This window comes from Micromys minutus, assembly GCF_963924665.1.
Source record: "Micromys minutus genome assembly, chromosome: 5".
Lineage (NCBI taxonomy): Eukaryota > Metazoa > Chordata > Mammalia > Rodentia > Muridae > Micromys > Micromys minutus.
The window spans coordinates 48,832,085-48,904,173 of NC_137974.1; the positions used below are offsets into that span (position 1 = coordinate 48,832,085).

General features: G+C 42.0%; 2 protein-coding genes and 3 pseudogenes across 7 annotated transcripts in view; 3 read left to right on the forward strand and 2 right to left on the reverse strand.

Moving 5' to 3' along the window:
• Positions 1–39,226: 39,226 nt before the first annotated feature.
• On the forward strand, positions 39,227–43,510 carry LOC308421115 (HAUS augmin-like complex subunit 8; annotated as a pseudogene). The gene is made up of 5 exons: positions 39,227–39,283; positions 39,365–39,523; positions 40,266–40,407; positions 41,649–41,811; positions 43,328–43,510. The product of its transcript is annotated as an HAUS augmin-like complex subunit 8 (transcript).
• Positions 43,511–45,668: 2,158 nt separating this feature from the next.
• On the forward strand, positions 45,669–46,610 carry LOC308420554 (ADP-ribosylation factor-like protein 1; annotated as a pseudogene). The gene has a single exon. The product of its transcript is annotated as an ADP-ribosylation factor-like protein 1 (transcript).
• A 514-nt stretch (positions 46,611–47,124) lies between these two features.
• Positions 47,125–51,974, reverse strand: LOC308420628 (proteinase-activated receptor 4-like; annotated as a pseudogene). Its single transcript, XR_013975664.1, has 2 exons — positions 50,933–51,974; positions 47,125–49,296 (listed from the first exon to the last, which is right to left on the reverse strand). The product of XR_013975664.1 is annotated as a proteinase-activated receptor 4-like (transcript).
• A 13,283-nt stretch (positions 51,975–65,257) lies between these two features.
• Positions 65,258–68,690, forward strand: LOC308420841 (WD repeat and FYVE domain-containing protein 2-like). The gene has a single exon (XM_080917134.1). It carries the CDS (start codon positions 65,760–65,762, stop codon positions 66,930–66,932), a length of 1,173 nt encoding a protein of 390 aa, XP_080773260.1. The 5' UTR covers positions 65,258–65,759; the 3' UTR covers positions 66,933–68,690.
• Positions 68,691–69,645: 955 nt separating this feature from the next.
• The window catches only part of LOC308420842 (protein-lysine methyltransferase METTL21E), a 13,499-nt gene continuing 11,055 nt past the window's right edge, over positions 69,646–72,089 (reverse strand). For all 3 annotated transcript variants that reach the window (XM_080917137.1, XM_080917136.1, XM_080917135.1), the window contains one exon: positions 69,646–72,089. This exon is cut by the window's right edge and continues 1,227 nt beyond it. The gene's annotated coding sequence lies outside the window, so the exon portion shown is untranslated.

The following is a 72,089-nucleotide window of genomic DNA, read 5'->3' on the forward strand; positions in this document are numbered from 1 at the left end:
ATACAAAGTACCACTATATTTCTCAATAAGCATATCCAAGAGTATTAGCATTACTAGTGTTACAACAGTGTTCCAGTCTCATTCTGATACTGTGGTAAAACACTGATAGAAAACAATGGGGGAAGGGTTTGCTTTATTTACTTATCACAGTCTATCACTGAGGGAAAGCAAAGAAGAAACCAAAGCCAAAACCAGAGTAGTGCTGCTTACTGACTTGTTTCCTTAGCCTACTTGGCTGTATTTTTTTTCTTTTTTAGATATTCTCTGTATTTACACTTCAAATGTTATCCCCTTTTCCCCCCACTCCCATCCCCCCTTCCCCTTCACTTGTTTCCATGAAGGTGCTCCCTCTCCCAACCACACTCTCCACCTGAGTACCTTGGCATTCCTCTACCCTAGGAAAAGGAGCCTTCACTGAACTAAAGGCCTTTTTTCCCACTGATGCCAGACAATGCTTTCCTCTGCTACATATGCAACTGGAGCCATGGGTCTCTCCATGTGTGCTCAGTGGGTGGTATTTTAGTCTCTGGGAGCTCTGGAGGGTTTGGTTGGTAGATAATGTTGTTTTGCACATGCAGTTGCAGACCCTTTCTGTTTCTTCAGTCCTTTCTCTAGCTCCTTCATTGGGGACCCTGTGTTCGGTCCAATGGTTAACTGCAAGCGTCCTCAACTGTATCTGTATGACTCTGGCAGAGCCTCCAAGGAGGCATCCATATCTGGCTCCTACCAGTAAGCCCTTCTTGGGATCAGCAATAGTGTTTGTGTTTCTAATATGCCCTGGCCCCAACCTTATAGGTAGAGACTGCCCACATTGGCCTTGGACCTCCTACAACAATCAACAAAATGCCACACAAATCTGCTCAAAATCCAGATTGAAAGAGGCAATTCTTCAATTGAGGTTCCCTCTTCTAGAGTATGCCAAGTTGAGAACAAAGATTAGCCACCTACCTAAATGTTAATCAAGAGGGGAACATAGTTTTTGAATTATATTCATACTCTGTAATATCATTTACTTGTGTGTGAAAAACTTTAAATGCATGTGGAAATACAAAAGAACAGAGGAAAAGTGGAAGGGGAAACATGGGTCATAAGGTAGTGGCTTGGTAGGGAGTGTTTATAATGCGCTGACGTCTAAAGTTTCTAAGTCTTTAACCCAGCTAGTGGCATGGACATTCTTACTCTGTGATGACTCACTGCTGTATTTTATGATTTGTGTACTCTTCAATTAAGATAAAATTACTTTTCTAAATTTATGTTTTACTTTTTTCATCTCCTAGTAAAGAAAATGTCTGTAATACGCATGTGTTGTTACTTATGTTTTTCACCTCTGACTTGAAATTATAGTACATGGTTAATGATAACACAGTAATTTTCATTTTTATTAATATTATTTATTTACATTTCAACCATTGCCCTCATCATGGTCCCCCCCCCTTATCCCATTCCACCTCCCCCTTTCCTCCAAGAGGGTGATTTTCTTCCCCCCTCAAATTATCCCCCTTTCCTGGGGCATCAAGTCCCTTGATAATTAGGCACATCTTTTCCCAGGATGCCAGACCAGGCAGTTCTCTGCTATATATGTGCCTGGGGCTTCAGGCCAGCTCATGTATGCTGTTTCAATCCCACATAAAAGGGGAAACAAAATAATCATCGGAGGCAGAGAAAGAGTGGTAGAGGGGATAGAAAGGAGAAAGGGGGAAAAGGAAAAGATATTAAGGAGAGAGACATGAAAGAAACCCAGAGGGCCAGAAGAATGAATGGAAGTATTTAGCTTCTGGGGGTGAGAGGTGGAGAGGACCCTCAAGAAAGTCCCAGGGTCCTGGGAGGTGAGAGACTTTCAGGACTCAATAAAGGTGACCTTAGCCAAAATGCCCAACACTGGGGAGAGGGAACTCAAAGAGAGTGTACCAAAGCCTAGCTCTATTACTACTGATGCTATGTGTTTACAGACAAAAGCCTAGCATGGCTGTTATCTGATAGGCCTTACCAGCAGCTGACTGAGACAGATGCTGATACTTTCAAACAACCATTGGACTGAAATTAGGAACCCCTATGAAAGAATGAGGGGAAGGATTGAAGGAGCTGAAGGGGAGAATGACCCCCATAGGAAGACCAGCAGTCTAAACTAACCTAGACCCCTGGGAGATCCCAGAGAATGAGCCACCAACAATATCAAATTTCTTAAGAAATAAACCCTATAATATGTGAGTCCTATCTTGGTCATAATTACACGCTTTTGGCTTGTTTCTGGCATTTTGTTCACTTTCTACTATACCTTATGCCCCTAGCTCTTGAACTCTGACCAAATTTGAACACTCTCATCACCTCATCACATGTTTACTTCTAGTAGCCCCAAGAAATTATTTTTCTCCATATAGAACCAAGGCCCTAAACAGCAGGAGACATTGGGTCTGGTCTTCCCTCAAGATAGAATCATACACTCATCTGTCTTACCCATTTTATATGAACTTACATAGGGTCATGTTTGTCCTTTCTAGAACACCATGGACTCAAAAGCAACTTTTTTATTCACAATTTCATCTCACCTAATACCTGGTAAATAGACATTCAACAAATCCTGTTGCCTTAACAATGTATTTAGTGACAAACATGCCCAAGTCCAAACAAATGGGCTACTTATCAACAGGCAAATGGTATGCTTTCATTATTTTCAATCTTAAGCTAAGTGTTTGTAGAGCTTTTCTTTGAAAGATGTCAATATTTGATCTTGTTTTCTATGACTTTGACCTATACTTAGCTTCTAATATCCCACTATAAATTCTAAGTAAATTTACATCTTACCATAATTATATGATTACTAGGAAGAGTAATAAGACCTTTTATCTTGACTTATAAATCAAAATTTTCTAAAAGTAAATTTTCAAAAACAGTAGCAAATTCATATGCTTAGTCACACTTTTATCTATTTAAATTGTTCTGTAATCTGACATTTCAAGTTCACATGCATATAAAAGTATTGAATTCCTCTTTTAATAAACATTATGTTCTAAGGATAAACAGTGAGATTATACTGAAAAAAATGTAAGGCAACTCCAATATTTCAAAAGACTGTCTTTGTGTTCTCACAAGCAATAACAAAAATAATCACTGTTTTATTACTAGAGAACAAATAAAAATAATTTGAACTATGAAAAAAACTAAGTAATTTATTTGTTCTAAAAGAACTTGAATATTATTGTACCTAGAGAGGTTATGGAGTTGTTACTATACAAACAATGAGGGAGTTGGTGTGACAGCTCAGACAGCAAAGTGTTTGCTATGAAAACATAAAGACCAGAGTTGATACCTGTGCCCATGCAAAAAGCTGGAAGTGGTGGCACATATTTATAGCCCCTGAACTGGAGACACAGAAACATATGGATCCCTAGAGCTTCCTGGCCAACCAACATAGCTAAATCAATAAACCTCTGGTTCCAAAAACCATGATACTTTCTCCAAGACACAGTAGTATAAAATATTTTCATTCTAGAAGGTATAAAAATATCAATATCTCTACTGACTATCTTGGGAGAGGCCACCCAGAACTCTTAGGACCCAAGTAGAGGTGCTGATGAGAACAGACACTTCTGGCCCAAGGAAAGAGCTGACCAAGTTGAATCAGGACTGGGTACTGCCATTGGAACTCACAGCCTAAAGAGAACCAAACACCCAAGAGCAATCTCCATCCAGAGACCACAGGCCCACAGACCCACAGTAGAGACAAGCTCCAGTCAGAGACAACAAGATCACCTACCATCACTGATAACAATATCACAAAAGGCAAGCGCTAGAATCTAAGAAACAGAAACCAAAACAACCTGGCAACATTAGAACCCAGTTCTCTCACCACAGCAAATGGTGGAAATCCCAACTACCAGAAAAACAAGATTTAGACTTAAAATCATACTTCATGATGATGTTGGAGATCCTTGAGAAGTGCATAAATAACACACTTTAAAAAGTACAAGAAAGCCAGAAGAACACAAACCCTTAAAGAAGAAACACAAAACACACAAAAACCACCTAAAGAGCTACAGGAAGAACAACCTAACGGGTGAAAGAATTAAAAACATAGATAGAAACAATGAAAAAAACCACAAAAGTAGACAACCCTGAAGTTAGAAAAATTAGGAAAGACATTGGGAGTCATAGACACAAACATCACCAACAGTATACAGGAGATGGAAGAGAGAATCCCAGGGACAGAAGATACCACAGAAAACATTGATACAACAGTCAGAGAAAATGCAAAAATCAAAAAGCTTCTAATGCAAAATATCCAGGAAATCCAGGACACAATGAGAAAATCAAACCTAAGGATAATAAGAATAGAAGAGAGCAAAGACTCCCAACTAAAAGGTCCAGTAAATATCTTCAACAAAATTATAGGAAAAAACTTCCCTAATCTAAAGAAAGACATGACCACAAACATACAAGAAGCCTACATAAACCTAAATATTAGATTGGACTAGAAAAGAAACTCCTCCAAACACATAATAGTCAAAACAACAAATCACAGAAAGAATATGAAAAACAGTAAGGGAAAAGAGACAGGTAACATATGAAGGCAGACTGATCAGAATTACACCAGACTTTTCAACAGAGAATATGAAAAATAAAAATCCAGAACTGACTTCTTACAGGCCCCAATACAACACAAATTCCAGCCCAAAATACTAAATCCAGCAAAACTCTCAATTACCATAGATGTAGAAATCAAGATATTCCTGGACAACACAAAATTTACACAATATCTATCCACAAATACAGCCCTACAAAGGATAATAAATGGAAAACTCCACCTCAAAAAGGGAAACTCCACCCTAGCAAAAGCAAGAAATTAATCTTCTTGTAACAAACCCCAAAGAAGAAAAGCACACAAATGTAATTATGCCTCTAACAACAAAAATAGCAGGAAACAACAATCACTATTTCTTTACATCTCTTGATATCAATGGACTCAATTGCCCAATAAAAAGACATAGCCTATCATACTTTCATCCTAAAACAAAAGGATATACCTTTTCTCAGCACCTCATGGCACCTTCTCCAAACAAGCCTCAACATATAAAAAAAAAGATCAAAATAATCCCATGTGTCCTATCAGATCTCCATGGACTAAGGCTGATCTTCAATAACAACAAAAACAACAAAAAGCCCACATACACATGGAAGCTAAACAATGCTTTACTCAATGATGGCTTGGTTAAGGAAGAAATAAGAAAGAAATCAAAGACTTTTTTAGAATATAACAAAAAATGAAAGCACAACATATTCAAACTTATGGGACACAATGAAAGCAGTGCTAAGAGGAAAACTCACAGCTCTAAGTGCCTCCAAAAAAAAAAAAAAAAACTGGAGAGAACATACAGCTTGACAGCACACCTGAAAGCTCTAGATCAAAAAGAAGCAGATATACCCAAGAGAAGTAGATTGTAGGAAATAATCAAACTCAGAGCTGAAATCAACCAAATTGAAACAAAAAGAACTATACAAAGAATCAACAAAACCAGAAGCTGTTCTTTGAGAAAATCAACAAGATTGATAAACCCTTAGCTAAACTAATTAGAGGGCACAGAAAGTGAAGTAGCTGTATGACAAGTACTTCAAATCTCTGAAGAAGGAAATTGAAGAAGACCTCAGGAAGTGGAAAGATCCCCCATGCTCGTGGATTAGAAAGATCACCATAGTAAAAATGGTCATCTTGCCTTAGGCAATCTACAGATTCAATTAATTCCCCATCTAAATTCCAACTCAATTCTTCATAGAGTTAGAAAGAGCAATTTGAAAATTCATTTGCAATAACAAAAAAACAGGATAGAGAAAACTATTTTCAACAATAAAAGTAATTCTGGGGGAATCATTTCCCTTGACTTCAAGCTGTATTAGAGATCAATGTGATAAAAATTGCATTATATTGGTACAGAGACAAGCAGGTAGGTCAATGGAACAGAATTGAAGACCCTGAAATGAACTCACACACTTATGTTCACTTGATCTTTGACAAAGTAGCTAAAAACATTAAATGGAAAAGGGACAGCCTCTTCACAAAATGGTGCTGTTTCCACTGGCAGTCAGAATGCAAAAGAATGCAAATTTTTTCCTTTCTTATCTTCTTGTACAAAGCACAAGTCTAAGTGGATCAAAGTTCTCTACATAATACCACATACAATGAAACTAATAGAACAGAAAGTGGGAAAGAGCTTAGAACACATAGGCACAGAGGAAATTTTCCTGAACAGAACACCAATACTTATACTCTAAGATCAAGAACCAGCAAATGGGAACTCTTGTTTTTCTGGTGTGTTGGGATATTTACTACTTGCTGTGGTAGGAGCTGGGTTCTGATGTTGCCAAGTTGTCTTGGTTTCTGCTCCTTAGGTTCTTCTACTTGCCTCTTGCCATCCTTTTATCTTTGATGTTATTTGATTTTGTTGTCTCTGAGTTTGTCTCTCCTGTAATCTCTAGATGGAAATCAGTCCTGGATGCTCAGCTCTCTATGGGCAGGCTGTCAGTGCTGATGGTGATGGGCTGTCTCTAGCACTGGGTGCTGGTGGAGTTCAGAAGGGTCCAGACCTAAGCAGTACCTCGATACCAGCACCCTGATATTCCCTATGTATTCAGTTCAGAGAAAAAGTGGGGGCTTACCTGAGGGCTCAGGTGGGGCGAGTGCTCCTGAGTCTCCTCTGGGTGCTCAGCTCTCTGCAGGTGGGACACAAGTCCTGGTAAGTTATTTTTAATAAAGATAAATATTCAGAATGCAATTGAGGAATCTGTTAGGTTAGTAAATTGGCAGGTATAGTTTCTCCTCAAACATTTATGACTACATAATCTCCAGGTATTTGGCTAGGTTTCTAGTATTGGATTTTTTTATTTCTCCTGTTAAAGAGCCTTAAATTCAATTAGAGAACTGTTGGTTAGAAACAAGGTATGAGTGCACCATTAGGGTGACTGTGCCATGCTGGTTCTCGTTGGGTGTCAGAGACATCATAGGTGAGTAGGAATATTCATTGCTTCTCACTCTCTAAAGTTTGCAAGGTACTTTTCTTGTACCATGAAAGTCAGTTATCAGGTAAGAGGCTTTCAGGTCAAATCCAGCTCAGATTATGTCTTGAGAAAATTCAAATGTAGGCAACCCAAAGATAGCCATTTAAGGTTTGCTGTTCCAAAGACTAGGTATCAGCACTGAGAAGATGAAGGGAAGATTGCAGAATATGGGGAGCAGTGCTGGAGGATGGGATGTCATAACCAACTACCAAACTGAGTGGTTAGACAAGAAAATAGGCTGCCTAGGCCACTATATACAGGGATGTACAGCTGCATCATTTTACCTAAGGATGACCCTGAATGCACCCATTCCTATAGCTGACATTGCTATATTTTAGAACACAGAAATGGAAACCTTAAAAACTTTACCTGGGCAGATGGCTTTTATAACTTGTCTCCTGGGTATGCCTCTTTTACTCACTGGGTCAGCAATCTGACTCAGCCTGAGAAAAAATATTGCCATCTGAAGTGAACACCAGATTGAGAAAATTGCTCCCTTGAGGCCTGGAAGATCTTAAGAGAGGATAGGAGTCTACATTTGCCTAAAGAAGGAGAAGAAGAACAACAGATTAAACACTAAAATTTCCCATTGAATGCATCACTAATGAGCTCCAATAATTTAAATTAATCTCAGAGTAAAATGGCAGGTACTTGTCCAAGTCACTTGAGAATAGATTCTCAGTGATATGACACCACTATAGATGTCATGCTGTCTTTTCAATAAAAGAGTGTGTGACATTCATAACTATAGCTACATTATAAAAGGCAGAAAAACAATATAGATATATCCCAAACTTTTAAATCCCACACAACTAAAGATGGGTTTGACTCAACATTATTACAGAGACCAGGTCAGATCCACAGTTTTTAATGAGATGTCATGACTCATCTGAGCTTTTTGGCCCTTAGCCATCCCAATCTTTAAATTTTCAGGCATTCTGACTCCACATAGTTTCCATTTTATGCCCTCCCCGCCCCGCTACACACACACACCCTGGGTGTGACTCCAGACTCACTTGATAGCTTCCTCTCTTCATTTAAGACCTATTTGTCATATTCAGGATCTTGGCATCACCTGCCTTATGATGCCATTTGTTCTGGCTAGTTCTAACTCAGCTTGACACAAACTTAAGTCGTCTGAGAGGAGGGAACCTCAATTAAAGAAAAAAAAAATACCTCTGTAAGATTGAACAGTAGGCAATCCTACAGTGCATTTTCCTAATTCGTGATTGATGTGCAAGGGCCCCGGACTGGTGATTCTGGATTTTTATAAGAACACTGAGCAAGCCATGAGTTGCAAGCCAACATTTTACAACTTTTCTTGGCTTTTGCATCAGCTCATGCTCAAGGTCCCAGTTGGTTTGAATTCCCACCTTGGCTTCTCTAAGTGGATTGTGATTCTGGATATTTAGGCCAAATAGACCCTTTTTTCCTCAAATTTCCTTCAGTTATGTTTCATCACAGCAATAGTAATTTCTAAGATACCACTCTCTACGCCTCCCTGTAGCTACCCTGTTCAGGACTGCTCTTCCAAGAAAATGGCACATTGCTCTGCTCCAACTAAAAGTTTAAGTTCGAGTTTTCTTTTATTGTCAATTTAAAACAGCCTACTGTCATCTGAGAAGCTAATATAAATTGAGGGATTTCCTAGATCACATTGGCCTGTAGCCATATCTGTGAGAGGTTGTCTTGATTCTTGATTGATGTGGGAGGGCCTAGTTCACAGTGAATGGTTCCATTGCCTGGGCAGATAGTCCTTAGCTATCAAAGAAAGGAAGCTAAATATGAGCTTGAGTGAGCCAGCAAGATCCTGCATGATTTCTGTTTCAAATCCCTGCGTGAGTTTATGCTCTTACTTCCCTTGATGATGAACTGTGTGACCTGTAAACCGAAAGAAAGACTTTATTCTCCTAACTGCTCTGTGTCAGGCCCATATAACAATCCAGGATGCTATCATACATGAAGAAAAAAGAGTGGCCTTAGTTATATAATTCATTTTATCTAATTCTTTAAAGGACGTTTTAGGTACAATTGTGGCCATGTAAATGTTTATAAATTATTTTCTTTCCTTCAACCAATTTTAGTTTCATTTTGGCTAGAATTATATTAAATTTTGCCCTCTGTTATATATTAACAAACCCTCTAAAACATAAATGTGTCATTTGTTGGTCTTGTTATTCCGACAAACCTTAATAATATCTAAACTCAGATAGTTCTGATATTTTGTTACATTTATATCAATAGACTATATGCTTTTGTTACCTAAAACTGATATCATTTTTATTCTAGTTTTTGCTTTTCTTAATTTTTTTATTTTATACTAATAGACTCTTCTGTAGTTATATAAAATAAGAAAAAGAAATAAAGAACATGCTTCACTCAGTTTACCCAAATGTAACATTCTAAATAAATTATACTGCATTATCACAGCCAAGAAATTAATTGCAATCCAGGGACGCAGGCCTGGTGAGACTGCACTGCCAGTAGCCAGGGTGCAGAGAGATCTGGGCCGAGTGCGTGGAAAGCACCCCCCCATTGGTTCAGGGGAGCAGGAACCCTGCTTTAGGGTGTTTGTTTACAACCCGCAGCCTGTGCGTGCAGAACAGGTGCTCAGGCCATCTACAACCAGGAACAGTGGAGATCCAGGAACACAGGCCAGGTACAAGGGAGAGATGAGAACCAATCACTGACAACAAAACCACTTATAAACACAGACAAGAAGATGGCAAGAGGAAAGCGAAAGAATGTACCCCAGGGAAACCAAGACAACCTGGCAACACCAGAACCCAACTCTCCCATCACGGCAAACAGCAGAATGCCAAACACTCCAGAAAAAGAAGACTCAGACCCGAAATCATGCCTCAAGATGATAATAGAGATCCTTAAACAAGAATGGGAGGAAAAGCATAAAGAAATAGAAGCTTTTAAAGAGAAAACAAGAAAAACACTCAAATCAAAGAACTAGAGGAAAACAGAACCAAAGAGATGAAGGAATTGAAGAAGGAATTTAAAATGGAAATGGAAACAACAGTCATTTGATAGTCTGTGAAGGAATCCAAACACAGGTCCTTTTAAAAGATCAATGAATGGTGAAATTGTTCGCTTTTTATCCAGGTATGTGACACTGTCAAGACAAGAATAATCAATGGGAGTAGTTATTTTTTGTAAACATTAAACTATTATTTGCCTTAGGATCCCTGACAATAGAAATTAAATACAGCAAGAAATGTAAACATTGCTATTAAATATAGAGTTGGTGACAACTATACAGAATTTCTGGTGGTGTCCCCACCATTTTTTTTTTTTTTGATATTTTGAATGCTTATATTACAAGTACAGAGGGTCAAGAGAGATACCCCCTTCCCCCAGTCTGCCAGGAACACAAAGTAAATGGTTTGTTTCAGTGTGTTAATACTGTAAAAAATACAGAGTTGGCACAGCCATCCAACTGTTAGCCTTTCTCATACATTACTATACGGTGCAATAGAGTTTTAGAAGAGTCAACATCCTCTTCGCAGAGACTCTTCCATTCCCAATAGCAGCATTACCCAGATATAGCTGTAAGTGCTATTTGGTGAACAGAGACCTATTTTCTTATATTGTGTTTGGGGTGATAATTTGTGAGCAGAAAGCTTGGCAATCTGAGAACAAGCTTCTGTATTCAGAGGTTCGCTCTCTGGGCCTCAGTTTCTCCCCTGGAAATTAGAAGGACAGGCTTTTCTTTGCTAAGCATTGTGATTTTTATTAGATATATTTATTTACATTTCAAATGTCATCCCTTTTCCTAGATTCCCCTTCAGACCCCATATCTCACCCCACCCCCAGCTTCTATGAGCATGTTCACCCACCGAGCTCCTCTCCCCTCCCCACCCCGACATTTCCCTACACTGGGCATCAAGCCTTGGCAGGACCAAAGGCTTCTAGAAGGGGGAATTTTTATTCAAACAAACACAGTATCCTATCCAATGCCTCATCATGTCATTTCTGCCCCTTCTATTTGTGGATCTGGGTACTCCAGATTCTAGTAATATTTGACATTGGAACTTTTGTACCTGTAGCTTCTCCTATTTGAAATCTCCTTTCAATTTTTTCTTACTCTTTTTTATTACATATTATGTGTTAATTTTCAGTACATGGTGGAAAGAGGTGTGTATAAGTCACAGCCAACATGTGGAGGTCAGAGAACAACTTTAAGGAATCTGTCCACTCTCTCTATCTTACAGATCATGGGGCTCCAAATTTGGTAATCAACCTTGGCAGCAGGCACCTTTACCAGGCAAGTTGTATCTCTGGGCTTCCTCCCTTTTATATGCCCCTGTTTTCCTTCTATACCCTTAAAGAAAATATTTGTCTAATACCCCTAAAGTTTAATATATCAGGATCCCTAATTTTTAATATTTATTGTATTACTTCAAGCAAAATTTCATACTCCATAGACTGTTTTGTTAACCTTTGGCAAGGCCAACAATGGAGAAACTTTTTTTTCATTCACTGTTCCCAGCTCTACTCTGCAACACAATATTGCTGTGTGGCTACATTTTAAAATATGTTTCTATCTTTCTGCTCCAATTTTTATGTTGTTCAGCTAAGTGGAAAAAAGTCTAGTCAATTTCAGTTCCTTGTTATGGATATATAGCACATGGATTAATCATCCTAGCAAGCATCTGACGTGAAGAACATGCATCTTACTGACTGAAAGACTGAGATTTGTTTGCTTTTAACTGAAAGAAGAATGTAAGTTAATTTTAATGATACAAGCATTGCTTCGAAAAGGTAGGGCACTGTTTTATACGTGAGAGAAATCGGTTTTCAAGCTAATATGAACTATATCCATATATCAACTATTACCACTAGATTACTGAAAAAAACATGAATAATTTTGGGAAACATTTATTAAATAAAGGTTCAGGCTGAAAACTGGCAGAAGAAAATTTGATTCTCTCTAATATACTCAACATTTTGAGGCAAACAAAATGAAATTCTCTCCACTTTTTTTAATCCAAGAACAGAAATATTATATCTAAGGGAAAAATTAAAGTGATTATTAGAGTTAAAGATAGGGTTAGGGTTAGGGTTAGGTTTTGGTTAAGTTAGGATTCAAGTGTGAAGGTTGGGTTCAGGTTCCAGTTAGGGATCGAGTTCAGGTTCCGGTTAGGTTTGGGTTAGGGTTCAAGGGTTAGGGCTAGGGTTAGGGATAGGGTTAGGGTTCTGGTTATAGTTAAGCTTAGAGTTAGGGTTAGGGTTAGGGTTATCAGGTTTATCAGGGTTCAGGGTTATCAGGGTTAACTCCAGTGTCCATAACATCATTGGATATAAACATTCTGCCAAAGAGTATTTTTAAAAAATCGTACTTTACTCATCACACTTCAAACAATTTAATCATGGGAGTTGGACTTCAAAAGAAAAAACAAAATAAAACAAAAAACAAATAAGAGTCTTAATTATTTCACTTCTTCTGAAATTGACCTCAGATCTTCAATATTATATAGTATTCCAACCATTCCTTTCCAATGCACAGAGTAGTCTTGCATTTCATAAGTATTTTTATGAGAAATAGACAAGAATTTTATCTAGTATAGTCTCATATTTTCATATTATAGTATAGGTGACTCTATCCGATATGTGTTAATCCCAAATGAAATCCTGATGAAGCTTTCTAACAGAAGGTTCTTATAATATTATCCTTTGACTCAGGGCTTTCACATGTTTAAAAAATTAAGCTAGAATTCCTAGTCAGATTTGGCCAAATGGGATACCCAGTCCACTATAACTTAATGTACTAGGGTCTGGTAATATCAAGTAGATCCAAGAAAAGAAATTTGCTGCCTTATGGCAGAACAAAATGTTATAGAGCTCATCCTACCTACCAGTATATGAGCAACCGAACACAAATTGAGGATTCGGGGGGTATGATCGTGAATAATGGATCATTGTTCAGACTCATGCCTGGCCATTTACACATTCACTATAATGTCAGTCATTTACCACATTAGATGAGGAGGTGCAAGCTATGGCCTAATACATACAACACATTAAATTGCCCAGGAGGGCCCAAAACCTTCCTCTTATGTCAAACAAGCAGATATATAATCATTTCTACTCTGACAAACTAGGGAATTTAATTTTATCCTTAATGTAAAAATGTTAAAAAAAAAAAAAAAAAAAAAAAGAAAAAAGAAAAGAAACATCAACGAGTTTCATCAGGACTGGCGGTCTACCCTCAAGTTGCTGGGTACCCAGAAGAGCTGTAGGAGGGCTCTTCCTCCTGAACCCAGATGTGAGTGCATACTTCCTGTCCACTCTCTGTCCAGGGAGAGGCTGTCCAGAACTCTCAGGGTAGCAGTGCTACCTGGGAACAGACACTTCCTGCCCTAGGACAGAGCTGTCCCAGTCACGCCAGGACCAGCACCACCATCAGAACTCACAGCCTACCCAGAGAGCCGAACACACAGGAGCACTCTCCCTCTGGAGACCACAGGCCCACAGACCCATAGGAGAGACAAGCTCTAGTCAGAGACAACAAGATCACCTAACCCCAGGATAGTGGAAACTATTCTCAACAATAAAAGAATACCCAGGGGAATCACCATCCCTATCCTCAAGCTGTATTACAGATTAATAAAGAAAACCTCATGATATTGGTACAGAGACAGGCAGGTGGATCAATGGAACAAAACTGAAGACCCAGAAATAAACCCACACGCCTATGGTCACTTCATCTTTGACAAAGGAGCTAAAAACATTCAATAGAAAAAGAATAGCCTCTTCACCAAATGGTGCTGGTTCAACTGGCAGTCAGCATGCAGAAGAATGCAAATTGATTCTTTCTGATCCCCTTGCACAAAGCTCAAATCCAAGAGAATTAAAGACCTCCACATAAAACCAGGTACAGTGGAACTAACAGAACAGAAAGTGGAAAAGAGGGTAGAACACATAGGCACAGGGGAAATTTTCCTGAACAGAACACCAATGGCTTATGCTCTAAGATCAAGAATCGACAAATGAGACCTCATAAAATTGCAAGTTTCTGTAAGGCAATAAACACTGTAGAGAACAAAATGGCAACTAAAAGATTGGGAAAGAATCTTTACCAATCCTACATCTGATAGAGGGATAATACCCAAAATACACAAAAACCCAGGTGACAGTAGGTGCTGGCAAGGATGTGGACTAAAGGGAACACTCCTCCATTGTTGCTGGGATTGCAAGCTGGTACAACCACTCTGAAAATTAGTCTGGCTGTTCCTCAGAAAATTGAACATGGTAATACCTGAGCACCCATCTATACCACTCCTGGGCATTATATCCAAAACTATCTCCAACATATAAAAAAGACACATGCTCCACCATGTTCATAGCACTCTTATTTATAATAGCCAGAAGCTGGAAAGAATTCAGATGTCCTTCAACAGAGGAATGGACACAGAACTCATGGTACATTTATACATTTACTCAGCTATTAGAAACAATGACTTTGTGAAATTCCTAGGCAAATGGACGGAACTAGAAACAATCATCCTGAATGAGGTAGCACAGTCACAAAAGAATACCTATGGTATGCACTAACTGATAATTGGATACTAGCCCAAAAATTTCAGAATAACCATGAAACAATTCACAGACATTATAAAGTTCAAAAAGAAGGAAGGCCAGGATGTAATGCTTCGGTCCTTCTTAGAAGATAGAACAAAGCACTCACTGAAGGAAATACAGGGACAAATAGAGGAGCAGAGAATGAAGAAAAGATCATTCAGAGACTGCCTCACCTGGGGATCCAATCCATATGCAGCCACCAAACCTAGTCACTATTGCTGATACCAACAAGTTCCTACTGGCAGGAGCCAGATATGGATACCTCCTTGGAGGCTCTGCCAGAGTCATACAGATGCAGTTGAGGATGCTTGTGGTCAACCATCGGACTGAACATGAGATCCCCAGTGAAGCAGCTGGAGAAAGGACTGAAGGAGCAGAAAGGGTTTGCAACCCCATGGGAAGAACAACATTATCAACCAACCAAATCCTCCAGAACTCCCAGGGACTAAAACACCAACCACTGAGCACACATGGAGAGACCCATGGCTCCAGCTGCATATGTAATAGAGAACAGCATTGTCTGGCATCAATGGTAGAAGAGGCCTTTGGTCCAGTGAAGGCACCTTTTCTCAGTGTAGGGGAATACTAAGGCAGTGAGGCTGGAAAGGTCGTTTGGGAGAGGGAGCACCTTCATGGAAACAAGTGGAGGGGGAGGGGCAATGAGAGCAGGGGGAAAGGGAGATAACATTTGAAATGTAAATACAGAGAATATCAATAAAAACAAAAAAGATAAGAGTTGCCCCCCCCCAAAAAAAAGACACTTATTGGGCTGGCTTACAGATTCAGTGGTTCAGTTCATTACCATCAAGGTAGAGTCAGGCATGCATGGTGCAGGAGCTGAGAGTTCTACATCTTAATCCAAATGAAGCCTCTTGCAGTAAATATTAAAAATGGATGGTTTGTCTTTGTATCAACCCCCATGGTCTCACTCTAAAGGCGCCCTTTAGTGTGGAGCTGAAATCAGGGACTCTGTCACTACATCCAGGAGCCACATTCTCCATGAGATTCACTTCCCACGCAGTTCACTCCACCTGCCCTGCTGCTTCTGTCCCAGGTAGAATCACCGCCCCAGCATTTTCTTTCCTCCGCCCATCACAAACATTACTCCATATCCCAACTGCTTTTCGCGGTAGGGTTATACATTATATTCTCAATCCACAATCCCTCTACACAATAAGACAATATCTAATGGACAAAGATACAAACTGCCCTTCTATCTGAGATAAAAGACCTATAGAATCCCTTAAAATATGTATATCCACCTAATGCCTATTAAGTCCACTTAATAAAGTCCTAATGCCTATTGGGTCCATATCACCATTCTCGAGCTCCATACTAGAGCAGCATCCGCTGAGTGAGACCACGGGGGCCAATAAAGAGAGAAAACTTCCATTTTTAATATTTACTACAACAGAGGCCTTGAACAGATTGAGCATCATGCTCAGCCCCAGAGTGACACACTCTCTTCAACGAGGCCACACCTTCTAACAGTGCCACTCCTTGGGCCAAGCCTATGCAAACCATCAGACACATCAAATCTTCTGTTTTGTGCTTAAGGCTTTGTCCTTGATTTGCGTCAAATTGAGCAACATCTTCTAGGTGGATTATGTTAGCAAAGCATGTATTTTCACAGGCTTTTAACTGTATGTCTCCACTTTATTTAATGTACTGTTGAAATTAAAACCCTGACATGGCGATTTTTCTGGCAGCAAATTGGGGTTGGATCACTCACACAAGATGCTACTTAGTAAATAGTGTTGGAAGTCCTTCCTGCAAAGTGCCTGGGCTTCACTGGATGAAGAGTACATTAATTCAACAGTTTATCAAGGCTCTTGGCAAAGTGTAGAACCAGCTGCTAACTGGAATACACAGACTGAAAAACACATTTATATATACATAATACACACACACACACACACACACACACACACACACACACACACACACACAACATAAGTTAAGCCTCCTGAGTCCATTTTTGTTGTTTGTGGGTATATGTCTCCAAGGCTGACCATCTCTATTGGACAACCTGGAAAAAACCTGATTCTTCTTGAGCAGTTATTAGTTGCCTATAGTTCTTGGTCTACAGTTGACAGGACAAATTTTTCTCACCTTAATGTTGGTGTCTCCATGGACAGTGGCATTTGTTCTAATCCTTTTTATGTAGCTATTTCTAGGTTAGATTGTTTCATAATGAACTTCTTGGTATTCTGACTCTTAGCAATCTCTATGCCCTCTCTTCCTCAATGTTCCCTGGGCCATAGACACAAAAGCTTTTATGTAAATATATATATTGGTGCTTAGTTCCCAGTGATCCATTGATTTCTATGTTATGACTAGCTGTCGATTTCTGTGATAGTTACCATTTGCTATATAGAAACAATTCTTGGTGGTAGCTACACATATCCATGAGTGTAAGGAAAAGATTTAGAATGAAGTAAGGAATTATGATGGTCTAGCAAACTCAGAGTACTAGCTAGATTCCTACTCTTGGCCCATAAACTCACTTGCCCTGGGAAGATAGCTAGATTTCCAGTGCAGGGGTTTTATTTCCAGCCTGTTTAGTGGGCCTGTTTAGATCAAGCACAATGACTAAGGAAAATTAGGTTCCATGATGGTAGAGTAAAAGCATGGTGAAAAAGCAGAAAGCTGTTGCCAAAACACACGTCTTTGCAGTTATATGGCTGATGTCCCATTGATGGTTTAGTTGCCAAGCTACATGAAGACTTGAGCCATAGAACATCTTCTGTCTCAGTAAAGGAGACAGTTCTTCTATGGGAATCTCAATGCTCCTACTTTCTTTCGGTTCTCCTACTTAAAAAAAAAAAAAAATACAAATGAAGGCAATAAGTCATGGCCACTAGCATTGTCTTCTTTTAGAGTCAACTCTGACATATAGCTTTAGTGAAGTCCAGTACATTCATAGAGTAGAAAGTACACATCATTTATGACAAGAGACTGGAAGTTCTCAAAATGATTTTAGAAATCTACCTACCTAGAATTTTATGAAACAGAAAGAAAGCAAGCTTTGGAATTGGGGATAGAAGAAATTAAAAATAGGATTTTACAATTTGATTTAAATATCTGTCTGATGAACATTTATTTATTTAACTATCAATGAGTTAATAAATAGACAAGGGGGAAGGAAGCATGCAAATGAAAAGTAACTGAACATTTCCTCACCTATTTTATCATGAAAACAGATCAATAATAGGCACCAAATCAAAGGCTGCCTAAGAAAATGAAAAGAAAAAGCATATAACATGTAACTGGCACTCAGTTAATTGGTACCTATTACTAATCTTTTACAGTAGACATATATGGACCTGAAATCCCAGCAGCAATCTGTTTGTAGCCATGAGAAAACGTTGACTCTCTGTGTGTTCCATCTACATGTCTTCCTTCTAAAGCTACATGTTTACTCTATTTTCCAACATTTCTCAAGAAGCCTTAGCAGTGACTGTACAGTTTTGTCCCTTGTGCTTGAAAAATGAATTCAACAAATTCCACTTGGATAGTAACAGGCCTCAACAACGAAAAGTTTTTCCACGAAAGTTCCTATGTTTCCCACATATTTTACATGTATAGTGGTTCTCTTCCAACCTCTAGCACTGAGACCAGGGAAACATGCCTTACAGACTGGTGCAATTATCAAATCAGTAAGAAACTGAATGGGCAAAAAACATTCTCACTCAAATATGGTCTTGTATGTTGTGGTGCACATATGTTTTGTTTGTATTTTGAAAACACATGTCACAGCGGAGCATCAATCAGCAGGAATATGTTACCATTCCACAGAAAGGAATGGCAAATCCGTGGCACATGTTGACATTATGGTCTATCAGTCCTTACACATCTACCTGTTGCACTTGCAATATTCAGTTTTGCCTTCTTTTTCAGTGCATCTGCCGTCCTAACATTGGTAACGTTGTGAGACACACTGTGGAAAGGATGCTGGTACTCAGCTCTGCTTAGAATTTATCTCAGGAAATATAAACTCACAAGTGAAAACAGTATACTAAAATCATCATAGGATCAATTAAAAGTAACTATATACTCAGAAATTAATTTTAATGTATAGATGTTTAGCCGTTTCATTTGTCACCAAATCGTAATAATGGAATACGTTTCAGAAATATTTCAAAATTAGAAATTAATTCATGACTCCTACAACTTAAGTCGGTTAGTAAATGTTTACTGGAAACTAAATGGAGTTCAGAATATATTTGTTTCTCAGTAATCAAATATGCTTATGTTTACTGTTCCCAGAAAATTTGAAAAAGCTGCATATTGCTCCAACAATTAATACTATATCGCATTTTCGTTTAAATCGCCCTGCTTAAAGAAACATAGGATTTATTATAACATTAAAGCCCTATACAGCAGTTTTGGTATACTTTGTTTTGTAATATCAAAATGAGTGTTAGAGTTTTGAGACTGTTATTAGATGTGAATTTAGCTAAAAATAATTACTCTCGCGTGTACTAACTATATGTCACATTCTTTTCCTATATTCTAATTTAATGTTATTGTCTAAATATGATGTGAACTGTTTTTTCAGTGTGTAAAGGCAGATTTGGTAGTCTTGAGTTCATCCTTGTGTAGGACATGGGTTCCCCCTTGTGGTTATATGAACTCATTTGCAGTCACTGCATATAAAGGAAAGTATCTGAATGTGGTATAATAGTGAAGCAAAGCTTGGGAATTTTTATTGTGGAGGTCCTCAAATGAATCTAAGCATACATGTAAAATAATGTGCTGTATTTTAAAACTTTTAGTGTGTACAAAAATATTAGAGCACAATTTTATTAAATTTATAGTTGAGAATGAAACTATTGAAATGTTAATCCACATTAGCTACTCAATAAGCACTTCCTGAGAAGCCAGCCCCTCTCTCTGCATGAACACAATCAGCTTTTCTCTGTTTCTCTCTTACTGGAGGGACTGCGTGAAGAGTTATTCCTCAGTTTCACCCCCTTATCTCAGCTCTGGGATCCACAGTACTCCACCTTGTGAAAAGATACATCTTCTCAAAAGAACTCTCCAAAGGGAAAATAAATCTTTATAGTCAGCATACACAGAGATTTCTCTGTTTAGTTTCTTTCATTGCTATTTCTCTTGGCTCGGTGCTAAGCACGCATATTAAAAACTGAAACACTCTTCTGGGCAGGAAATAGAACACAGTGGACAATGACCTTCAACTTCTATGGGCATAAACATGACCTGAGGGAACGTGACAATTATGCGTAGTTCAAAATGATTTAGAGAAGTGAGGTTTCATTTTATGTAACTGAATTTAACATCTATTCTACATTTGTCTGAGTCTACTTTGTCAGAAAATAATATATATGTGTGAAACTTTGTGACTGTGCTTCCTAGAGCCCACTACAAGCCAAATCAAGCAAGATTTACCGGAATGAGCACAAGACAGAGGACCAGAGATCAGTGTCAGGTCTGCCTTGCAAAGTGTAACCTTAAACCTGAGTTGTGTGGGCAGTCCTACATCAAGAGATCTTTTATATGGACAAAGCCAGGCACCTCATCTATAAACAGAGAATGCTTTTCTGTTTCAAAATTGTTTCAGTCTTCCAGGAATGAAAGGAATTTCTTCCTAGCTGATACAATTTCAAGTGGCAAGTTTTTCTTTTATTGGATGATTTTGAAGAACAAAGTTTTCCAGTGTATAAGAAAGCAGCAGTCACCTGCAAGGGACACTTTACAGCTGTGATGTATGGGACTATTGATTCCTGTTAAATTTGTGGCCTGCTTTGTTCATTCCTTTTTGAATGGTAGGGCTGACTTTAGAATCTGAGAACATTTTTTTTCCTTTGCAAACAGGACATTTGCCTCAGAAGGTTGTCTTGAGGAGTGAGATAGAACAGATAAGGGTCCAGATGGTCTGGTAGTATGTTCATATTACTTTTTTATTCATTAATTTGATAAGGAAGCCTTGAGTGCCTACTATATGCCATGCCCTTTGCACAGTTCTGGGATCCCACTGATGGAAGAAAACCAAAGAATTGTGTGCAAGAATCCTACAAGATGACTGGGAGAAAATACACATCAATAGACAATTATAATCAAGGACAGACAAATTGTAGCTGTCCTGACAGGTAAAATAAAAAGAACATTTATCTTGTACTTTGAATTATGGAAATGAAAAAACACTGTCAAATTTGCAGGCTTTAAAAGAATGGTGAGGAATTAGGGGACTAGCCATGAGTTAAAAAAAAAAAAAAGTACACTGAAAACATAATTTCTATGTTTTTGTTTTCAATTTTATATTCTTTTTTTAATTAAACAACTTTATTTTAAAAAAACAGAGAAAAATGTACAGATTTTAGAAGCATTTTGCATAAAAGCATATGAATACATTTTTGTCAGTACTTGATGTTTTTAAAGGTTTGATAATATGCATTGAAATCTTACTCGTTACAATGAGCATAAAGTACATAGAAAACAAGATGTAACCTGGAAATAGTCAAAGTTTTCTTGGTGTGTAAAGATTAAACATAAGAGTTTTTCTTTTTCTTTTTTTTTTTTTTTTTTTTTTTTTTTTTGGCCTTTGTTTTCCTTGAACTTCATATAGTCTGTGGGTTGTTTCTGGGGCAGTCTGAGCCTCTGGGGTTAGCATCCCACTATCAGTGACTGCATATTATGTCTGTTCTTTTGTTACTGGGTTATCTCACTCAGCATGATATTCTCTAGATGCAACCATTTTCTTAAGAATTTGGTTAAGTCATTGTTTCTGATAGCTGAGTAGTATTCCATTGTGTAAATGTACCACAATTTTTGTATCCATCCATCTACTGAAGGACATTTGGGTTCTTTCCAGCTTCTGGCTATTATAAATAGAGCTGCTATGAACATTGTGGTGCATGTATCTTTGTTGTATATTAGAGTGTCTCTGGGGTCTATGCCTAGAAGTGGAATAGCTGGATTTTCAGGTAGTACCATGTTCAATTTTCTGAGGAATCGCAGACTGATTTCCAGAGTGGTTGTATCAGTTTACAACCCCACCAACAGTGGAGAAGTGTTCCTCTTTCTCCACAACCTCGCCAGCATCTGCTGTCATCTGAGTTTTGGATCTTGGCCAATCTGACTGGTGTGAGGTGGAATCTCAGGGTTGTTTTGATTTGCATTTCCCTGATGGCTAAGGATGTCGAGCACTTCCTTAGATACTTCTCAGCCATTCGATATTCCTCAATTGAGAACTTTTTGTTTAGCTCTGTACCCCATTTTTAATAGGGTTGTTTAATTCTCTGGTGTCTAACTTCTTGATTTCTTTGTATATCTTGGATATTAGGCCTTTATCTGATGTGGTGTTGGTAAAGATCTTTTCCCAATCTGTTGGCTGCCTTTTTTTTTTTTTTTTTTTTTTTTTTTTTTTTTTTTTTTTTTGACAGTGTCCTTAGCCTTACAGAAACCTTGCAATCTCATTAAGTCCCATTTGTCGATATTTGACCTTGGAGCATGAGCCATTGGTGTTCTGTTCAGGAAATTTTCTCCTGTGCCTATGTGTTCTAAGGTTTTTCCTACTTTCTCATCTAATAGTTTTAGTGTACCTGGTTTAATGTGGAGATTTTTGATCCATTTGCACTTGAGCTTTGTACAAGGAGATAAGAAAGGGTCTATTTTCATTCTTCTGCATGCTGAGTACCAGTTTGACCAACAGCATTTGTTGAAGAAGCTATTTTTTTTACATTGAATGTTTACAGCTCCTTTGTCAAAAATCAAGTGACTATTTATGGGAGGGCTCATTTCTGGATCTTCTATTCTATTCCATTTATCCATGTGCCTATCTCTGTACCACTACCATGCAGTTTTTAACACAGTTGCCTTGTAATATAGCTTGAGTTCAGGGATGGTGATTCCTGCAGATGTTTTCTTGTTGTTGAGGATGGATTTCCCTATTCTAGGTTTTTTGTTTTTCCAGATGAAATTGCCCATTAGTCTTTCTAACTCTATGAAGAATTGGGTTGGTATTTTGATGGGAATTGCATTGAATCTGTAGATTGCTTTTGATAAGATAGCCATTTTTTCAATGTTGATCCTTCCAATCCATGAGAATGGGAGGTCTTTGCATTTTCTGAGATCTTCCTTGATTTTCTTCTTCAGAGATTTGAAGTTCTTGCTATACAGGTCCTTCACTTGCTTAGTTAGAGTCACTCCAAGGTATTTCATATTGTTTGTGACTATTATGAAAGGTATCTTTTCCCTAATTTCTTTCTCTGCATGTTTGTCCTTTGAGTAGAGGAAGGCTACTGATTTGTGTGAGTTAATTTTATATCCAGCCACTTTGCTGAACTTGTTTATCAACTGTAGGAGTTCTCTGGTAGAATTTTTGGGATCACTTGCATACACTATCATGTAATCTGTTTTTTTTTTTTCAACTATAAGATGAATATAACTATTACTATTTTACAATTTATAAAGTATATGACAGCCTTAACATCTAGCCTACCAATTTTGTCTATTAAATAAAGCACCCTTTTATCTGTCTTGAAAGACTATTATTTTATATCTGACTTATATCTCAGTTTTAGATTGTATGTCATCTGAAAATCACCTTTTGAGATTTATATTAACTTTCTTAACACCAAATAGTTGGTCCATCTAACAGGCTACCAGTCTTCAACAATGTCAGAAATCTCAGAATGACTAATATTACCATATAATAAGAAACACAAAATACAGCTTCCAAAATGTGGAAAGCCGCCATAGCATTTGCCATCACAAGATGGCGCTGACTTCCGTTGCAGAAGCCTGGCCCCTCTTTGTAATCAAACTGTGTGCGCATGTGCAAGAGTGTGTTTGCGCCAAGTCTTTGCCCACCCCAGGGCGTGCCAGTGAGATCATGAGTAAGCGACCAATTAGACGTAGACACGCAGCTTTGGGGACTATATAAGCGACAGCTCGCGGGGCCTCGTGGTCTTCCTCTTCAAGATACAATAAGGGCTTTGCTGCAGAAGGATCCTGGTGTTCCGTGTGCACTCTTGCTGGTGATACGGTAGCGCGGGACACCAAAACTAGCCAATATAGACTGCTGCTAATCACTAGGACTCTCCCAGCTCTCTCAAAAAATTGGAGCATCAGTCTTCAACCTTCTGGACCAGGATCATATCTGATGAACCTTTTAATGCAGAAAGTTGAAGGTCTGATAATTTTGGCTGCGCAAAGATTATCAGTCGACTATTCCAAAAAAGTGAACCTAGGTGGAAATATTGTCTGTAGTCCTGCCAAGTGCGTGTTTTGCCACAACTGGAACAACTACATTGATGCTCAATTTCTTCTTAGAATCTAAGAAGGGGTGCTATCAAGAGCAGACAGATCTCTAGGCAAATGATCTTGAATTAAAAAAAAAACAGTCAACAAATATCATATTCTGTGGACTTCTGATGCGTTTGAAGATTATCTATCTACATAAAGCATCTCTAAACAGTTAAACATTGTCTACTCTTGGCTATCTTAGATTGAAATTATATGTTTAGATCCAAAGACACAGGCCTGGTAAGACTGCACTGCAAGTAGCCAGGGCGCTAAGAGGTCTGGGTAGAGCGTGGAAAACGTGGCCACCCCAATTAGTTTGAGGAATCAAGAAAATGCCGTAGGGACGCAGAGCGGAGCCCAGCCCATCTGTCACCAGAACGGAAGCTCGTAGAGGCTGAGCAACTGGTGGGTGGGAGACCTGGGCTGCCGGGGAGCAGAGAGATCTCTGCGGAGTGCACAAAGAAATTGCATCCCCTGCCTTGCCCCGCTCTGCCTTGCCTGATCCAGCGACCGGGAACAGAAATTTAGAACTTCTGTTTCCACCGGCGGCGACTTCAGGACTCAGAGCAGAGCCTGGCCCATCTGCCACCCAGAACAGCGGCTCATAGAGGCTGAACAACTGGTGGGTGGGAGACCTCGGCTGCCGGGGAGCAGAGAGATCTCTGCGGAGTGCACACAGAAAGTGCACTCCCAGCCTTGCCCTGCCCTGCCCTGCCTGAGCCAGCGATCAGGAACAGAACTTTGGAACTTCTGTACCCACCCAAGGACTCGGAGGCATAGAACAGGGCTCGGCCCATCTGACACCTGGACCAGTGGAGATCCAGGAACACAGACCAGATACAAGGGAAAGGTGAGAACATATCAGTGACAACAAAATGGCAAGAGGAAAGCAAAAGAGTATATCCCAAGGAAATCAAGACAATGTAGCAACACCAGAACCCAGCTCTCACATAATAGCAAACATCAAAATTCCAAACACTCCAGAAAAAGAAGACACAGATCTAAAATCATACTTCAAGATGGTGATAGAGATACTTAAACAAGAAAGGGAGGAAAAGCAAAAAGATTCAGAAGCTTTTAAAGAAGAAACAAGAAAAAAACTCAAAGAATTCAAAGAACTAGAGAAAAACAGAACCAAAGAAATAAAGGAATGGAAGAGGGAAAATAAAACAAAAATTGACACAATAAAGAAAACGCTAAAAGAAGTAACCCTAGAGGCAGAACACCAAAAAAAAAAAAAATCAGGAGAAGCAGAAGCAAGCATTTCCAATAGATTACAAGAGATGGAAGAGAGAATCTCAGGGGCAGAAGACAACATTGCAAACATAGACAAAACAGCCAGAGAAGATGCAAAAAACAAAAAGCTCCTAACACAAAATGTCCAGGAAATCCAAGACACAATGAGAAGACCGAAACTAAGGATAATAGGAATAGAAGAGGGAGAAGAGTATCAACTAAGAGGCACAGTAAATATCTTCAACAAAATCTAGAAGAAGACTTTCCTACCCTCAAGAATGAGATGACCACAAGCATAAAAGAAGCCTTCAGAACTCCAAATAGGTTGGACCAGAAAAAAAATACCTCCCGACACATAACAGTGAAAACATCAAGTGCCCAAGGCAAAGAAAGAATACTAAAAGCAGTAAAAGAAAAAGGTCAGGTAACATATAAAGGCAGGCCAATCAGACTCACACCCGATTTCTCAACAAAGACTATGAAAGCTAGAAGAGCCTGGACAGACATCATGCACTCCCTAAGAGAGCACAAGTGCCAGCCCAAGCTGCTATACCCAGCAAAACTATCAATCACCATCGATGGAGAGATGAAGATATTTCAAGACAAATCAAAATTCAAACAATATCTGACCACAAACCCAGCACTACAACGAATTATAAGTGGAAAACTCAATACAATGAGGGAAAATACAGCCTAGGAAAAACAAGAAAACTCCTAAACAAGAAAACTTAAAGAAGAAAAAAACACAGACACAACTCAACCCAAAAAAGCAATAATGGCAGGAAACAGAAACAACTATTCCTTGATATCTATTAACATAAATGGACTCAACTCCCCAATAAAGAGACATAGGCTATAAGACTGGATACATAAACAAAATCCAGCCTTTTGCTGCATACAGTAAACTCATCTCAGAGACAAAGACAGACACTATCTCAGAGTAAAAGGGTGGGAAAAAAACATCCAAGCAAACAGCTCCAAGAAGCAAGTTTGAGTGGCTATTCTAATGTCAAATAAAGTAAATTTCAACCAAAAGTTATCAAAAAAGATAAGGAAGGACACTTTTTACTCATTACCGGGGAAATCTGTCAGGAGGAACTCTCAATCCTTATCATATATGCTCCAAATAAAAAAGCACCCACATTCATAAAAGAAACCCTACTAAAGCTCAAAAAATACATTTCACCCCACACAATAAAGTGGGAGACTTTAATACCCCACTCTCACCAATGGACAGATCATGGAAACAGACTGAACAAGGACACTGGAAAACTTGCAGAGACTTTGAACCAACTAGAATTAATAGATATATACAGAACATATTATCCTAAATTAAAAGAATACACCTTTTTCTCAGCACCCATGGCACATTCTCGAAAATTGACCACATAATTGGACACAGAACGAGCCTCCATCGATATAAGAAGATTGAAATACTCCCATGCATCCTCTCAGATCACCATGGTCAACGGCTGGTCTTTAACAACAACAAATAGAAGAAAAATCCCACATACACATGGAAACTAAACAACGCTCTGTTAAACGATAGCAGGGTCAAAGAAGAAATAAAGAAAGAAATGAAGAATTTTCTAGAATTAAATGAAAACAAAAACACAACATACCCAAACATATGAGATGCAATGGGAGCAGTATTGAGAGGAAAACTCATAGCCCTACGTGCTTCCAAAAAGAAACTGGAGAGAGCTTACATCAGCAACCTGACAGCTAAAAGCCCTAGAACAAAAGGAAGCAATATACCCAAAAAAAGTAGACGGCAAGAAATAATCAAAATTAGGGCAGAAATAGACCAAATAGAAACGAAAAGAACCATTGAAAAAATCAATAAAACCAAGAGTTGGTTCTTTGAGAAAAATCAACAAGATTGATAAACCCCTAGCCAGACTAACTAGCAGGCAAAGAGAGAGTATCCAAATTAACAAAATCAGGAAGGAAAGTGGAGACATAACAACTGAAACTGAAGAAATTCAAGAAATCATCAGATCCTACTACAAAAACTTATACTCCATAAAATTGGAAAATCTGGAGGAAATGGACAAATTCCTAGACAGATACAAGATCCCAAAGTTAAACCAGGACCAAGTAAACCATCTAAATAACCCTATAACACCTAAAGAAATAGAAGAAGTCATCAAAACCTCCGAACCAAAAAAAGCCCAGGTCCAGACAGGTTCAGTGCAGAATTTTATCAGACATTTATTGGGGATATAACACCAATACTCTCCAAACTATTCCAAAAGATAGAATCAGATGGAATATTACCCAACTCATTTTTTGAGGCTACAATAACCCTCGTACCTAAACAACACAAAGACCCTACAAGGAAAGAGAACTTCACCAATCTCACTTATGAACATTGATGCAAAAATACTCAACAAAATCCTTGCAAACCAAATCCAAGAACACATCAAAACGATCATTCATCATTACTAAGTAGGCTTCATTTCTGGATTGCAGGGTTGGTTTAACATAAGGAAATCCATCAATGTAATCCACCATATAAACAAACTCAAAGATCAAAATCACATGGTCATCTCACTAGATGCTGAGAAAGCATTTGACAATATCCAACACCCCTTCATGTTAAAAGTCCTGGAAAGAACAGGAATCCAATGTCCATACTTAAACATAATAAAAGCAATATACAGCAAACCAACAGCCAACATCAAACTTAATGGCGAGAAACTTGAAGCAATCCCACTAAAATCAGGGACTCAACAAGGCTGCCCACTCTCCCCCTACCTATTCAACATAGTACTGGAAGTCCTGGCTGGAGCAATTAGACAGCAAAAGGAGATCAAGGGGATACAAATCGGAAAGGAAGAGATAAAAACATCACTCTTTGCCGATGACATGATAGTGTACTTGAGTGACCCCAAAAATTCCACCAGAGAACTCCTACAGCTGATAAACAAGTTCAGCAAAGTGGCTGGATACAAAATTAACTCAAACAAATCAGTAGCCTTCCTGTACTCAAAGGACAAACATGTGGAGAAAGAAATTAGGGAAAAGGTACCCTTCACAATCGTCACAAAAACTATGAAATACCTTGGTGTGACTCTAACTAAGCAAGTGAAGGACCTGTATGACAACAACTTCAAACCTCTAAAGAAAGAAATTGAGGAGGATCTCAGAAAATGGAAAGATCTCCCATGCTCATGGATTGGAAAGATCAACATCTTAAAAATGGCCATCCTACCAAAAGCAATCTATAGATTCAATGCAATCTCCATCAAAATTCCAACCCAGTTCCTCATGGAATTGGAAAGATCAATGTGCAATTTTATATGGAATAACAAAAGACCTAGAATAGCAAAATCCATCCTCAACAACAAAAAAACATCTGCGGGAATCACTATCCCTGACCTCAAGCTATATTACAAGGCAATTGTGCTGAAAACTGCATGGTACTGGTACAGAAATAGGCATGTGGATTAATGGAATAGAATAGAAGATCCAGAAATAAGCCCTCATTTATATTGTCACCTGATTTTTGACAAAGGAGCAGTAAACATTCAATGGAAAAAGGACAGTCTATTCAACAAATGGTGCTGGTCCAACTGGCACTCAGCATGCAAAGGTATGAAAATAGACCCTTTCTTATCTCCTTTTACAAAGCTCAAGGGTAAGTGGATCAAAGATCTCCACATTAAACCAGATACACTGAAACTATTAGATGGGAAAGTAGGGAAAACCTTAGAACACATAGGCACAGGAGAAAATTTCCTGAACAAAACACCAATGGCTCAAGCTCTAAGGTCAAAGATTAACAAATGGGACTTAATGAGATTGGAAAGTTTCTGTAAGGCTAAGGACATCGTCAAGAAAACAAAATGGCAACCAACAGAATGGGAAAAGATCTTTTACCAACACCACATCAGATAGAGGCCTAATATCCAAGGTATACAAGGAACTCAAAAAGCTAGACACCAGAGAATCAAATAACCCTATTAAAAAATGGGGTACAGAGCTAAACAAAACATTTTCAGTTGAGGAACACCGAATGGCCGAGAAACATTTGAGGAAGTGCTCGACATCCTTAGCCATCAGGGAAATCCAAATCAAAACAATCCTGAGATTCCACCTCACACCAGTCAGATTGGCCAAGATCCAAAACTCAGATGACAGCAGATACTGGCGAGGCTGCGGAGAAAGAGGAACAGTTCTCCACTGTTGGTGGGGTTGCAAGCTAATACAACCACTCCGGAAATCAGTCTGGCGATACCTCAGAAAATTGGATATAGTACTACCTGAAGACCCAGCTATTCCACTTCTGGGCATATACCCCAGAGACACTTTAATACACAACAAAGATATATGCACCACAATGTTCATAGCAGCTCTATTTATAATAGCCAGAAGCTGGAAGGAACCCAGATGTCCTTCAGAAGATGAATGGATACAAAAATTGTGGTACATATACACAATGGTATACTACTCAGCCACCAGAAACAATGTCTTAACCAAATTCTTAAGAAAATGGCTGCATCTAGATAATATCATCCTGAGTGAGATAACCCAGTCACAAAAGAACAGACATAATATACAGTCACTGATAGTGGGATGCTAACCCCAGAGGCTTGCACTCCCCCAGAAACAACTCACAGACTGTATGAAGTCCAAGAAATAAAGAAAACAAAACAAAACAAAACAAAAGAAAACTTTACAAAACAAGAAAACTTTGACTATTTCCATGTTGCGTTTTGTTTTACATGTACTTTATGCTCATTGTAACTATTAAGTTTTCAAGGCATACTATCAAACCTTGAAAAAAATCAAGTACTGACTAAAAAATATATTCATATAGTTTTACTTAAAAATTATGTTCAAATCTTTAAAAAAGTACTGACAAAAATGTATAATTTTAAGCAAAAAATATTTAAAATCTGTACATTTATCTTTGTTTTGTAAAATAAAGTTGTTAAAAAAAAAAAGAAAGAAAGAAAGAAAGAAACTGCCTAGGGGTTCGGTTTCCACCCAGAGGGCCCATGTGTGCAGACCAAACAAACAGGCCATTTGCCACCGGGAACAGTGGAAATCCAGGGAAGTAAGCCTGGTGAGACTGCGCTGGGAGTAGCCAGGGCATAGAGAGGTCTGGGCCAAGCTTGCTGAAAGCGTGCCCCCCTTATTGGTTCAGAGAATGAGGAACTCTGCCCTAGGGACTTGGTTTCTACCTGGAGGGACTGTACGAGAAGACCAAATGCTCAGGCCATTTGCCACTGGGAACAGCGGAGTTTCAGGGACACAGGTCAGGTACACGGGAGAGAAGGGAACCAATAAATGACAACAAGACCACGTATACTCACAGACAACAAGATGGCAAGAGGAAAGCAAAAGAACTTACCCAATGGAAAGCAAGACAACCTGGCAACATCAGAATACAGCTCTCCCATCACAACAAACAGAAGAATGCCAACACTCCAGAAAAAGAAGACTCAGACCTGAAATCATACCCCAAAATTTTGATGCAGATCATTCAACAAGAACGGGAGGAAAAGCATAAACAAATAGAAGCTTTTAAAGAGAAAACACGAAAAACACTCAAAGAAATAAAAGAACTAGAGGGAAACAAAACCAAAGAGATGAAGGAATTGAAAAAGGAATATAAAATGGAAATGGAAATAATAAAGAAAACACAAAAAGAGATAACCCAGGAGGTAGAAAACCTAAAAAGGAAATCAGGAGTCACAGACGCAAGAATCTCCAACAGACTATATGAGATGGAAGAGAGAATCTCAGGAGCTGAGGACAACATTGAAAACATACACATAACAGTCAGAGAAGATGCAAAAGCCAAAAAGTTTCTAACCGAAAGTGTCCAGGAGATCCAGGACACAATGAGAAGACCAAGCCTAAGGATAATAGGAATAGAAGAGGGAGAAGAATATCAACTAAGAGGCACAGTAAATATCTTCAACAAAATCGTAGAAGAAAACTTCCCTACCCTTAAGAATGAGATGACCATGAGCATAAAAGAAGCCTACAGAACTCCAAATAGACTGGACCAGAAAAGAAATTACTCCGGACACATAATAGTCAAAATGCCAAGTGCCCAAAGCTAAGAAAGAATACTAAAAGCAGTAAGGGAAAAAGGTCATGTAACATATAAAGGCAGACCAATCAGAATCACACCTGATTTCTCAACAGAGACTATGAAAGCTAGAAGAGCCTGGACAGACATCATGCAGACCCTAAGAGAACACAAGTGTCAGCACAAGCTGATATACCCAGCAAAACTCTCAATCGCCATAGATGTAGAGGCCAAGATATTCCAGGACAAAACTAAATTTACACAATATCTGACCACAAACCCAGCACTACAACAAATTATAGGTGGAAATCCCAATACAAGGAGGGACACTACATCCTAGTAAAAAACAAGAAAATACCTAAGCAAGAAAACCAAAAGAACAATGACACACAGGCACAATTCTACCTCTAAAAACAAAAATAGCAGGAAACGGCATCCACTATTTCTTAATATCTGTTAACATAAATGGACCCAATTCCCCAATAAAAAGATATATGCTATCAGACTGGATATATAAACAGAATCCAAGCAATTTGCTGCATACTGGAAACTCATCTCAGAGACAAAAACAGACACTATCTCAGAGTAAAAGGTTGGGAAAAAACCTTCCAAGCAAATGGCTCCAGGAAACAAGTTGGAGTAGCCATTCTAATACCGAATAAAGTAGATTTTCAACCAAAAGTTATCAAAAAAGATAAGAAAGGACACTTTTTACTCATCACAGAGAAACTTTATCAGAAGAAACTCTCAATCCTTAACATATATGCTCCAAATATAAGAGCACCCATATTCATAAAAGAAACCCTATTAAAGCTCAAAAAATACATTGCACCCCACACAATAATAGTGGGAGACCTCAATACCTCACTCTCACCAATGGACAGATCATGGAAACAGAAACTGAACAAGGACACAGTGAAACTAGCAGAGGTTATGAACCAACTGGAATCAATAGACATCTACATAACATTACATCCTAAAACGAAAGAATACACCTTCTTCTTAGCACCTCAAGGAACCTTCTACAAAATTGACCATATGATCAGTCAGAGAACAAGCCTCAATAGATATAAGAAGATTGAAATGCTCCCATGCATCCTCTCAGATCACCATCGTCTAAGGCTGGTCTTTAACAACAACAAAGACAACAAAAAGCCAAGTGCACATGGCTAGTGCTCTAAGGTCAAATATCGACAAATGGGAATTAATGAAACTGCAAGTTTTTCTGTAAGGCTAAGGACACTGTCAAGAAAAAAAAAGGGTAGCCAACAGATTGGGAAAAGATCTTTACCAACCCCACATCAGATAGAAGCCTAATATCCAAGGTATACAAAGAAATCAAGAAGTTAGACACCAGAGAATCAAACAACCCTATTAAAAAATGGGGTACGGAGCTAAACAAAAAGTTCTCAATTGAGGAATATCAAATGGCTGAGAAGGATCTCAGGAAGTGCTCGACATCCTTAGCCATCAGGGAAATGCAAATCAAAGCAACCCTGAGATTCCACCTCACACCAGTCAGATTGGCCAAGATCCAAAACTCATATGACAACAGATGCTGGCGAGGATGTGGAGAAAGAGGAACACTTCTCAACTGTTGGTGGGGTTGTAAACTGGTACAACCACTCTGGAAATCAGTCTGGTGATTCCTCAGAAAATTGGACACAGTACTACCTGAAGACCCAGTTATTCCACTTCTGGGCATATACCCCAGAGACACCTTAGTACACAACAAAGATATATGCACCACAATGTTCATAGCAGCCCTATTTATAATAGCCAGAAGCTGGAAAGAACCCAAATGTCCTTCAGTAGATGAATGGATACAAAAATTATGGTATATTTACACAATGGAGCTATCAGAATCAATGACTTTATGAAATTTTTAAGAAAATGGATGCATCTAGAGAATGTCATCCTGAGTGAGATAACCCAGTCACAAAAGAACAGACATAATGTGCAGTCACTGATAATTGGATACTAACCCCAGAAAGCTCTGAACACCCCAGAAACAACTCACAGACTATATGAAGTTCAAGGAAAACAAAGGCCAAAAACAAAAAAGAAAAATCCTTATGTTTAATCTTTACACACCAAGAAAACTTTGACTATTTCCAAGTTACATCTTGTTTTCTATGTACTTTATGCTCATTGTAACGAGTAAGATTTCAATGCATACTATCAAACCTTTAAAAACATCAAGTACTGACAAAAATGTATTCATATACTTTTATGCAAAATGCTTTTAAAATCTGTACATTTATCTTTGTTTCTAAAATAAATTTATTCAATTTAAAAATTTTTATCTTTAAAATGGTACCCTTTTAATGACTTAGAACCATGAGCTTTTTGCCCAGCCATCAACTAGGTTGTTTAACAAACTAAACACAATGTTTAAACTTTAAACCACTAACCCATAACCCTAACCCAAAACTTTAAAACCTAAATCCTAAACCATATACCCTTAATCCTAAAGCTAAAACCCTAACCCCTAAATCATTAACCATATCCCTAACCCTAAAACCTAAACCCTAAACACTAAACCCTAATAGCTAATTCCTAACACCTAACCCTAACTCTAAAACCCTAACCCTAACCCTAAAACCATAACCCTAAAACAATGACCCTAACCAAATTATCCTAACCCTAACTACCTAACACTAACTGTAACCCTAACCCTTACTCTAAACTTTAAACCCTAAAGCCTAAATCATAAACCCTAAATTCTAAACCTTAACCCCTAAACCATAAACCCTAACCCTTAACACCTAACCCTAACCTTAACCCTAACCCTACCCTTAAAACCTTGACCCTAAAACTCTAACCATAACACTAACCCTAATCCTAAAACCCTAACCCTAAAACCCTAACATTCAAACCTTAACCAAAAACCCCTAACCCTAACTTTTACCCTAAAGCTAACCTTAAATCTTAAACACTAAGGTGTAAACAGTCCACTCTAAACCCTTAAGCCTAAACCTAAATCTCTATACCCTAAACTCCAAACCCTAAATCTTAAAATCCTTTACCAATAATCCTAAAACCCAAAGCCTAAACTTTAAAACCTAAACCCTAAACCCTAAACTTTAAATTCTAACCCTAAAACCCTAACTCTCCCTCTAGCCCAAAACACTAAACCCTAAAGCATAAATTCTAAGCCCTGAACCCTATACCATAAATCCAAAACTCTAATCTTAAAAACCTAAACCCTAAAACCTAAACCCTGAACCCTAAACCTTAAACTGTAAGCCCTAAACACTTAACCCTAAAGCCAAAACCCTATCCCCTACAACATAAACCCTAACCCTAACCCTAAAATCTAAACCCTAAATGTAAACCCTAAACCCTAAAGCCCAGACCCTAAACCTTAATGGCTAACCTCTGACCTTTAACCCTAACTCTAAAATTCTAAACCTAATCCTAACCCTTAAACTTTAAACCTTAAATTCTAAAGCTTAAGCCCTAAACCCTAAAACCAAAACCCTACACTTTAACCATTAAACCCTAACCCTAACCCCTAACCTCTAAACCATAACCCCTCTAACCCTAAAAACAGAACCATAAAATGATGACACTAACCCAATTACACTAACCCTAACCACCTAACAGTAGTAACCCTAACCAAAACTTTAAACCCTAAACTCTTAAGCCTAAACCATAAACAATAAAGCCTTAACGCTAAAGCCTAAAGCCTAAACCCTAATCTTAAAAACCTAAACGCTAAACCATACAACCTGAACCCTAAAGCCTAAAGCCTAAACCCTAACTCCTAAACACTAACGCCTAACTACTAACAACCTAACCCTAACCCTAATTCTACCCTAGCCCTAACCCTAACCCTAACCCTAACCCTAACCCTAACCCTAACCCTAACCCTAACCCTAACCCTAACCCTAACCCTAACCCTAACCCTAACCCTAACCCTAACTCTAAAACCCTAACCCTTAAACCCTAACCCTAAAACCTAACCCTAACTTTTGCCCTAACCCTAACCCTAAACCCTAAATCCTGAACCCTAAAGCCTAAACAGTAAACTCTAAACCCTTGAGCCTAAACTAAAATCCCTATACCCTAAAGCCTAAACACTAAATCTTAAAATCCTATACCAATAACCGTAAACCCCAAAGCCTAAACACTAAAACCTAACACCTAAACGGTAAACCTTAAACCCTAACCCTAAAGCCCTAACTCTAACCCTTACCCTAACCCTCACCCTACAAAAAACCCTAAACCCTAAAGCCTAAAGCCTAAACCCTAAACCGTACACCCTAAATCCTAAACCATAATCTAAAAACCTAAACCCTACACACTAAAACCTAAACCTTAAACCCTAACTACAAATCCCTAACCTCTAACCACTAACCCCTAACCCTAACCATAACCCTAAACCCTAAACCTTAAACCCTAAACCATAAACCATAAAGCAAAAACCCTAAACCCTAAACCATAAGCCCTACCACTAACCCTAAAACCTAGACCCTAAACCCTAATGGCTAACTTCTAACACCTAACCCTAAGCCTAAAACCCTAAAACCATAACTTTAAAAGTATGACCCTAACCCAATTACCCTAACCCTAACAACCTAGCATTAACCCTAACCCTAACTCTAAACCCTAAACCCAAAACCCTAAAGCCTAAACGCTAAATCATAAACCCTAACCCCTAACACCTAACCCTAACCTTAACCCTAACACTACCCCAAACACCCGACCCAGAATGCTGTGAAAGGCCTCACTTCCGTGGAGTTCATTTATGGAATGTCCTGAGTGATATTTTTATCTGTAGATAACAAGGCCTACAGGTTCCAGATTATCTATCAAGTTCAGTTTATAATCAGAATGTTCTGTGTTCAGCCTCTGCCTGGACTGTACTCCAAGAAGTGTGGTGGGGGTTCAAAAGTTCCTGAGGCAGCTTCTCAGGAGACCACACCTGAGGGAAGGGATTCTCACATCACCCTACAGGTAGATTCCCAAAGATCCCTGGTCCATTTAGGTTGCTGGGGAAGATGCCTTGAAGACGTAACCACAGCGCCCCCGTGTGTTCACATATAATGTTTCGGTTCAAAAGCCCTGATGCTGAGCCTTCTCCTGCCCCAGCAGCTGAATCTGTCTTGATTATCTATGTTGTCATGATAATACCTGCTGTTTTCTCCTGGGGCAGAATGGATCTCAGAAGGGCTAGGCCAGTGTGATGGTCTCTCAATGGCTGATGATTCTTGGAGGGTTCACATGAGTGAAGGTATAGGGCAGGAGAAAACCTGCATCTGAAATTCAGTATTTTCAGATTTCAGGATTTGGATGAGAGGTACTCAGCCTGTGTGCATGTGCACATGTATTTGTGTACATGCACATGCGGGCCTGGGTGAACACCAGCAGCCTACCTCACTCGCTCTACACCTAGTCTGCTAGCAATCTCTCACAGAACCTGTGGCTCACAGATTAGTCCAGCATCCCTGCTATTTGAGTACCACCAGGACAGGGAGGGATTCACATTTGCTTGAGTGCATGCGTGTGCATGTACATATGTGTTCCCTACTCATATGTGCTCCCTCTGCATATTACCTCAGAGGGATGGTCACAGATAACAGCAATTTTGGAGCAAGATGACACCATGTTCTGGAGCTGCTGCTGAGGCAGCGAGCAGGAGTCAGAGAGAGCATGGCCAGGGCAGACACCTGCCTGGCTGTCAGGCAGGCAGGAAGTAGAGCTTATGTTCTAATCTTCATGGTTGATGTTCTTTGTGCCCTTGAGGGCCTGACTGGCAGCTGCCTGGAGACTGCTGGCTCTGATGCTGGCCTAGACAGCCAGCGCCATTGCTGATGGATGCCCAGAATGACCCTCAATCTTGGCGAACTTCTCTACTCCAGTCTGAATATACGTGGGTGTTTTCTGCAAGAAGTGGGCTTTAGTTTTCTTGTTTCATCCTGCTGTCTCCTTGTTTTCTTCAGAGGATCACCTGCCCTTGTGATGAAGAAGGGTGTGGACCACAGCACCACCCCCACCATGCTTCTTCTTGATCTGTGGTAACTGTCAACATAGAACCATTCCTTGAGGTAGTCATGATGCTGTTTCTAAGCTTTGAGAATTTTTGCCAGCCTAGGAGTATGTATAGTCATCCTGGTAACAATACAGGAGTTTGGTTTCCGGGACTCAGCACACAGAAGCACAGACCTCAAGAGATGCCTAGGTTTTGAAGGAGGATCAGCAGACATGCTATTAGTTTCCTGTTTCTGATGCATGTGATTGCCCCCTGCTTAAGAAAGTGTGTCCGGTATACACAAAACTCTTAACTGTCCCCTTGGCCTCTGAGAAAGAACGTCACGGAAAGATGGCTTGACCTCTTAACTCTGTTCCCATAACAGGTTTCTTTAGCAGCCAAAGGAGAGAAACCACCTGAGGGAAGGGAAGCCAGCACAGTACCTAGGAGCAGAGGTGGGGCCTGGCTGTGGAAGGGGACAAATGGCTGGGTAGAGGGACTATAAGACCAGGAAAGAGGCTGCCAGGCACCCTCAGAGCAATAAAGACAACCACATAGTCATGATCATAGACCAGTCTGATCCACAGTCCCTGATTACCCAAGTGATTATAGACTGTTGGGTAACTGAAAATTGGAAACTGGCCACCATGGGGGTCTCTGTCAGAAAGGACATGGTTCAAGTGTTTATTAAGGGAGCATGGGGCAGAGTGTCTGAGGGCACAAACTACCTGCAGATCCAGAGAGCAGGGAGCAGAAGGCCAGGAGCTCCTGTTTGCTGATGCCTTAGGGGTTCTGCAGAAATTACAGCCCAGTGGCACTTCAGAAGTGGAGGCAAGATCAGTTCCGGGTCTTTGGCCACTTGAGGAGATTGAGGCTAGTTACGTGCTGTGGCACCAGGAACAACTACCTGCAATGGCAAAACGAAATATAAAAAATTGGTTGCTCGGCTTTGATACCGCTGACCTGGCCAGGTGCATCCAGTTCACCAAAGTCTCAACCAACAGCTGAGGCTCTACCCAACAAGCCACAAGGAAGTGGCCCAGCTCTAAAGCCAAAGGTGCGCATACATTGCAATGGCTCAGATGCAGAGAGCTCTCAGGATCCATGAGAGTCCAGCATGCACACACCTGAAATAGTCCTGGGAGCCTCAAACAGTACTAAGGGGTGAAGGCCTCTGCCTCACTGACCAGTGGCACTGACCTTGGCTTTTTTTTTTCTTTTGGCTGAAGAGAGCCAAGTGATGGAGACATGCAGCCTGCAGTCCACCATGTTGGAAGGGCATGGCAAGAATCCACCAGACCTAGACCTCTCTGCCATCGGTGGTAAGTGGTTTCTTAATTTAGGACTAAGCCTGCAAGGATAGTCTCCAACCTTGGAGAGCCCAGTTGCTAGTTTGACTCACTTTGGGGCGCAGCACGTACCTTTCACACTCGCCAGGCCTGGGATTTTGAGTCCCAGCTTGCCCTGCAGGTCTGATCTCCTGCCAGGTGGGGTGGCAGCAGCAGATGCAGTTCTTGGGCAGTGCTGGGGCAGGAGGATTGAGTCTGAGGCGAGTCTGGGCTACCTCTTCAAAAAACCAAGTGGAAAACACTCTTTCTTAAAATAAATGGAACGGTCTTTATTTCAGATGAAAGCATGTCCAGGAAGGCTCCCCAGCTAGAAAGGATAGTGGCAGGGACTAATAATCCCACATATCTTTCGAGCCGTGACCAAAAAAAAGAAAAAGGGACATTTAGAAAGAAGAGGCAGGTGAGCATGGGGACAGAGATCCGGTCTGAATCCCTGCGGCCAGTGCTCCAGGGACAGAATGAACTGGCCCTCCTGGGTGCAGACCAGGGTTATGATGTCCATGAGTCCTTACTCAGGCCAGTGTGCCCACATGGTGTGCAGGGATACTCATAATGGTATCTCAGACAAGATGAGAGTGTGTCTCCATCTCAGCCGTGCAGACATGGTCTATTTGAACCTGTAAAGTACACAGAATTGGGGGTTCTGCCTTGGGTGGAGCCAGGTTCACTGGGAACTGAAGAGCTGGACCCCTGCAGGTTCTGCAGCAGACCATGGACAGGATGGAGTCACAGACGCTGCTGCTGACCCTGCTGTCTGTGAAGGTGAGCATAGTTCAGCCTCTTGTGCACCCCTGTGTCTTCTGTCATCTCCTCACCCCTCCTGATTCAGTCTTGTGCCCACAGATGGAGAGCAACCTGGCTCTGCTGGAGGAGAAGGCGGAGCAGAACTTGGCAGCCATGTGCCATGAGAAGGAGAGGCTGCAGAGGCAGGCACTGGAGCTGCCGCACCAGCTGCTTCTCCAACAGAAACACCAAGAGCTGTCTGCTGCCCTTGATGCCCAGGTGGATCTGAGCCTCCTCCTGAAGCGCCCGGGGCACAGGAGGGAGGGAGATCTGAGCAGAGTGTTGTTACCATCTGCACTCTGACCACTCTGCTCAGGCTCCTGGTGTCAGCATGCTGCTGTACCAGGAAGATTGAGAGGAAAGGGTCTGCGTGGCTTACACTTCCATATCACGGTTCATCACTGAAGGTGGTCAGAACAGGAACTCACACAGGGCAGAAACCTGGAGGCAGGAGCTTTGCTATAGAGGCCATGAGGGAGTCCTGCTTACTGGCTTGTGCCCCCTGGCTTGCTCAGCCTGCTTTCTTGTAGAACCCAGGACCACCAGCCCAGGGATGGCACCACCCACAATTGAAAAGATGTTTACAGCTGGATCTTGTAGAAGCATTGCCTCAACTGAGCCTCCTTCCTTTCTGATGTCAACTTGACACACGAAAGCAGCTAGTACATATTATGCAAGGACACCTGTATGCCACATGCTGTGCAGGGTAGTCTTTGGCACCTGCCAGCTCAAGTGGCAGGAAAATCAGCTGCCATCCCACCCTGGTACTTAACACAGCGACCCTGTCCCATTCAGGGTAGGTCAGAGTGGATCCTGTTGCCTGAACAGCTGGTCCATGAGATTGGAGACACACAGTACCAGAGCAGAGCTTAGCATATGCAAGGCTTATTCCATCTCACAGACAGCTCCTTATTGTGTCGGTGAGCACAGCATGGCTTACAGTGTCCCCTCCCACCTGCAGATTGAGGTGCTGAGCCCTCTTCAGCCGGTGTTAGAGCGCTTCAAGGAGGAAAACAAGACACTGGGCAGAGCCCTGGACACGGCGTGACATGAGCTGCCCATGCGGGCTCTCCACATGGAAGAAAGTGGGAAGCAGCTCCTAGATAGGCATCTCCATGGCAGGAAGGAACCCTGAAACCCACATGTGACATCCTGGGTGCCTCAGCTCTGGCATGGTATCTGAACCCATGTCCTCACCGGTGTGGATATGACATGGGCAACTGAGTAAGAGATTCTGTCCCTGGGCTGCTGAGCTCACAGCTGGAAGGCACTGGGGGTGGGGAGGGGGTTCCTGCACTGGTCCTGAGCTGGGCCCTGTCAGTGGGGCGGGCTGCTGCATGCACTTCAGTGATTCTCTGGAGATGGTTTAGCTGCATAGGGTTTGCTCACTGCTGTCTTACCCTCACGTCTAGAGTTGCTTTCAGGACTTTAAGGAGAACTGAAGCTACTGACCCTCAAGCTTCTTCTAGAAGTAGCAGAGTGGGACTGGGCACAGTTGTATGTCTGAAAGCCCAGCTCTTGGGGACCGAGGCAGGAGGGAAACCATTAAAGCTCAGTAGTTAGAGTCCAGCCTGGGCTACACAACATAAAAGGTACAGTGGCCCACAGCTAGCATTTCAACAATTGGTGGCTGTGAGCTCCAGGATAGCATGAGCTAGGAAGTGAGAGCTAGTGTCCTAAACCGGGCACAGTGTTGAGCTGGAACCTGCAGACATGTTCTCTAAAGTAAACTCCCAATAGCTGATGTCTGGTACCCAACACTGCCCTGTGCACTGACTGCCAAGGGGAAGACAGAACAGCAGGCTGTATGTGCTGCAGACACATGCAAGGAGTGAGGATTTGAACACTAATGCCTGTGCTGGGTTGCACGTGCGGTGCAGGTCTGGACCTGGGACACCTATGGCTGTCAGAGCATCTGCACCTCCCACCGCTGCTGCAGGTGCCCAAAGCTTGGTACTTTGTAAGGGGAGGCCAGGAAGGACAGGGCCCAATGGAAGAACAGGATGACAGAGCAGGGGGGCAGCTGGCAGCCTGGAGTCTTGGCTCCTTTAGCCCACAGGAAGCCATCCTTTCTGTCTGTGCACGTGTTTCCTGTGCACCCCAGCCCTGGACGTTCCCTTTCCAGCCTGTGCCCTTGGCGCTCACACTTGCTGGGAAAAAGTGAGATCTCTGCTGAAGCGACTCTCTCCCTTTCTCCTTTATCTTTAGAATGTGAGAGAAGAGCCATCTCTACAGCCAACACCAACATCAACCTCTATCCCATCCCAACCCAACACAAAAAAAAAAAAAAAAAAATATTGCTTTGGGGAGCAGAGACCGGCCATAATGACCTGTGTCTCCACAGATGACCTGGAGCCAGCCTTGAGGACCACCATGCAGCTCCTGGGTGATCTGAGCATCTGCTCCCCAGATGTCAGAGCACGGAAGCCTGGAGCCAGCACACGGCTGGATTGTCTGCTGAAGGAACCGAAGGCCTTAGTCACTGAGAATGACCTGGAGCTCCGCAGGTGTGGGACTGGCCTCCCTCTCCAACCCCCCTACTTCCTTTATTGTGCTTCTCCATCTTTCCTTTTCTGTTGGGGCACAGGGCATAGAACCCCACCCAGTTAGTGTCTCAGATGAAAGCTGGTTCTGTCTGGCTTATAGCAATCTTCCTGTTTCAGCTGCAGAGTTCTGTAACACCAGGCATACACCACCATACACAGCTCTTGCGGGTTGGAATTTTGGTGCATGGCTATACCTGTGTAAGAGAGGAAGAGACAGAGAGAGAGAAGAGAAAGAGAGGAGAGAGTGTAGATGTTTGGTGTTTGGGCACATACGTGATGCCAGGACATGAGTGTAGAGGGCAAAGGAAGTTTTGAGTCTGTTCTCTTTTACCTCTCTGTGGGTCCCAGGGTCAAAAGGAGGTCAGTAATCAAGATTGGCAGCACCTTCAGTCGCTGAGCCATTTTGTCAACCCCAAAAGAATCCTGCTCTGTCTGCTCTCACAATGCTAAATGCATTTTAAAGAGATGGATGCCTAAAGAACTCTGCAGGGACTCTGAAGCATGCCACTCACCCCTGTCCTACGGGGTAGGGTCAGCCATCACTCACATAAACTCAGGAGTCGGGGTCTTTGTCTTTCTCCCACTATCTGGCCAGCACAGTTTCCCCGGTCTGTACCCTGAGCAGGAAAGCAGATACACCCTCATCCACATTGTGACTCATGCCCTCAGTCAGCTAGAGCCCATTAAAGTCTATGTGGACTCCTGGCCATTGGATAAAGGCATAGACAGAAAGCATAGCCATGTGATGGGCTGAGGCTCACATTTTGGGTTTGCTCCAACAAGGCCTCCTCACATAAACTCTGCTCACTGTTGAGGGTGTGGAAAGCATGCCACTGGGGTCCCATATACTCAGGAGTCTGGGGCAGAATGACAGCATGGATTAGAGCCTGGCTACTGCTATCATTATAGAGAGACTAGATACAGAACTCTTGCTTGCTAGGTCTGACAGCAAAAGCCTGCCATTTCAGCTGCTAGGAAGGCAGGAGGATCATCAATCAGTTCAGGGTCAGCCTGGGGAACCTAGATGCTTTCTCAAGAGGTAAAAAGAGAGAGGGTTGGGGATGGAGAAAACTCAGAGTCAAGAGTTCTTACTGAGTGTGCACAAGATCCTGGTCTGTCTCCAGCAACATTGACACACACAGCACATATGGACACATACATACATACATACACATGCCCACCAAGTCTGCAGCCAATTCAAACATTCTACCCTGCCTTACAACTTTTGCTCACTTCCAAAGACACTTATAGTTGTGAGATTGCTCATCAAATAAGCCCTGAAGTCCTGAGTTCAGTCCCTGGAACTGACATGGAAGGAGAGAACAGACTCCTGTAAGTGTCCTTTTACCTCCTCAGGCAAACTGTGTTTTGTGCACAACACACAAATGCACATAGCTTTTTATGAAATTGTTTTCTAAGGGCTCCATTAGAGTTTTGACTCCAAGCAAACTTGTCCTTTCTCTTTCTCTGTCCACAGACTTGTCAGCCAGGTGGTGGAACGTTCTTCTGAGGCCAGAAGGAGGCAGCGTTGACAAACCAGGAAGTCTTGAAGAGGCACAGGGCACTCTCACCAGCAGCCAGGGATACTACAGTTCCGATGCCCCGCAGGGACCACAGTCCCTCCCAAGACTGGATGGGTTACGGCAGACCTGACCCCTGACTGCCTCAGGCAGCCTTTCCTGGCACCAGTGAATACCAGGACACCACTCTGTCCTTGTTGCATGTACATAAATGTAAATGTCCGTTTATTTCCTCAGAAGGGTTGGAATGAGAGCCTGAGAGCCAAGTTGCTTGGACTGAACCCACAGCATTGTTTTCTCTGTTCTAACTATCCCCATGCCTGTCTTGAAGCTTCTATCCTCCCTACAATCTAACCTCCCAGGCTGGCTGACTCCACTTTGTTCTTCTGAGGGAACTGCTCTGCTTCCTTATACTAACCTTGGCAGTAAGTTCTGAAGGACCCTAAGGGGCTTTCACCAGCCTTACACCCACCTGACTCAGGTCAAGACTAGCCCAAGTATCAGCTTCCCTCCTCCGGTCAAGCTGGGCCAAGTTCCATTCTCCACCCACAGTTCCCAGGGAGAGCAGGAACATTCTTGAAAAGCTGCAGAATATACTGATAGTCACATAACCCTCTGGAAAGTCCCAGATAAAGTCCTAAATGCACATCATGGTCTGCCCATGCTTGCTAGCCAATAGATTCAAAGATCAATATGCTTAGCCAAGAAGTTTAAACTGTATCCTTCCTGAGGCAACCTGTACCCCTAAAAAGTATAAAATCTGCCTATAAGAGCCATTCAGGGCCCCTTTCTAGTCATTCACCTTGAGGGGCTGACTGAGGGTCGACACCAATGTGCCACCAGAAAGTAACCCTCTGCGAGCAGATGGATGCCAACACAAGGTCCAAGTCATGAGTGCACCACCCTTTCACGCCAGGTCTGTATTCAGGGCCCATGTGCAGGGCAGTGGAGCACAATTCCTTCTGAGTTTGTAGGAGCCATTGTTGCTGCCCAGCTTTCTACAACCAGGACATATCCCTTCTGACTCTAGAAAGGGTTTGCCCTTGAGATCAGATCAGGGGCAAAGCACAGAATTGTCAAGGTCAGAAGACAGCAGTTAGGACACAAAGCAAGGAGAGCAGGTGGGACTGACATGGGGAGGTCATAGTAGAGCTGGGCGGCCTCCCTGGTGTTGAAGTGTTGCTCGGTTTCTGGGCACATCTGTTCAGGTCTTTCCACAGTTTTCAGCTTTCAGTCTCTGATAGGGACCCAATGATCCTGAGAATCCTGTAAAGCACATATTCAAGACTTCCAAACTTCAGAGTAAGTTCTGACTCTTAAACTACAGATTGGTCTATTTGGTCTCAATCTGAGGGTTTGAAGGTTGCCATGTCCACATAGCTGAACTCTCCAGAGACTATCTCCACTGCCTCCTGTCTGCCCCAAACAGGGCCATAGCTGTCACGATGCTTGCATTTTGTGTGCCGGGCCAAGAATAAGCTGGCCTGTGGTCTGCTCAGGAGAACCTGCTCATACTGCACCACAGCCTAATGCTATGGGCTGATCCACTTGCAGACCCTTCACCCGAGTCCATCTCACCTGGCATCTGGATGCTGCCCTTCTAGCAGAAGTGAGGCCACTCTTCATAGACCCCACACACTGGAAAGACCAAAGCCCAAGACTGCTGCATCCTGGGAAATCTGTCATCCACACAGCTGGAACCCATCTCTGCTGGCCAGGAAGAGGTCCTGTGCCCACTGCTGAAGAGATCACTAGGTCACTAGTAAGCACACGCTGATTCCCAGACCCCTACAATCTTCAGCCTTCTGCAAACAACAAAATATAGGGCTAGTTTTTTCTCAAGCAGGACCTGGCTACCGGTGACATAGTCGCACAGTGACCTGTACCCTGAGGCACCAATAGTCTACTGTAGCTCACCTTTTATTTGGGTGACGACAGGTACTGATCTTGGACATAAGGGGCTGTCGTGCATGCCACAGCCCAGCACAGGTCACAGGTCAAGATGCTATAGTGGATTCTCTCCTACCATGCGAATCTAGGGATTAATCTCAGGTCTATAGCCTTTACTGACTGAGCCATCTCGCCAGCCCCTGAGAGACTTGTTAAGTGCAGGGACCCTAAGAACAGAGCTGAGGGGCTCCCGCCCCCGCTGAGTGGACGACGTGGAAGTTGCTGGCTGTCCGTGCTTGGAGGAGTCTGCTTCGGAACCGGAAGCAGCGGAAGTGGCGGCGCCCAGGCTTAATTAGGAGTCTCCCGGCCTGTCACTGAGGATCGGCGAGGGCGAGGCGGCCGTTCATTATGGGTGGCTTTTTCTCAAGTATTTTTTTCCAGTCTCTTTGGAACCAGAGAAATGAGGATTTTAATTTTGGGATTAGATGGTACTGGAAAAACAATTTTGTACAGATTACAGGTTGGAGAAGTTGTAATTACTATTCCCACTATTGGATTTAATGTAGAGACGGTGACATACAAAAATCTCAAATTCCAAGTTTGGGACTTGGGAGGACAGACCAGTATCAGGCCATACTGGACATGTTACTATTCAAACACAGATGCAGTCATCTATGTGGTTGACAGTTGTGACCGAGACCGAATTGGCATTTCCAAGTCAGAGTTAGTTGCCATGTTGGAGGAAGAAGAGCTGAGAAAAGTCATTTTAGTGGTGTTTGCAAATAAACAGGACATGGAACAGGCCATGACGCCCTCAGAAATGGCAAATGCTCTTGGATTGCCTGCCCTGAAGAACCGGAAGTGACAGATCTTTAAAACGTCGGCAACCAAAGGCACTGGCCTGAACGGGGCAATGGGATGGATGTTAGTGGAAACCCTGAAGAGCAGACAGTGAGTCCCTTCACGCCAGTGCCTGTGAACCAAACGCTACATCACATACTCATTGGAGCCAGTCAGATGTACTTCCCATGACTGTTGGAAGTGTGTGATTCTATCATATACAGACCTGACTTCAATATTTGTAATAAATATAAAACACAAGTATTTGGTGAAAGGGTTAGCTTGATTGAATTACCCAAATGGTTTATGTGATGTAAAATATTTCTTCCTTGTTTTCTTGTGTTAAGGTATATATTCTATTTATATGAAATTCTTACTCCGCTACAGAATTCTATTAAAGAATGTATGCTCTTGGGGGGAGCCCTCCTATTTTTAAATTAGTGGTTGCATCTTGTTTGTATGAACACTAATTACCTCAGACTCTTTTCCCCTTAAAATGACTTAAGGTGTTCCAAAGATTAGTCTTAGCAAAGTAGATTAGAAATATAGAGTATATGATCTTCATTTGCTTAACTGCCTAGTTTTTTTTGTTGGCTCACTTTACTGACTTACATTATTTTACAGCAGTTAGAGTTGTCAGAAGAATTTTATGTATTGACCTGAACATTTTACAGAAACTCTGTAAGGAAGGTGGGGTTTTGTGATATTGCTTTGCCAGGCCCTATACAGTGAGGTGGGGTAGGATTTAGTCAGGCTTGTGAGTCAGAAACTTGTGTCCTAAATCATACTGTATGTAGAAATGCCAACACTGGGAACATAGGCACCTAGGTGTGGTGGTCCACACCTGTAATCCTAGAACTCAGGAGACAGAGGCAGGAAGACTAAGAATTCAGCTTAGTGGCGAGTCTGAGGCCAGCCTGGGCAGCTTGAGACTATGTCTCAAAACAAAACCAAGTAACAACCAACTAACCAACTAACCAAAAAAATATATATATGCTTTTATGGATATAAAAGTTATGGATATTTAAAGTAATGTTTATATAAACTATTGTCAATGCTAGTAAAACGATACAGAACGATTCCAAATGGCTGTTTGATGAGTTCACAACACAATACAAAAACTTCACATGAAAAGAAATAAAAAGCAATTTTCATAAGCATTAAAAAAAAAAAAAGAACAGAGCTGAGAAGCCAGATGGGCCTAGGAATTCTCCTCATTCACCTCTTGTAGCATTTAGAACAAAAAATAGAGTGGTGTAAAGGACCCGTGTGCCTTTAAACAATAAGCATAGAGAGAAGGGAAGATGGCTCAGTGGGCAGTACCTGTTGTGCATGCATGAGGACCAGACCCATGGAAAAGCCAGGTGTGGCATTCGGAGACAGAAGATCCAGGGAACCTGCTGGCAGGCCAGCCTAGCCACAGGCAGTGAGTTTCAGATCTACTGAGAAACCTAACGTCAAAGATTAAGGTGGAGGCCCATGGAGATGGCTCAGCAGAGCATCAGCTGTTCTTGTTGAGGACTGGGGTTCCATCTCCAGTATCCAGATGACACCTCAGAACCAGTTGTAACTCTGGTACCAAGAATTCCGACCCGCTTACAACCTTTGTGGACACTAAGCGCACGTGCAGACAGAACAAACGCAAATAAAGTATCTCTTTTTAAAACAATTTAAAAGTAGAGAAGGAATTGAGGTGGACACCCATCATCCTTTGCCCTGCAGCAGTCACATACATATGCAGACGCATCTACACTGCGCAGACATGTGCAAAGCACAAAGGTTTGGTGGTCTAATAGTCACCTTGACAAAATCAGGGTGTCTAAGGCTGGATACTCAGAAGTTCTAAGGGGGGAAACAGCCTCAGTTCTGAATTCTCAGCATCCCTTGGCTAGTGACCTCATAACTCCTCTCTGCCTCCGGACTCTCACATAGCCCAGCCTAGGTCTCAATTCACTGCATAGTCAAAGATAAGCCTGAGCTCCGGATCCTCTTCTCCGCTCCTAGTGCTGGGGTGACAGGTGAGTAGTACCCAGGCCTTTTACAAAGGCATTTCCACTGAACCTCAGCTCTGCTGATGACAGTCACACCAACTGCAAATCCAAATAAGGTTATGTCCTGAGGATTCAGGAAGAACTTAGCTTAAGGGGAGATCCAGTCAAGCAGGAATGTCCCGTTCTCTCCACAGCCACCTGTCAGATATAGAGGAACAAATGGCAGTTCCTTGGCTTCCAGCCTCCCTAGAGGCCTGAGGAGCTGCTGGCCTTTGGCTGGTGACACAACATAGCGGGTACCTTCTCCCTGAACTCGTGGGACACATAGTAGTAGATGAAAGGGTCTGTGCAGCTGTTGAGGGTGCCGAGTGTCAGGCCGGGCACATAGGCTCCAGAGGGATGTCCCCAGGCCTCCGGGCTTGGGTTCGAATAGTGCAGCACCACCAGCACGTTGCTAGGTGTGAAAGAGGCCACTGCTGAGAAGAGTCCCAGGGCTGTCAGTCTGAGGGCTTGGTTGTAGTACTGGCCACCAGCCACCAGTGCACGAAGAGTGGCCCCATAGTACAGGCCCATGGCCACCAATGGCACGAAGCAGCCCAGGACAGCCAGGCAGGTGAAGGCTGGTCTCCAATGGGAGGTCTTCTCCGACAGGGGCAGGGCATCATGACACAGCATGTGATCAGAGCCAGCCAACCGGAAGGTCTGCCGATGCAGAGTGAGAGGCAAAGCCAGGGTTGCTGCAGAGAGCCAGGCCACCACGCAGAGTCCAGCGGTAAGGCGTTGACGTCACAGTGTACGGACCAGCAGCAACACTGAACCATAGAGGGCAGCTGTGGCCACCCAGCAGGCAACCTCCCCAAATGGCCAGCGCTGGCCACGCAGGTGGTAAGCCAGTCGTGGTGGGAGCGCCAGGGCCAGCAGCAGGTCAGCCACTACCAAGTTCATGAGCAGAATAGTGGATGGTAGGCGTGGCATCCTTGTTCCCAGCACCCACAGCTCCAGTCCATTGGCAGGCAGCCCCACAGCCATCACCAGCCCATAGAGAGCAGGTACCAGCCTCGTGGGTACCCCACCCAGCAGCACTGCCTGAGAACTGGTCTGGAGCTCCAGCGTGTCACTGTCGTTGGCACAGAACGTGCCTGGGAAGCCTCGTGGATGAAGCTGGTCTGGGGACTTCCACTCCTCGAGTTTTACTGTGGGACCTTCTGTGGGAGAGAAAGGACAGCAGTCAACCCCCTTGCCCTGCCCTGCCTTTAGGGATACACAATGAAGGGAGTCTTAACCTTGAGTCTTAGGCAGTGTGGGTGCCTCAGTGTCCCCACTCCATCACTCAGGAACCCTGGCTTCGTGAATGAAAGGATACAGCCCAGCCCCAAAGACATGTACAGCAACTGGATCTTCTGGGAGATAATTCTACAGCAGAGCTCCCACCCCCATAGACTCACTGGGGTCTGCTTGCTCACCCTGGAGCCCATGGAAGGTCCTTGTGTGCACGCCGGAGGTCTGGGTATTCTTCCTAGGTCTCTTTAAAATGCCCCACAAAGAACTGGGACAAGGATGGTATAAAAGAGTCCTGGACTTCAGCTCTAACCCTATCCCCTACCGAATCTCCACAACACCCCCCCCACACTCCACCCATCCTAGCAAACATCTGTGGATGAAGTGGCCACTTCCTGCCAGCTAATCACACAGCTCCTGTTTAGATGACAGTCCAGCCTTCCTCCAAGTCACCACCAAGTAGGGAGGGTTTTTAGCCCTTCCAGAAGCCACCCACTACTTCCTATCTGTGGCTGGCAGGACAACAGCCTAACCCCGTGCATCCTGGCTCTATCAGAGCAGGCCAACAAGGGCCAGCAAGATGCCAGCAGGTGAAGAAGATGCTTGCCACCAAGCCTGATGGCCTTTGTTCAATATGCAGGGCCCACATATTAGAGGGACAGAGTGAAGTCCCACTCTCTGGCTATGTCCTCTGGCTTCCATATGTGCATCTTTGGCATCTGGACACACTCACAGGCACACATATACATAAAAACCCTACATTCAAAACAGCTGCGAAGGGAGGTCAAAGCTGGAACAGAAATTGCTCGAAAACATTAAGGAGCAGATCCCCAGAAGTGTGCAAGTGTGTCCGGGCTCCCCTCTAGGAAGGGAGGCTCAGAGGGTCCTAAGCAGCTTGGGGTCCCCACGTGCAACACCCATTTCAGGAAACTAGGATGTGCCCAAGGTGCCCATGGATCCTTTGAGAGGCACACAGACAGGCCTGGGCAGGCACACCTGCTCCCCAGTGCCCAGGCCCAGGGTCAAATACAAAAACAAAAACGGCTCAGGAAGCTTCGAGAACAAGTGCTCTCTAAACCTTGGGTTTGGCATGGCCACATGGCCCTGCAGAGGGCAGCTGTGGGGATGGCGGGTGTTCATGGGCCCACAGGGAGGTCTCTACCATGGAAAGCCAGGAGAGCTGCTGCTTCAAACATCACAACCACTATGAGAGCAGGAAAGAATAAATACCCGTGCCATCATCACCTCAAACTCTGCTGGAAGGGGCCGCCTTACTGGGGACAGTCCCTGTTGTTGCCCGAGATCCAGTCTGCACTGCCAAGATCTACAGCTCCTGCTTGCTTGAGGTCAAGGTGTGACCCGGACTCAAAGTGACAAAAACCCTCTTGAGAGCAGGATGTGTGGTGTGTGTGGGGTTCATGTGCTGGGGGGGGGGCCTCCCAGATGCTCAAGGTGAGGCAGGGCGGCAGTTGTACTATACAAGGTAGTAGGTCACAGGCAGCCCGTGAACATGCGCAGTCTCGCAGAGTGTCTTGCAGGGCGCCATATCCTCCTCTTCCTCACCCATCAGCCAGGCCTGCACCAGCCCTGCTGCCACCACAGTCACATTGTCCTCCAGCCAGCGACCATGCTACCCCTTGAAGTGCCGGTGGTGGCACAGCAACACCAAGGACTGCACCTGCAGGGTGTTATCTGTGAATTCCTGGGGCCAGGGTGTGGGTATCCCAAGTTCTGTGTTTCAGGATAAGGAGATCAATGATTCAGGGCTAGGGCAATGGGGCATGGATGTGGCATCTACTTGGCACGATATCGTGTCCAAGGGCATATAGTCCTCAGAGTTGATGCTGAACACCATCTTGTGCGTGCCCAGGCAGAAACAGCAGTCCACATCCCAAACATTCTCCATGCCCATGAGCCGTTTCCAGGAGCTTTTAGCCTCACCGCACACAGTACGTACCTGCTCACACTGCCAGCACTGGAACTTCTTCAGGTTCCTGCAGGGATGTGGCCTCGGGGAGGGGACTTACAGACTCCAGAGGCCAGGGAGATGGTGACAGAGGCCCACCCAGTGCCCAGCATGCGTGATAAGTCATCATCCTACCCCACTTTCTGGAAGCTTCTCCCAGCAGGGTTAGTGGTTACTCCCTCTGCTCCTTGGATTGGGGGCGGGAGGTGCTGCCCTGAGATTGCCCCCTACATCTTCTGCGTCCCCCCCCCATGTCATATCTCACTGCACACCAGGCACTGGTAAGCAGATGTTGGCTTCAATCTCTTACAATTACCAAACTCTACATACAGTTCTTGCTTGGTTGAGACAATAGTCCACGGGCTTCATATTCTGCTGGTAAACTTAAAAACTGTTCAGGAACAGGCAGATAAAGATAGATAGATAGATAGATAGATAGATACATACATACATACATACATACATACATACATACATACATACATAGATGATAGATAGAGATAGATAGAGAGAGAGATAGATTAGATATAGATATAGAAATAGATATAGATATAGATATAGATATAGATATAGATATAGATTAGATATAGATATAGATATAGATATAGATATAGATATAGATATAGATATAGTCAGAAATATCAGATTTCTCCTACCTTGTCTTGAAAGTGTCAGGGCAGCCTTTAGAAAATTTTTAACCACCTTTTCCTCTTTCAACTCTTAAAAATTCTTTAATTATATGGCATGGCCACTGCTCTGCATAGACATTGGCACCGTCTTTTGGACCTGATTCTCACAGGATGGTTTCTCTGACATCATTGAAGCACACAGAGCTACCCACTCCTGCATGAGCTGTGCCCTGCAAAGGGTGTCAGACAAGTAAGGCTGACTGAGCAATTCACCTTCTAGAATCCAAGTGCCTAATATTAGATGGATCTCAGGCTAACAGACACATTACACATGAACCATTTCACTGGAATAAGTTCCAGCTGGTTCTGCAGGGTGACACTGTTCCTGTTGTTGGCTGCACGAATAGCAGAAAAAGCTTGCAGTAAGGTGGTTTTCCAGCGTTGCTGTCCTAAGCTTACCCCACAGCTCTGCTGTTTTGCTGAATCAGTGAACATCCCCTCCTAGTATCCAGGCAACAAACACCAGCATCACTCATTGAGCCTAGTCACTAACATATCAGGTGATGTTTTAAAGTTCAGCTCCACCAAACTGGCCGTCTCTGATGAAAGGTCACCTGAGGTCATCCACGTCATTCTTTCCCGTCCATCTTCCAGCTTCATCCTATTCTCAGAGCCTTTATACAACTTCTCTTTTGAGTTGCAATGGCTGCAATTAAGATCATTATATTTCTTTAAATTGATTATTCCAAGTGCCTTATCTTTGCTAACAGAAAAGTACTTTCTATTTAGATTCTTTGCTGAGTCTATATATCTATGTCATATGCGTGCTCTTTTGTATAGGGAGAGGGATCATCTTTCCAGGTACTTTCAAGAGTACCTAAGTTTAAGCTAATTTGTTCTCAGGAGACAGGCAAACACAATATTTAACTGGTAACCCATTAATAGGAAGAAAATTCAAGTTCAGATTTTCCTGCACAGTTCAAGAAAAGAGCACATGCTTTGGACTGCAGAGGTCAGAGTTCCCCTCCACTGGGTCTCCTTCCTTTAACATGTACAGTAGACAAATTTCTTTAGAGATTCTGGAAAAGGTGCTATGTGGGTAACCGCTAACCCAGACCCTAAAGCAGCATGTAGTCCACTGATGACAGTTATCATTCAGAACAAGTTAGTAGATGTGACAATTCTCCAAATGAGTAATAGAAGCAGGTCACTCTCCTCTGCTTTTATAGCACAGCACACAAGGCTGCTGTGCTGGAGCCTGTCCTTTCCCTGTTATCCCTCATTCTCCAGTTTCTTTGCCCAGTGACAGGCTCAGTCCCCTTAACTCCTACCTGGCAGTGAATTTAATTCCATTTTGCTCCTATCAGGGCACTGCCCACCCCTTTGATTGCACTCCTTCCCCTCCCCTATCACTGCCATCCTTGCTTCAGCTCCTTTGCACAAATCTAAGTCTTCAGGGTAACTGCCCACTTTGACACCTGCTGTGCCTACAGCCTTATGTTGCTATATTGTGAATTGTTAATAAATAGTGAATGGATGAATTAATAGTAAATGGATGAGTGAATGAATGAATGACTACCCCTAGACATCTTTCTAAAGAATAAAAGCAAAACTCCAAAAAAAATGAGGTATAGTTAAATTTATTTGCCAGGTGACCTTGGTGGGGACAAAATGGCACAGTTTCTGCCCCTGGGACAGAGCCTGCAGAATTAGGCCTCCAGGAGTATTGTTGGCTGACATGCACATAAGGCTTGTTTGTATAATAATAAACATATTTTCATGTTCCTCCAAGAAATGTTCTTCTCGTTAAATTTAATGACTTCATGATAATTTGGAACAAAATTCATCTAGAAGGCAAAGGTGTGAATAATGTCTCAACAAAAATGGTAAACAATGCAATGTTCAGGACAGCCATTAAGACTGTGGGGGAAAAAAAACAAGAGTTCTAAAATACATAATTTTTCAACTATGCAAAAAAGGATGTAATATAAATTATATGAGGGGCTTTATAAATCTACAGGAACAAAGGCAGCTATACAATAAGCCAACATGTCAGAAAGATACTAAGGCAGGCAGATACAAATCCAGAAAGATTCTTGAGTTCAAGGTCAGTCTGGGACAAGAATCCAGGTCCAAGTGTGGTAAAAATGGTAATTTCAGACCGGGTTGCACCCAGCTAGTTTATACTCTGTGCTTAAAAGAGGTTGAATTCGTTTCCAATGTTAAAAGGAAATGTGTTCTTGTTGTCTCCTAAGAAATAAGAGACTGGAGTTAGGATAATCAAAAAGGACCCTGGAATAAATAAATAAATTGATATGTAAGTAAAAAACTAGAGTATTGGTTTGCATGAGATGTGCTAGTAAAAAGCAATAGCAGTTCTTCAGAACTTTTCCGTAGTGAGAGTTGAGATATCTGGAGATAGTTGGATAGCAAAATCCACTTTTTAAGAATTTTTTTTCTGGTTCAGTCTCCATCTGTGCCCTGAAGTTAACCCTTTGGCATAGCTCTTGGGACCCAAATCCCACGCAAAGGGAGCTGGTCTCCCAGGAGTGCTGCCATGCCTGTGTTCACAAGTAAGATGAACACTTTTGCTCCAATACCTGGCAAAAGACAAATCTGACAGGAGATACAGGTCTCAGGAACCACAGAACAAATGAGGACAGGATCCTTCCAGACTTCACCTGCTGGCACGTGTCTATAAAGACAAATTCCCCACAGAGAGAGCTGGTCACCCAGCAGTGCTGACAGGGGTTACATCACCCAGGATGATAGCTTCAAGTTCCATTCATTTGCCTAGGGATTTCATCAAGTCGTTGTTTTTAATAGCTGAGTAGTACTCCATTGTGCATATGTACCACAATTTCTGTACTCATTCCTCTGTTGAAGGACATCTGGGTTCTTTCCAGCTTCTGGATATTATAAATAAGGCTGCTATGAACATGGTGAAGCATGTATGCTTATTAGATGTTTGAACTACTTTTGGATATATGCCCAGGAGAGGTAAACCTGCTTCATCAGGTAGCAATATGTTCAATTTTCTGAGGAACAGCCAGACTGGTTTCCAGAGTGGTTGTACCAGTTTACAACCCCACCAAGATTGGAGAAGTGTTCCTCTTTCTCCACATCCTCACCAGCATCTGCTATGACCTGAGTTTTTAATCTTAGCGATTCTGATTAATGTACGGTAGAATGTTAGGGTTGTTTTGACTTGCATTTCCCTAATGACTAAAGATGTTGAACATTTCTTTAGGTGCTTCTTGACCATTCGGTATTCCTCAGTTTAGAATTCTTTGTTTAGCTCTGTACCCCATTTTTAATAGGATTGTTTGCTTCTCTGGTGATTGAGAGTTTTGCTAGATATAGTAACCTGAGCTGGAACTTCTGTTCCCTTAGGGTCTTTATGATGTCAGTCCAGGATCTTCTAGCTTTCATAGTCTCTGTTGAGAAGTCTGGTGTAATTCTGATTGGTCTCCCTTTATATGTTACCTGTCGTTTACCTCTAACTGCTTTTAGTATTCTTTCTTTGTTTTGAGTATTTGTTGTTTTGACTATTATGTGTCAGGAAAAATTTCGTTTCTGGTCCAGTTTATTTGGGTGGGGTTCTGTAGGCTTTTTCTGTGTTCCTGGTCATCTCTTTTTCTAGGTTAGGGAAGTTCTATTGTTTTGTTTTTGTTTTGTTTTGTTTTTTTTTTTTCTCTTACAACTTTATTTTTTAAAAAGAGTGATACATATACAGATTTTTAAAGGCATTTTAGCATAACACTATACGAATATTTTGGTCAGTACTTAATTCTTTTAGAGGTTTGATAGCATGCATTGAAATCCCACTAGTTACCATAAGCATAAAGTACATGTAGGACAGAACATAACATGGAAACAGTTTTCTTGGTGAGTATAAATTAAGCATAATGATCATTGAATACCAAAAATTGCCACAAGGCTATATTCTTACTTCTTAAATTATTAATGATTTTTCTTCTTTTTTTTTTTTTTTTTTTTGGCCTTTGTTTTTCTTGACCTTCTTATAGTCTGTGAGTTGTTTCAGGAGTGTTCAGAGCTTTCTGGGGTTAGTATCCAATTATCAGTGACTGCATATTATATCTGTTCTTTTTGTGACTGGGTTATCTCACTCAGGATTATATTCTCTAGATGCATCCATTTTCTTAGGAATTTGATAAAGTCATTGTTTCTAATAGCTGAGTAGTACTCCATTGTGTAAATGTACCACAATTTTTGTACTCATTCATCTACTGAAGGACATCTGGGTACTTTGCAGATTCTAGTTATTATAAATAGGGCTGCTATGAACATTGTGGTACATGTGTCCTTGTTGTATGTTGGAGCGTCTCTGGGGTATATACCCAGAAGTGGAATAACTGGGTCTTCAGGTAGGACTATGTCCAATTTTCTGAGGAATCGCCAGACTGATTTCCAGAGTGGTTGTACCTGTTTACAACCCCACCAACAGTGGAGGAGTGTTCTTCTGATTTTTGTGTTTTTTGTGTTTCCTCTTTAAGGGCTTCAACTTGCTTGTGTGTGTTCTCCTACCTTTCCTGTACTTCTTTTCTTCCCCTATTCAAAACACTTTTTTTTTATTAGATACTCTGTATTTACATTTGAGATGGTATCCCTTTACCTGACCTGATCCTATCCCCCTCCCCTTCCAGTTGCATTCACAAAGGTGCACTCCCTTCTGGTCTGCCTCTCCACCCCATTGCCTTGCCATTCTTCTAGATTGGGAAAACGTGCCTTCTCTAAAACAAAAGCCTCTTCTCACACTGATGCCAGACACTGCTATCTTCAGCTACATATGCAACTGGATCAATAGGTCTCTCAAAGTGTGCACAGAGGTTGGTGTTTTACTCCATGTAAGTTTTGCAGGTTTTGGTTGGTTGATAATGTTGTTATCTTCCCATGAGGTTGCAATCCCTTTTAGTTCCTTATGTCCTTTCTTTAGCAACCTCATTGGGATCCCCAAATTCAGACCAATGGTTAGCTACAAAAATGTTCAGCTGTATATATATGACTCTAACATAGTCCCTGAGGGGGCATCTCTGTCTGGTGTACTTTGTTTCATGTATTATTTATGTGCTTCTCAAAGACCTTCATCATCATCATCATCATGAAGTATGATTTTAAGTCTAAATCTTGTTTTTCTGAAGAGTTGGGATATCTACTATTTGCAGTGGTGGGAGAACTGGTTCTGATTTTGCCAGGTTGTCTTGGTTTTCGATTCTTTGAGTCTTTCCCTTGCCTCTTGCCATCTTGTTATAAGTGATGTTGGGTGATCTTGTCTCTTGCTGGAGCTTGTCTCTTTTGTGGGTCTTTGGGACCATGTTCTCCAGAGGGAGATTGTTCCTGGGTGTTTGTCTCTCTGTGTAGGTTTTGAGTTCTGATGGCAGTGCCCAGTCCTAATGCAGCTGGACTAGGTCTGGCCTTGGGCCGGAAGTGTACACTCCCAGACAACACTGCCGCTTGTGCTGTGAGAGATCTGGGCGGCATCTCCAAGGGTAGATAGTGGGCAGAAGAAGTTGACTTACTCCTCCACTTAGGATGGAGAGTCCTTTCAGGTCTTCTGAACATTCAGCAACCTGTGGGTGGGCCAATGGTCCTAATGAAACTGGGTTGAGATGGCCTTGAGCCAGAACTGGAGTGGCCGATCTAATATTGAATAAAATCAACTTTTAACCAAAAGTAATCAAAAAATTGGGAAAACATTTCATACTCATCAAAAAAGAAAAATCTACCAAGATGAATTCTCAAATCTGAATATCTATGCTCCAAATGCAAGGACACCAACATTCATAAACTTTACTAAAGCTCAAAGCACACACTGCACCTCCCACAATAATAGTGGGAGATTTCAACACCCCACTCTCATCAGTGGACATATCTTGGAAACAGAAACTAAACAGAGACTCAGTGAAACTAACAGAAGTTACGGACCAAATAGATTTAACAAATACTTGTAAAACATTTGATCCAAAAATTAAAGAATATGCTTTCTTCTCAGCACCTCATGGTACCTTCTCTAAAACTGACCATAAAATCAGTCACAAAACAGGCCTCAATAGATACAAGAAGATTAGAATAATCTCATGCATCCTATCAGATCACCACTGACTTAGACTGGTCTTTAATAACAACAAAAACAACAGGAAGCCCACATACACATGGAAGCTGAACAATAATCTGCTCAATAATAAATTAGTCAAGGAAGACCTAATATCAATACTTTTTAAACTATTCTACAAAATAGAAACAGAGGGAACCCTACCCAACTCATTCTTTGAAGCCACAATTATACTCATACCTAAACCACACAAAGACACTATAAAGAAAGAGAACCTCAGACAAATTTCTCTCATGAACATCGATGCAAAACTATTCAAAATTCTTGCAAACTGAATCTAGAACACATCAAAATGATCATTCATCATGATAAATTAGGCTTCATCCCAGGGACGCAAGAATGTTTCACTATATGGAGATCTATCAACATAATCCACTGCATAAACAAATGCAAAAAAAAAAAGTGATCATTTCATTAGATGCTGAAAAAGCATTAAAAACACCCCTTCATGTTAAAAGTCTTGGTAAGAGCAGGAAGTCAGTTTTCTGGCCCAGAGAAAGGGCGAGGTGACCACCATCAGGACTCAGGAACTGTACACAGACTACTGAGCTCCCAGAACAGCTTCACAATTGCTCTCCGACCTGAGGCCACAGTGAGTCTGCAACACACCCCTACCAGCTAACCAGGGAGGGAGCCCCGGGAACTCTTGAGTGCAGATAGAGTGGTACTCTCTAGGATGGGGTCTTTTCCAGCCCAGAGAGAGGGCCTGGTGACCACCATCAAGACTCAACCTGCATGCAGATTGCTGTGCTCCCAGAACAGCCTCACAAGGGCTCTCCCACCTGACCCCTTGGACTCAGGACCTGCCCACAGACTGCTGAGTTCCCAAAATAGCCTCACATAGGCTCACCCATTTTAGTCCTTGAGAGAGAGCCTGGTTACCGCCATCAGGACTGAGGATCTGCCTGCAGAAGAATGAGCACCCAGAACAGCCTCAAAAGGGCTCTCCCACCAGAGTACGAGAGAGAGAGAGAGAGAGAGAGAGAGAGAGAGAGAGAGAGAGAGGGTGTGTGTGAGGTCACAGCCAATAAAACTCAGGATAGGCCAGCAGAAGGCTGAGCACCCAGAACAGCCTCACAACTGCTCTTCCACCCAAGTTCATGGAGACAGAACCTAGCCACTGCCATCAGAACTAACTGCCTGAACGCAAGGAGCAGAACACCCAGGAGCAATCTCCTTACTGAGCCTACAGGCGCTCATACCCACAGGAAAGACAAGCTCCAGTCACAGACAACAAGATCACCTATAATCACAGATAACAAGATGGCAAGAGGAAAGCACAAGAACCTAAGCAATGGAAACTAAGACAACCTGGCAACATCAGACTCCAAATGAAGGCACAGTAAATATCTTCAAAAAAATCATAGAAAAAAAAAAAAATCCCTACCTTTAAGAATGAGATGACCATAAACATACAAGAAGCCTACAAAACTCCAAATAGACTTGACCAGAAAAGAAACGCCTCCAAACACATAATAGTAAAAACAGTAAATGTTCAATAAAAAGAAAAAAATCCTAAAAGCAGTAAGAAAAAAAGACAAGTAACATTTAAAGGCAGATGGATTAGAATTGCACCAGACTTCTCAACAGAGCCCTGCCCATCTGCCACTCGGACCGCCAGCCCCTAGGGGTTGAGAAACTGGTGAGTGGGAGATCTGGGCAGCCAGGTAGCAGAGAGATCACTGCGGAGTGCACACGCAGAGAGCACTCTCCAACCTGCCTGATCCGGGGACCAGGAACAGAACTTTGGAACCTCTGTTCCCACCCGGAGTCTCTGAGGCATAGAACAGGGCTGGGCCCATCTGCCACCTGGACCAGTGGAGATCCAGGGACACAGACCAGATACAAGGGAAAGGCGAGAATGTATCACTGACAACAAAATGCCAAGAGGAAAGCGAAAGAGTATATCCCAAGGGAACCAAGAAAACCTGGCAACACCAGAACCCAGCTCTCCCATAACAGCAAACATCGAAATGCCAAACACTCCAGAAAAAGAAGACTCAGACCTGAAATCATACCTCAAGATGCTGATAGAGATACTTAAACAAGAACGGGAGGAAAAGCAAAAAGATTCAGAAGCTTTTAAAGAGGAAACAAGAAAAACACTCAAAGAATAAGAGAAAAACAAAATCAAAGAGATGAAAAAATGGAAGAGGGAATTTAAAACGGAAATTGACACAATAAAGAAAACACTAAAAGAGATAACACTAGAGGTAGAAAACGTAAAAAAAAAAATCAGGAGTCACAGAAGCAAGCATTTCCAATAGATTACAAGAGATGGAAGAGAGAATCTCAGGGGCAGAAGACAACATTGTAAACATAGAAAAAACAGCCAGGGAAGATGAAAAAACCAAAAAGCTCCTAACCCAAAATGTCGAGGAAATCCAAGACACAATGAGAAGACCGAAACTAAGGATAATAGGAATAGAAGAGGGAGAAGAGTATCAACTAAGAGGCACAAAAAATATCTTCAACAAAATCGTAGAAGAAAACTTTCCTACCCTCAATAATGAGATGACAACGAGCATAAAAGAAGCGTTCAGAACTCCAAATAGGTTGGACCACAAAAGAAATATCTCCCGACACATAATAGTCAAAACACCAAGTGCCCAAAGCAAAGAAAGAATACTAAAAGCAGTAAAAGAAAAAGGTCAGGTAACATATAAAGGCAGGCCAATCAGAATCACACCCGATTTCTCAACAGAGACTACGAAAGCTAGAAGAGCCTGGACAGACATCATGCACACCCTAAGAGAGCACAAGTGCCAGCCCAAGCTGCTATACCCAGCAAAACTATCAATCACCATCGATGGAGAGATGAAGATATTTCAAGACAAATCTAAATTTACACAATATCTGACCACAAACCCAGCACTACAACGAATTATAGGTGGAAAACCCAATACAATGAGGGAAAATACAGCCTAGTAAAAACAAAAAAACTCCTAAACAAGAAAACTAAAAGAAGAAAAAGACACAGACACAACTCAACCCACAAAAGCAATAATGGCAGGAAACAGAAACAACTATTCCTTGATATCTATTAACATAAATGGACTCAACTCCCCAATAAAGAGACATAGGCTATCAGACTGGATACATAAACAAAATCCAGCCTTTTGCTGCATACAGGAAACTCATCTCAGAGACAAAGACAGACACTATCTCAGAGTAAAAGGGTGGGAAAAAAACTTCTAAGCAAACAGCCCCAAGAAGCAAGCTGGAGTGGCTATTCTAATATTGAATAAAGTAAATTTTCAACCAAAAGTTATCAAAAAAGATAAGGAAGGACACTTTTTACTCATTACCGGGGAAATCTGTCAGGAGGAACTCTTAATTCTTAACATATATGCTCAAAATAAAAAAGCACTCACATTCATAAAAGAAACCCTACTAAAGCTCAAAAAATACATTTCAACCCACACAATAATAGTGGGAGACTTTAATACCCCACTCTCACCAATGGACAGATCATGGAAACAGAAACTGAACAAGGACACTGCAAAACTAGCAGAGACTTTGAACCAACTAGAATTAATAGATATATACAGAACATATAATCCTAAAGTAAAAGAATACACCTTCTTCTCACCACCCCATGGCACCTTCTCGAAAATTGACCACATAATTGGACACAGAACTAGCTTCAATCGATATGAGAAGATTGAAATACTCCCATGCATCCTCTCAGATCACCATGGTCTATGGCTGGTCTTTAACAACAACAAAGACAACAAAAAGCCTACAACACATGGAAACTAAAGAACGCTCTGTTAAATGATAGCAGAGTCCAAGAAGAAATAAAGAAAGAAATTAAGGACTTTCTAGAATTCAACGAAAATGAAAACACAACATACCCAAACCTATGTGATACAATGAAAGCAGTACTGAGAGGAAAACTCATAGCCTTAAGTGCTTCCAAAAAGAAACTGGAGAGAGCTTACATTAGCAACCTGACAGCACAGCTAAAAGCCCTAGAACAGAAGGAAGCAGATATACCCAAGAAGAGTAGACGGCAAGAAATAATCAAAATTAAAGCAGAAATAGACCAAATAGAAAGAAAAAGAACCATTGAAAAAATTAACAAAACCAAGAGTTGGTTCTTTGAGAAAATCAACAAGATTGATAAACCCCTAGCCAGACTAACTAGAGGGCAAAGAGAGAGTGTACAAATTTAAAAAATCAGAAAGGAAAGTAGAGACATAACAACTGAAACTGAGGAAATTCAAGAAATTATCAGATCCTACTACAAAATCTTATACTCCACAAAATTGGAAAATTTGGAAGAAATGGACGAATTCCTAGACAGATACAAGATCCCAAAGTTAAACCAGGACCAAGTAAACCATCTAAATAACCCTATAATACCTAAAGAAATAGAAGAAGTCCTCAAAAGTCTCCCAACTAAAAAAAGCCCAGGTTCAGACGGATTCAGTGCTGAATTTTATCAGACATTTATTGGGGATATAACACCAATACTCTACAAACTATTCCAAAAGATAGAATCAGATGGAATACTACCCAACTCATTTTTTGAGGCTACAATAACCTCGTGCCTAAACTGCACAAAGACCCTACAAGGAAAGAGAACTTCAGACCAATCTCACTTATGAACATTGAAGCAAAAATACTCAACAAAATCCTTGCAAACCCAATCCAAGAACACATCAAAATGATCATTCATCATGACCAAATAGGCTTCATCCCTGGGATGCAGGAATGGTTTAATATAAGGAAATCCATCAATGTAATCCACCATATAAACAAACTCAAAGAACAAAATCACATAGTCATCTCACTAGATGCTGAAAAAGCATTTGACAAAATTCAACACCCCTTCATGTTAAAAGTCCTGGAAAGAACAGGAATCGAAGGTCCATACTTAAACATAATAAAGCAATATACAGCAAACCAACAGCCAACATCAAACATAACAGTTGGAAACTTGAAGCAATTCCACTAAAATCAGGGATTCGACAAGGCTGCCCACTCTCCCCCTACCTATTCAACATAGTACTGGAAGTCCTGGCTGGAGCAATTAGACAGCAAAAGGAGATCAAGGGGATACAAATCATAAAGGAAGAATAAAAACATCACTCTTTGCCGATCACATGATAGTATACTTAAGTGACCCCAAAAACTCCACCAGAGAACTCCTACAGCTGATAAACAAGTTCAGCAAAGTGGCTGGATACAAAATCAACTCAAACAAATCAGTAGCCTTCCTATACTCAAAGGACAAACATGTGGAGAAAGAAATTAGGGAAAAGGTACCCTTCACAATCATCACAAAAACTGTGAAATACCTTGGTGTGACTAACTAAGCAAGTGAAGGACCTGTATGACAAGAACTTCAAACCTCTAAAGAAAGAAATTGAGGAGGATCTCAGAAAATGGAAAGATCTCCCATGCTCATGGATTGGAAAAACCAACATTTTAAAAATGGCCATCCTACCAAAAGCAATCTACAGATTCAACGCAATCCCCATCAAAATTCCAACACAGTTCTTCATGGAATTGAAAAGATCAATGTGCAATTTCATATGGAATAACAAAAGACCTAGAATAGCGAAATCCATCCTCAACAACAAGAAAACATCTGCGGGAATCACTATCCCTGACCTCAAGCTATATTACAAGGCAATTGTGCTGAAAACTGCATGGTACTGGTACAGAAATAGGCATGTGGATCAATGGAATAGAATAGAAGATGCAGAAATGAGTCCTCACATATATGGTCACCTGATTTTTGACAAAGGAGCCATAAACATTCAATGGAAAAAGGACAGCCTATTCAACAAATGGTGCTGGTCCAACTGGCACTCAGCATGCAAAAGAATGAAAATAGACCCGTTCTTATCTCCTTGTACAAAGCTCAAGTGTAAGTGGATCAAAGATCTCCACATTAAACCAGATACACTGAAACTATTAGATGAGAAAGTAGGGAAAACCTTAGAACACATAGGCACAGGAGAAAATTTTCTGAACAAAACACCAATGGCTCAAGCTCTAAGGTCAAAGATTAACAAATGGGACTTAATGAGATTGGAAAGTTTCTGTAAGGCTAAGGACATTGTCAAGAAAACAAAACTGCAGCCAACAGAATGGGAAAAGATCTTTACCAACTCCACATCAGATAGAGGCCTAATATCCAAGGTTACAAAGAACTCAAAAAGCTAGACACCAGAGAATCAAATAACCCTATTAAAAATGGGGTACAGAGCTAAACAAAACATTCTCAGTTGAGGAATATCGAATGGCTGAGAAATATCTGAGGAAGTGCTCGACATCCTTAGCCATCAGGGAAATGCAAATCAAAACAACCCTGAGATTCCACCTCACACCAGTCAGATTGGCCAAGATCCAAAACTCAGATGACAACAGATGCTGGCGAGGTTGCGGAGAAAGAGGAACCCTTCTCCACTGTTGGTGGGGTTGCAAACTAATACAACCACTCTGGAAATCAGTCTGGCGATACCTCAGAAAATTGGACATAGTACTACCTGAAGACCCAGCTATTCCACTTCTGGGCATATACCCCAGAGACACCTTAATACACAACAAAGATATATTCCCGACAATGTTCATAGCAGCTCTATTTATAATAGCCAGAATCTGGAAAGAACCCAGATGTCCTTCAGAAGATAAATGGATACAATAATTGTGGTACATTTACACAATGGAATACTACTCAGCCACCAAAATCAATGACTTGACCAAATTCTTAAGAAAATGGCAGCATCTAGAGAATATCATCCTGAGTGAGATAACCCAGTCACAAAAGAACAGACATAATATGCAGTCACTGATAGTGGGATGCTAACCCCAGAGGCTTGCACTCCCCCAGAAACAACTCACAGACTGTATGAAGTCCAAGAAATAAAGAAAACAAAACAAAACAAACAAAAAATCTTTACACAACAAGAAAACTTTGACTATTTCAATGTTACATTTTGTTTTACATGTACTTTATGCTCATTGTAACTATTAAGTTTTCAATGCATACTATCAATTCTTTAAAAAAAAATCTAGTACTGACTAAAAAATATATTCATATAGTTTTATGCAAAAATTGTTTTAAATCTGAAAAAAAAGTACTGACAAAAATGTATTGTATAATTTTATGCAAAAAAGCTTTAAAATCCGTACCTTTATTTTTGTTTTGTAAAATAAAGTTGTTAAAAAAAAGCAAAAAAAAAAAAAAACAGGTACAAAAATATGTATCATTAAATTCTAAGGCAGAGTTTTCATGTGGTAGTTAAGGCTGTCTAAGAAGCCACTTTCTTGGTTATCAACGTACCATTTTAAACTGCTGAAAACATACTTACAGGTCAGTTGTCATCTCTAATGCATTCACTATTCTACAACCGCCTAAATTAAAATTTTGATTACCAGCACTCCATTCAATTAGAAATCCATAGAATTACTACAAAAACTATATCATTAAAAATATATCTCGGCGCCGGCTTGCGGCCGGTGTGGTGGCGGTGTTGGGTTCTAGAAGCCGGAGCGGGCACATTCCCTGGACTGGAGGCAGGGTTATGGTCGCCGGCTCCCGAAAGCTCGCTCCGCATCTCAGCCAGGTCCTAAACGCAAGCCTGAGCATTCTCTTCAGCCACGTCCCCCGGCGCGTTCGGCTGCTCCCCGGGCGCGCCCTCTCCAATGGCGGCGGAGATCCAGCCCCAGCCACTAACCCACAAGCCAATCCTGCTGCAGCAGGTCGAGGGGTCGCAGGAGGTGGTCAACATGGCGGTGATTGTGCCTAAGGAAGAGGGTGTCATCAGCGTCTCGGAGGACAGGACAGTCCGTGTTTGGTTAAAGAGGGACAGCGGACAGTATTGGCCAAGCATTTGCCATGCGATGCCTTCTCCATGTTCATGCATGTCTTTTAACCCGGAAACAAGAAGACTGTCCATAGGTCTAGACAATGGTACAATCTCGGAGTTTATTTTGTCCGAAGATTATAACAAGATGACACCTGTGAAAAACTATCAAGCACATCAGAGCAGAGTGTCGATGGTCCTGTTTGTTCTGGAACTGGAGTGGGTGCTGAGCACAGGACAGGACAAGCAGTTCGACTGGCACTGCTCTGAGAGTGGGCAGCGCCTGGGAGGTTACCGCACCAGTGCTGTGGCCTCGGGCCTGCAATTTGATGTCGAAACCCGTCATGTGTTTATTGGTGATCACTCCGGCCAAGTAACCATCCTCAAACTGGAACAAGAAAACTGCACACTGCTCACGTCCTTCAGAGGGCACACCGGAGGGGTGACAGCACTCTGCTGGGACCCGGTCCAGCGGGTACTGTTCTCAGGCAGTTCCGATCACTCTGTCATCATGTGGGACATCGGCGGGAGAAAAGGGACAGCCATTGAGCTCCAAGGACACAATGACAAAGTCCAGGCCCTCTCCTATGCGCAGCATACACGGCAGCTCATCTCATGTGGCGGTGACGTCTGGAACATTGTCGTCTGGAACATGGATGTGGAAAGGCAGGAGACCCCCGAGTGGTTGGACAGTGATTCCTGCCAAAAGTGTGACCAACCTTTCTTCTGGAACTTCAAGCAAATGTGGGACAGTAAGAAAATTGGGCTGAGACAGCACCACTGCCGGAAGTGTGGGAAGGCCGTGTGTGGCAAGTGTAGCTCCAAGCGCTCTTCCATCCCACTCATCGGCTTTGAGTTTGAAGTGCGGGTCTGCGACAGCTGCCATGAGGCCATCACAGACGAAGAACGGGCGCCCACAGCCACCTTCCATGACAGTAAGCATAACATTGTACATGTGCACTTCGATGCAACCAGGGGATGGCTCCTGACTTCTGGAACTGACAGTGATTAAGCTGTGGGACATGACCCCAGTGGTGTCATGATGTGTCTCCCAGGGACTAGGAGACGGTTCTCACGGCAGCAGCACTTGAGTTCAGGATCATTAGAGGAGGAGTGAAGTGCTCGTACGAGTCAGCAGAGAGACAGACTCACAGAGAGTTTGCAGCCTCCCTCCACCCTGAACTAGTAGAAGTGCCTCCCTCCAGGAAGCCTCATTGTCCAGGCCACAGTAAAGAAGATACTTTTTTACCTAATGGTTTATACAGCCTGCCTGTGCTGCATTGTATACTGGAAAATCTGTGTGGATGTTTAGCTTCTGGATGTTAGCTATCTGTTCTGCTCATTGCTTTCTGTGTCAGGAAAAAAGACAGAGAGAGGGAGACATCTTTAAAGGTATTGTGTCCTCATAAAGCAGTCTCCTCCTTCTCAGCTCAGCATGCACAGATGGTCCTTCTCTTTCCTTGAGATTTCCTCCACCAGCCTCTCTTGCCTCTCGCCACAGTGGATAATCACAGCTTGTCCCAGTGTTTGTCTTTCACAGCCTGGAATACGAGTGGGAAAACCATGTGTGTCCAACAGTGGCCTCGAGAGTCACCCGAGGAGCAGGTGTTGTCCGAGGTCCCTGCAGCTCTGCTTTGGCCGACCATCAGCCGGGACGCAGGTCCTGTAAGCAGCCTCACCCTGCAGAGCCTGCCCCTCTCCGAATTCAGAGAGCCTTTGAGCCTTCTGTGATTTGGACTACGGAGATTTGGGGTTTTTTATTTTATTGGGTTTTTTCCCCTTTGTTCATAACACAAAAGAAGAACAGAACTGTCTGTGCTCCAGAAGGAAGTGTCTTTCTGCGTGGCATTGCCTCTGTATGTGAACATGTATGACTTTAAGATTAGAAGCCTGCTCTCTTCACCATTCATAACTTAGTGTCTCTTTAGAAAACACAGGTATTTAAGCATCTTTATATTAATATATACTTGCTATAAGGCCAGTGTGTGATCTAGACAGAGGTACTAAGAATGGCACAGAACCTCCAAAGGGACTCAGTCCAGCCTGATGAGGAAGGATTCACTGGGACTGTCAATACAGGATTAAAAGTTGCCGCAAGCCTGTGCCGAGAAACAGTCTCTCCAAGCCCTTTACACATCGTCAGAAATGTCACGGCATTGCCAGAGCACAGGCCTTCTGGGTAAACGGGCAGACTGCTCACCCTGCCCTCTCCCAGTCAGCCACCACACTATCACTATCTTACTCACTTCTGGCCTGACAGGGGCTGCCTGGCACTAGGTACTTGAATGAAACACAGACTTTTGTTCTGTCCCCAGAGAAGCAGTCCCTTCCATGTCACCGTTGCTTCTCTTTGCAGAGAAAGTAATAGTCGCCATGCATGGATACCAACCGCCCTTAGCACTGGCGACCCAGAGCGCTTCCTAGGACCAGCCCTGCCTGTGGCCACGCACAATGTGAATGCATGACTCTGCCCAGGAAGTCATCACCACGATGATAAGGGCCTGGTCTGTGACATGCCACCTAGCTGCTAGGAGATTTTCCTGCACGGTCGCTCCATCACAGAACTTATTAGCACTAAAACATTCAAACATCAATGGTATGGTCGGTTGCTAGAGTCTCTGGCCACTTGGCAAGCTGTAGACTGAGAAGTCCGCCTGTCTGAACTGGAGTGGGTCTGCACAGGGAAGGAATACAGTGTTAGGGAAGCAGAGGCTCAGGGTCCAGCCTGTGTGGATCCCCAGCCCTGTGTAGGTTGAGTTCAGACCTTCATTAGAATACGTTACACTGTTGGGTGGCCACACAGCATTCTGGGCATATCCCAGCCACGGCCCGTCCTCGAGTAGCTGGAAATCAGAAGTTGACAGTGATGAAAACCATGGGTGTATACCACAGATCTGCCAAGGTTTCTGTGTCCCTGCTTCTCCTCCCCCTTACCTGTGTGGGAGGAGATATATATATATATCACTTATCCAAAACTTCACAATTTTTCAGATTAAGTTGACAAATGGATTCTTGCATATTTTAAAGGGGAAGTTGTGAGATAGAAAAGGCCTCCTCAAATTATATTTTTTGAAACTCAAAAACTAGAAAACTAAGCCTAGAGAAGCATTAAGAAACTACAGCAGTGCAGAAGAAGGAAGAAAAGAAGGGAGGAAGGGAAGGAGGGAGGGAGAGAGGAAGGGAGAGAGGGAGGGGAGGGGAGGGGAGGGGAAGGGAAGGGAAGGGAAGGGAAGGGAAGGGAGGGGAAGGGAAGGGAAGGGAAGGGAAGGGAAGAGAAGGGAAGGGAAGGGAAGGGAAGGGAAGGGAAGGGAGGGGAGAGGAGGCGAGGGAGAGGTGAGGCGAGGCAGGGTGGGGCGAGGCGAGCGGGGAAGTGGGAGGACAGAGGCATCATGCCAGAGGGTTCATTGTAGCCCTGTTTATAATAGCCAGAAGCTGGAAAGAACCCAGATGTCCTTCAGTAGATGAATGGATACAAAAATTGTGGTACATTTACACAATGGAGTACTACTCAGCTACCAGAAACAATGACTTAACCAAATTATTAAGAAAATGGTTGCAAAAAAAAAAAAAAAGAAAGAAAAGAAAATGGTTGCATCTAGAGAATATAATCCTGAGTGAGATAACCCAGTCACAAAAGAACAGATATAATATGCAGTCACTGATAATGGGATACTAACCCCAGAAAGCTCTGAACACCCCAGAAACAACTCACAGACTGTGTGAAGTTCAACAAAAAAAAGAATATACTTTAATTAAAATAGAACTGTATCACATGCCCCTTTCCTCCCTACAGCCCCTCCTAGTCTCTCTCCTATCCCCTCAAATTAGTAGCCTCTTCTCCTATATTATTGTTACATATATACATATGTGTATGTATATATACCCACAAATACTTAATTACAACCTTAAAAAAAGATCTGTTGTAAAAAAGAAAAGAATTTTAAGATACAAATCAAAAAGTATGATGGGAATTCTTAAAATACTACACAATTCAAAAAATTAAAAGAATTCTCAAGTGAAAGCAATAAACAGAAGACAACAGATACAGAAAAGTGTTTGACATGGTAACATAGAAAAAGAATAATTTTAAAAACCAAATGGTTGGTTTTGTTTCAACAGTCTTTGAAAGGATACTTTATCCTCCTGGCTTAAATGTTACTTCACAATTGTATTCAAATGTTTTTTTTTTTTATCAAGAGTTGAGGTAGATTGTTTCCCCCCATTTATTACATGAAGACTTTTGCTACCAGACCTGTGATATTCAGATCTTTAGATTCCTCTGAGACAACTTATAGGCATCAGAAAGTCCAGTGACAGGATCTAGAAGTCTGTGACACTAAACTCATATTTTTCAGTATGCACATATCCAACTACAACTTAGAAAAGGCACAGAGCCTCCCAAACTATTCTGAAAATGCTTTCACGTCTGATCCCTGATGCTGGTGAACCTCAGGACTAGGTCTGTCCTTTTACTGTCTCGTGCTTTACTGTATGAACACACAGAATTCACAAACCTTCTCTGAACAGAAAGCTGAGGTCCTGTGCCACAGCTCACAGAAACAGTTCAGTCAACCTTGACTAGGAAGTTGCTCACACTCCAAATTTCACTTGGTAGAAATACTCCACTGCCTCTGGCTTCAGAGTACAACCAGCTGGGCTGATTGCACATCCCCCACACACAATTCTTGATGTCCTCTGCTGGTATGGCTACCACAGCTTCTAGCTGGACTCTCCACTCCGAGGCCAAGCAGTCTTTACAGGCAATAGCATTGTGCTACTAGTTTACTTAGAGCCACCCAGTGATTTTCCATTTCAGCAGAGAAAAAAGGCCAGAATTATTTTAGGAACCCAAAATGTTGTGGTAGATATAGTGATGAACTTCCCAGGTAAGTTCAGAATGACTTTATCACTAAGCATCTATGAATGCTGCACCTAGACAGCTCACAACCAACACCATATTCCCAGTTTTCCCAGGACAGATTTAAAAAAAATGTATAAAGTGCCAGATGCCTTACTCTGACTAGAATTACCCAAAAGTAGGCCATTCAAAGGCTCATACTTAGATGGGTCAGCAAAGACTGGCCTTTATTCTTTTCTTCAATTCTCCATCACAACTGCACAACTTAACCAATCAGCATACAGTCTAACCAAATGGCCATATAATATAAACAATGGTTGTACAGTTTAACTAATTACTACACATCATGTTCTCCTAGAGCCTGGATCTGGGGAACCTAGCCCAAGTAGATAAGCATGGCTTTGCCTGCAGATTTCTTTATTGTTGTTCCTTTTTCCTAAGGCACAACCCTTTTCACATTTAGCATATATATTTGTCATTTTTCTGAGTGTTTTTCTATTTTCTTTTGGAGAACTGACCTCAGCTGTTTAAGAGTCTTTGAAAGTCACTTTTACAATGCATAAAGACAGAACTAAAGTTATAAAAGCAGACTCTGTGCTCAAACCTGGGTTTGACTGTTCCTAAATTTACTGTGCAGCTGTGCAAACTAGGCTTTTGTTTTTGTCTGTAAAGTAAGAATAATTATATCACTGTTCTGTGAAAGCTGAACACTATATAAGTATGAGACCAAATATCCATTTAAGCAAGAACCTGTTGAGACATGATCCTAAGAAAATCCGTGTACTAAGAGCAGTGTATCTGCTTCCCAATTTATAGTATGGGACCCAGGCGATGACTGTAGATGTGTTTGACCATGACAATGTTCAGCCAAGAGGACAGAGCTGACTCTGGAGGAGCAAGTGTCACCAAGTGTGCATGATAGCCCAGCGGAGGACACTGCAGTGTTGCCAACCAACAAAATCCAAGCAGTAAACATAATTCTAATCTCAATGGACCACATAATAAAACCTAATCATATTTCAAACATCTAAGTATATATGTGCCTAAAGAGGACATATAAACCTTAAAATAAGCCATGATTGCTTATTTGATATTAGACATCTTAAAGTTTTTATGTGCTCCAACCTCAAGTTCTTATAGTTATTTCCTTTTCTATGAAACAAAAAATGCAATAATCTCAGGAATTCTTTTGGTTTGGTTTGGTTTGGTTTGGTTTGGTTTGGTTTGGTTTGGTTTGGTTTGGTTTGGTTTGGTTTGGTTTGGTTTGGTTTGGTTTGGTTTTTCTAGACAGGGGTTCTTTGTGTAGTCCTG

Bases quoted from the DNA above. Each gene is read 5' to 3' on its own strand.
- LOC308420841 (XM_080917134.1), top strand. From the start codon at position 65,760: ATGGCGGCGGAGATCCAGCCCCAGCCACTAACCCACAAGCCAATCCTG.